At 36.6% G+C, this 65,696-nt stretch overlaps 10 protein-coding genes across 10 annotated transcripts; 7 read left to right on the top strand and 3 right to left on the bottom strand.

The window, feature by feature from the left end:
* Nucleotides 1-58: 58 nt before the first annotated feature.
* Nucleotides 59-449, bottom strand: EV154DRAFT_567609 (uncharacterized protein; the record flags this gene model as incomplete). The annotated part of the gene is made up of 3 exons (XM_051606029.1): nt 59-171; nt 232-354; nt 416-449. Coding segments are annotated over 3 exons (270 nt in total), but the record flags the coding sequence as incomplete, so codon positions are not given.
* Nucleotides 450-2,952: 2,503 nt separating this feature from the next.
* EV154DRAFT_521160 (uncharacterized protein) lies at nt 2,953-3,351 on the top strand (the record flags this gene model as incomplete). The annotated part of the gene is made up of 1 exon (XM_051602880.1): nt 2,953-3,351. One exon carries the CDS (start codon nt 2,953-2,955, stop codon nt 3,349-3,351), a length of 399 nt encoding a protein of 132 aa, XP_051453839.1.
* A 3,457-nt stretch (nt 3,352-6,808) lies between these two features.
* Nucleotides 6,809-8,183, top strand: EV154DRAFT_605618 (uncharacterized protein). Its single transcript, XM_051607487.1, has 3 exons — nt 6,809-7,119; nt 7,192-7,731; nt 7,806-8,183. The coding sequence occupies exons 1-3, from the start codon at nt 7,011-7,013 to the stop codon at nt 7,955-7,957; spliced, it is 801 nt and encodes a 266-aa protein (XP_051453838.1). The 5' UTR covers nt 6,809-7,010; the 3' UTR covers nt 7,958-8,183.
* Nucleotides 8,184-15,478: 7,295 nt separating this feature from the next.
* EV154DRAFT_567603 (uncharacterized protein) lies at nt 15,479-17,353 on the bottom strand (the record flags this gene model as incomplete). The annotated part of the gene is made up of 3 exons (XM_051606028.1): nt 15,479-16,041; nt 16,113-16,616; nt 16,693-17,353. 3 exons carry the CDS (start codon nt 17,351-17,353, stop codon nt 15,479-15,481), a joined length of 1,728 nt encoding a protein of 575 aa, XP_051453837.1.
* Nucleotides 17,354-20,684: 3,331 nt separating this feature from the next.
* On the bottom strand, nt 20,685-23,406 carry EV154DRAFT_485100 (uncharacterized protein; the record flags this gene model as incomplete). The annotated part of the gene is made up of 4 exons (XM_051598729.1): nt 20,685-21,317; nt 21,423-22,120; nt 22,529-23,087; nt 23,338-23,406. The coding sequence occupies 4 exons, from the start codon at nt 23,404-23,406 to the stop codon at nt 20,685-20,687; spliced, it is 1,959 nt and encodes a 652-aa protein (XP_051453836.1).
* A 6,081-nt stretch (nt 23,407-29,487) lies between these two features.
* On the top strand, nt 29,488-30,700 carry EV154DRAFT_485099 (uncharacterized protein; the record flags this gene model as incomplete). The annotated part of the gene is made up of 4 exons (XM_051598728.1): nt 29,488-29,519; nt 29,781-30,244; nt 30,480-30,507; nt 30,583-30,700. The coding sequence occupies 4 exons, from the start codon at nt 29,488-29,490 to the stop codon at nt 30,698-30,700; spliced, it is 642 nt and encodes a 213-aa protein (XP_051453835.1).
* A 9,746-nt stretch (nt 30,701-40,446) lies between these two features.
* Nucleotides 40,447-40,656, top strand: EV154DRAFT_427419 (uncharacterized protein; the record flags this gene model as incomplete). Its single annotated transcript, XM_051596356.1, has 1 exon — nt 40,447-40,656. A coding segment is annotated over one exon (210 nt), but the record flags the coding sequence as incomplete, so codon positions are not given.
* Nucleotides 40,657-54,708: 14,052 nt separating this feature from the next.
* Nucleotides 54,709-55,483, top strand: EV154DRAFT_485096 (uncharacterized protein; the record flags this gene model as incomplete). Its single annotated transcript, XM_051598727.1, has 2 exons — nt 54,709-54,961; nt 55,029-55,483. 2 exons carry the CDS (start codon nt 54,709-54,711, stop codon nt 55,481-55,483), a joined length of 708 nt encoding a protein of 235 aa, XP_051453833.1.
* A 5,270-nt stretch (nt 55,484-60,753) lies between these two features.
* On the top strand, nt 60,754-61,764 carry EV154DRAFT_427426 (uncharacterized protein; the record flags this gene model as incomplete). The annotated part of the gene is made up of 1 exon (XM_051596358.1): nt 60,754-61,764. The coding sequence occupies one exon, from the start codon at nt 60,754-60,756 to the stop codon at nt 61,762-61,764; it is 1,011 nt and encodes a 336-aa protein (XP_051453832.1).
* Nucleotides 61,765-62,260: 496 nt separating this feature from the next.
* On the top strand, nt 62,261-62,724 carry EV154DRAFT_485094 (uncharacterized protein; the record flags this gene model as incomplete). Its single annotated transcript, XM_051598726.1, has 2 exons — nt 62,261-62,275; nt 62,329-62,724. The coding sequence occupies 2 exons, from the start codon at nt 62,261-62,263 to the stop codon at nt 62,722-62,724; spliced, it is 411 nt and encodes a 136-aa protein (XP_051453831.1).
* Between the last annotated feature and the right edge of the window lie 2,972 nt (nt 62,725-65,696).

The raw sequence follows: 65,696 nt of genomic DNA, 5'->3' as shown, positions 1-65,696 counted from the left end.
TTTTTGAATTAGCAGTTAAAATACAAGTGTCTATCTTTACCCTGTAAGAACACATTACCTCTGGTGTCATTTTATCATATCTAGCAGGAATCCCATGAGAGGAAGCATTACGTTCTAAAGCATCTGTATCCTTGTTTCTAACCCAATGACGAGACATGGTCATGTCAAAATCTAACCTTTTTATCTCAGTCACCTTTTTTCTTTTTTTTTTGGGGATGTGCCAAAACTTACCACTGATAAAATGAAGATTCTTTCTGCCATCTTGAAGGATCTTTTGTAACTTTTCAGTAGTCTTGTCCACATTGTGAATACGAACCGTAGGGTTCAATAAAAGTCGTTCGACTAACCCGAATGCTGTTAAGTAAGATATATGTATATATATAAACAAGCTTCACTTTTGTGTTCCAATGTTTACCTAATGTTGCTGCTTGTTGTAAATGTTTCGACATGATGTAAAAATAATAAAAGAACAAAGAATAAAAAAAAAAAAAAAAAAAAAAAAACTAGTTTATAAAGTTATCATGCCGGCCCTGAATTTTAAAATGGACTCGAAATATTAAACAACAGCAACTGTACAAAGACATCATTTATTTCACTAAACCACAATTGATTTGTTTGGGGGCAAGTGTAATCCACTAAAACTGCATAAAATCCCAATGATAGGATGCTCCTTCTCTCACCACATAATTTTTTTTTTTTTTGTGAAATGTGATTTAAATCAAACGGATATGTACTCACTGTAAAATAGATGGTTCTCATGTTAATTACAGCAATGGCTGTGTCAAATAACCGTAATACGTAAACTTTTATCTTGAGATAAGTTATCATATACTTTGTATCACTCCTCTCCCGTCTTTTTCTTAGTGTATCATGATCCATGTGTTTATTAGTAGCATCATAAATTAAAGTAAATAGCCACTACTCATGGGAAAAAAGGTCTATACAGTTTGTGTTCAGCTGTCATTTTTTAGTCATTCTAATCACTTGATTACATGCATATAATTTCATGCTCTTATCCGCGGCATCCATTTCCAATTTATCAACTGTCGAATAACTAAGATCAGTTCCAACCAAAAGTAACTCAATGGTGAGTATGCAAAAAATCTCATTGAATATGAGCATACAAAAGCTCCACCTTCTCTGACAAAAGACAGTTTTATAGTGTTCACTGTTTTAATCAAATTTTTTTAATGTGAGAACAACACTTTTTCTTTTATTTTCGCAGTAAGGATCGTATTTTAGAGACAAATGGTGTCTTTGTGATATACTTATGCTCCAAGTAATACACGGGAAGAGTCAATGATAATCCCTAAACAGAGCAAGCATTGTAATTTTTTTATAGTGGCACACGCTTAATACACAGCAAACGCGCTTAATACTTGCTGACTGGGACGGCTTTGTAGTGGTGTCCCACCCGGTAAGAGTCTTCCCCACCTGCTTCAATTACCAAGGCCCCCAGCCACAAACCAACCGCGCTGTCGACATTCTTACGTCAAGCGAAAGCTGCACATGAGGCTTCTCCACTTTGATGTATAATGCAGTTTAATAAAGAAAAACATTTTCACATACTTTTTTTAATTTTAGACTTACCAAACAGGCGGTAAGCTCCAGTCATCGCCAAAATATGGTATTAACCTAAGGCCACACACGATTATTATACCTTAATTCTTTGTGCAGCATCTAGTATCATTGAGTGTGAGCTGAATGCAAGGCAACGCTTTTCAAATTCGTACGCGGTATCTTCAACGTTTTTTCCCCGTCGAGGGTTCATATTTTTGGCTCCCTTTGAATTTACTGAAGGCAGGCTAAATGACCGAGTGTTTATGAGGGACTGAATAAAGTATTTTACGTCAGTGGTATTTCATGAGTGTAATAAACTTAATGCAAATACTTGTCGTGGATATCCCTCCAATGTTCACCTAGATCATCTAGATCTTCCTTATATACTAAAATTCAAAGACAAGCATATCTTTCGGTGAAGTCTGTCTAAAAGTTTGATTATTGACTAAATGAATAAGAATGCATATACCAATGTTGGTTTTAATTATAAAATTGTTGCTAAAAAACATAAGTTATCGGTTGAATATAATGAATGGCTTATTTGCATAATACTAACTGTTTCTTAATCATGTAGGCAAAACTTATGGGCTATTATTATAGTGAACCTGATACAGCTAAATAACGAAAGGAAATGTGGGAAAAGACAATGCTACAGATGCCTCTTTGAGATAGGTGACTCCAATGCAACGTTATGATTGGCTTTAGCACTTTGTAGAAGAAAAATTCATTTTTACGAGCCATCCTGCCTATTCACCAAACGGACTGTTATTATTCTTTACATAATATCCTCTTGTTCTCAAGCATAAAAATTCCCACAAAATTCCCTTTAGAAATTACTAGTAAAATTACACAACGCTAAAAAAGTTATTTTAAAAAATATGTATTTTATTGGCAGAAGTTGAATTGCTTCTTACCCATCTTCACCCCTTAATTGCAAATCATTGTAATGTAACTTCGCCGGTCTTGATGCGAATAATAATATCATGACCATAGGTGTATATTATTTAATTAATCCTGAAAGAGGAATATGGTACAGCCTAATCCATACAAAAGAATAAAAAAGAAAAAAGAAAAGCCATCATCCCTTTCTTTAAAGTAACAGGTACATATTCTTCTACTGCAAAGTAAGCTTTAATTGGGCTTTGCTTAAAAAAATTTAGGCGAAGTAGTGCATATTTGAAATTGATACTTTAATTGGCTGAGCTTACTGTTGTTCTTGAACATGATGCGTCATGCACCTAGTGTATGTGTATTCTTCAATCCCTTATAACATAGCCATCTTTTAAAAGACCAAGCCATGGCTACCAATATATATATAAATACCCGTATTTTAAAGAGTAAAAATGTAGTATCCATCTTTCTAGTACTACTACTACTACTACTTAACTAACTATGTCTGCTAAACTCATCTTTGTTGCTGTTTCTGCTGCTCAACTTCTCTCTGCTGTTATGGCTGGTGTTGCTCTCGGAGGTACTCCCAATGCTCCTTGGGGCGAATGTCATACTTTTGATCATAAATACTCCATTGAAGCGCAAGATTGTATCAATGGTTTAGCTGTAAAGGTGGAAGTGAACGAAGGTGACAATAATGTCTCCACCTACACCAATAGCAACTGTAAATGCACGTTTTCTAAGGAAGACCGAACTGGCCATGTCACTGTTTCCAGCGCTTTTTATCATTCGATTAATGATTTGAGAAGTGCTGCTGATAGAGGTTGCTCTGATTATACCTATATTGATCAAACAGATGCTTCTCGTAACATGGCTACGTGGTATTGTTATGGAAAATAACTAAAAATTTCATCCCTACCCCATTTTTTATTGTCTCAACATCCATCATTCAATAAAACTGAAGTCTATAAAATATAAATATTGACCCTAGGTTACATTACACATACGCTTTCTAAAAAAAAACAGAGGTGTACCGTTGTTTATAATATTCTAAATTGATATGTTTACAACTTCGGCCTCGAGCATAAAAGACTTCAAAAATATCTAATTTAATAACGCACGGCTTTGGGCTGCTTTAATGAAAGGTGTGAAAGCATAAGAAAAGAAATCTGCAAACGCTCCTCAGAAATGAAAATAAAATTGCAAATCCATCATCTTCAAAATTTAAGGCTGTACTATTTTTACGTATAGATAGTGAATACAACATACCTGCCTAATGTGTGAGCTATTTACAATAATTATCATGGCCCTGGCTTATATTTATTTACAACCACTATTCAAAAAATGAATCTTTTTTGGATTTTATACAGGCTATTATTTACGTTTCATTTCTTTGGCGAAGCTTTCCCGTAACATATATAAGAATGAAACATCGGTGGCAAAGTATTACGCGCGCGCCCTTTAGCAAAAGCCTTGCTCAGCCTTTTATTGAAAATTCTCATCAATGTTTTTTTTATGTGCATGAAGTTCAGTGGTGTTAACATCTGTGGCTTCGATTATTAAATTGTCGGTTGCGGAATAACTGAGATCAGATTTAAGCTTTTTTTTTTTTTTTTTTTCATAAAAAAAAAAAATAACTACCTCAATATCGAGTAAATGCGAAACCTCGATTTGTATTTTATCAGTACGAGCATAAAGATCCACCTTCTCTGAAAAAAAAGTTTGATGGATAACACCTCATCCGCCTACTTTAAAAATATATTTTATCATTTTTATCCCCGGATTGAGCTGATCTAAGATGTCTTAGGTTGTGTTTTATTTTGTGTTTTTACGTACATTTTGGCAGTACACAAATATTGTTTAATGTAGACGGGTGAGGTGAGCAACTTTGTGTGACACATGAGTGCAGTAAATAGGATAAATATATGCCTCTTGACATTTAATCTTACTTATGTTTTCCTTTATTCTTCATAGTTGATAGCATTAATAGTGTCTGTTCTGGCCATTGTACCACGTCTCATGTATCCTTTGTCCTTTGGAATGGTATAAGAATGAGATAAGCTCTTCCATTGGCGTAAAATTCAAGTCAAAAATTAACGAAGATAGAGGCATAAATAATTCAAATTTTTATTTATCACTATCAAAAACTTTGAAGGGATGAAACTATGGATAGAGTTACATGCGTAACTATGTTACACCCAATGAAACAACAAATCCAGTAACAGTAACCATTATAAAAAAAAAATTGAAGTCAATTCACCCGTCTCCTAACTCTCGTAGTTAAGATAATGATATTTTGGGCATGAGCCCATATTGTTTCTATATTTTTTTTTAGCGCTGAAAGCAAGCCCATATATACCTTGAAGTTTGTATACGAGTTACATAACGTACAGTAAGAGTATCCAAATACCATAAACCAAGTCAGAATCGAATTAGTTAGGTGGGTGTCTGACTGACTTGGGATCGAAAAGTTTTACAAATCAAGTAGAAATCAACTCGTTAAGAAAAAAAAAAAAAAGATAAAGTGTAATTTTTATTCTGTATTTAAAATGTTGGAGAAGGAACTAAAGGTACACCGAAAAGGTTCAAGAAAGAGATACAATTTGATCCGATACTAACATATATGTCATTTGCAGCCAAATAATGGTGAGGAAGCTCCATAGTCAGTTTAATTATTGTAAATGTTCGGCCCATTGTTGTTTTTAATATATGATGAGAGTGGAACTTTTTTGATTCATCCTTGTGCTTTTCGTTTGACTCTCTTTCCTGTAATATCTTCGGCATATGCTTCCTCATCAATACCGACAAGCATTGGTAGGACACGCTTTGCATCATAGTTCTTCCTAATGTTGGAAAGGAATATCAATTTAAGAAAATCTAATAGAATTGTAATTATGGCAATACGGTTATGGTATGTATTTTTTACATCTGATTTATCGAAATAGACAAGGTTTTTTTTATACAGATACTTCACTTGACATAAATATATATGTAAGGCTTACAATGAAGCAAATTTTGTCAATGTTTATTTTTTATGGCTCGCAGTCAGGTTTGTTGTCCCCCCCCCCATATTTCATAATCCGCTGTTAGAGTCTGAAGACGGGCGTGTAGATTCCAAAAAGTACAGATTTTCAGGCGTAATAAAATCTCTGTAACGTGAAAAATAGGGAGAGAATCCCTTTTTCTGCCAGCAACTTACGATAGTTGCTATAATTACAATAATTTAAAAAGCGAAAGCCTTTTTTTTCTTTTCGTACACTTGATGATCTAAAAATGAAGTTTTGTCCGAAAAAAAAAAAAAAGTATGTATAATGCCTTATAATTTCGGTAGTACCACATTAAAACAATTACCGGTTAATTACGTGTTGTCATTTGTGTTTATGACAGTCAAAAAAAAAAAGATTACTTTCCTATGACTTTGTAAACCAATAGGTCCGGTAAATCGTTTACATTTACTTGACATGCATACAACCCAAAATTAAAAGAATAAGAGAGAAAGAGAGAGATACACGCATGGAATGAACTTTACATTATATCATCTGCTACGATTTCCTTTTTCCACAGTACAATGCTTTGGGTACGAAGGAGTACCGATGAAGGAGCCTAGGCAAGCTCTCTTTTTAGATGAATAGGTAAAAATGACCGAGTCGATAATTGTTTAAAAAAAAAACAATAGACTGAGTTCATAAACATCAATTATAAGAAAAAAAGGTCTGTGCATTCTAGTCTTTAAAACACAATGGTATAGGATTGGGAGAACAATCGAACCTACTTTATATCTGTGAAACAAAGAAATGGGAGGTCAAGAAAATAAGCAGGTTTTTTTTTTTTTTTTTTTTTTTTTTTTTGATTTCTTGGGTGTGTGTTTCCTAAAGTGGACAGCTTTATGAGTGGACACAACACACACACACACACAAAAAAAATTACAGGAAAGAGGAAAAGGGGACACCGAGAACAGTCTATTTTACTCTATTTTAATTAAACAGGAAGAGAGATCTAAAAATTTATTTTTTTCTTTGTTCCTTTAAATTAAGGAGATGAATATAGAAAGGGGAGGGAGAGAAAAAGAGTGTGTAACCAATTAACTTTTTTTTTTGTTGTATCAGAAGGGTTACTCAAAATATAACTTCCATCTTGCAAAAAAAAATAAAAGACATTGCTTAGACAACAGTTTTATAGACAACAATTTCCCAGCATGACTATTTCTTAATTCAAAAAAAAAGTACCGAAAAAAAACATAAGGATAAAGATAGGAACGTAAAGAGATCAAAAACAAGATTTTTGTTTAGTAACGATAACATGTATTTTAACCTTTGTACAACCCAATGTATAATTAAATTCGGTTAAAACCTATTTCTTTTTTTTTTTTTTTTTACTTTTTTTCTTTTCTTCTTTAACCCAAAAAACAACAAACCATTTTATACAATATAAAAAAATCAGCAGTTGGTTTAATCACTCTTTAAACAACCAACTCTCTTTTTTTACAATACAACACCCACTATACTTTCCTTTACAACAACAAAAAACTTTTTTTTTTTACCCACTTTCCTTTTTACAAGATGAACAATACCATTGAGACTGAATTCGGCTTTGATGAATACATCATGCCCACTACTTATTCCACCATGGCAAAACTTGAATCTTATGATGCGCAATTGTATCCTTCAGGTACGTCCCTTTTTTTTTTTTAAAAAAAAAAATAATTAATAATATGCTGATACATGACGTCACTTTTTGTAGCTTTTGGTTACTATGGAGACAACAATGGATTAGATACGAGCAACCCAATCATGATGACACCTGCTAGTTACGAGTTGTACCCTATTGAAGGACAACAACAACCACAACAGCAACAAGGATCCTCCAGCCCTGAATCCATGTCTTCTCGCCTTTCGCCCACGCCCTTGTTATCCCCTCATCATCATGCCAGCATCACTGAAAAGATTGCTCATGTGAACAAGTTACCCGAATCCTTTTTACCCGAGTTTCATCAATATTCCAAAGAGACATACGAGAATGGGTCGTCCAACAATAAGAAACGCAAGCGAACCAAGGAAGAAGGAACAACAGGAGAACCTAGTTTGACCAATTGTAGTAGCAGCAGCTCAGATTTGGACGAAGATGCCGATGGCGTGACTGCCCAAGAGGTCCGTCGTCAAATCCATATCCAGTCTGAACAAAAGAGACGTGCTCAGATCAAGGATGGTTTTGAGGAGTTACGTCAGCATTTGCCTGGTTGTGTCAACAAGAAGATGAGCAAAGCCGCTTTATTACACCGCAGTAAGTCTCTCTCTCTCTCTCTTTTTAGCTTTATCCATCACTAACATTCCCCCCCTTTTTTTTTACTTTTTTAGCTGTCCAACATTTGCAACACTTGAAAAGAAACCAGACTTCTTTATTGGCTGAATTAGAACGCATGATGAGCGAAAATGAACAATTGAGAAAATTCCAAGAGTCTGTCTTGCAAAAACAGGCTCTTGAAAGAATGTATCAAATGGGCATGTAAATCAAACACTCCCCATTTTTTGTCATTTTTATACCTTTTTCTTTTTTATTCTGTACTACGTTCTCTATGTCTCTCACTCTCAATCTTCTCACACATCCCCCCCCTTTTTTTTTTCTTCTATTTATTTATGCTTGTTTTCTATTATACAATCTTTTTTTCTACACTTGCCCCCTCCCATAAATTTTTTTTTCCTTGAATAAAAAAAAAGCTCTTTTTTTTTTCTTAATTCCGTGTGAAAAAAAAAAAATGGATTTATTGGCCATTTATGAGAGTTCCATTTCATCTGTTGCACCTATCAAAAAGGGGACGGGTACACCTACTACTGTCGGCATTCTGGCCATGGGTGTGTCCAATCAAAACTCTGGGATAGACCATAAGTAGAGCATTCTGTTGGCTGAATTTGAGCATAAGTAGGAAGTTTCATTGGCCAATTTTTCGGCCCGAAAAATTTGATAGCTGGGCCTGTTGTTAATTAGTTTGTTATTCCGCTTTGAAGGGTTATAAATAAAAACAAAGGAACAAAAACTTTCAGTACTTCTTTACATTATTTTCAAAGTTTTATTTTAAATGGGTCCTAAACGAGACTTTATTTCTACTGAATCCGAAAGCGTTCTCTTGAGGACTGACAAAAAAAAGAGAGGTAGACCTTCAGGCCAAAAGAACCAACCAGGAACTATTGGTGTAGGAAGACCTTTTAAAATGCGAGACACCATTAGAACTGTACAGACTACCTTAAGCAATTTTACCTCTATAGATCGATCAAAAGTTTCTGATGTGAGTCTATTACTCTTTTTATATGGGATTTATTATTGACGTTAATTTAAGATATCGGAGACTGCAAGTGGCAGTAACAATGATCAAATAGGGATTGGATCAGTAATGTCAAATATGCAACTTTCACCTGAAATGATTGAAGACCAAAATAATGACAATTCCACCAATTATTTGATTGACCAGGTTCAGCAAGATGAGTCAAGGTAATAAAAGTTTTTTTTTTGGGATTAGTAGAATAAAATATCTTAATTATTTCAATATAGTTTTGACGAGGAAATGGATGACGATTTGCTTGACGTTGATAGCGAAGACGAAGTTGATGATGATGACAATGATGATGATGAAAATAGTGATAATATTTTTTTTGGAAGCAACAATAACAGTGACGATACTGACTCAAATGAGGAAAGTGTCATCAATAAATATTTAAGAAGACTCCAGGAAGAATATAAAGGCTGTACAATTGAAAACCCACCACTACCATACCGAAATAAAACTTTCTGGGTCTACCAACCCATGCCGTCTTTCTCACTTAAAGAAAGTTCGGATGTCAACAATTTGTACATCCCTCGAGTTTTCTTATGGCTTCCTGAATATTTCATGAATGCCCAAGAAAAATTGAAATGCCAAAAATGCAATTGTGAAATTAAATCGAATGGGTTTAACACCAAGACTCGTGCCCGAAAAATAATTGATTTCGAAGAGTAAGTGATCTGGTAGTAATTATGAGGAGAAAATGTTTTAATTGAATTTCATTTTTAGTTCATATTATCTTATGTCAAAACGATATGTCTGCAGTGCACCACCTGGATCTCCAAAGCATACTTTTAACGGCTACGACGACTCGATTGTTAGGCAATTACCTTTGAGATGCCAAGCTGATTTTCCCGCATTTATTACCCATAAATCAGGCATTTCAAAGATGCTCATGAATTTTATGAGAGCACTTTTTCAGAATTCAATTGGACCTCATCGTATGAGTAAGATTTTAGAAGAGCTGCATCATCTCAAACATGACACCTTGGAGTTACAGTACTTGGACGCCGTTAAATATTTTAATAACAGCACTATTCACGGATTTTTTGGCTCCTCAACAGTCGAAAAGTTTTCCGCATACAGCGATAAAATGAGATATGGTGGCGTATGTCCTAGCTCCAAGTATATCAGCCATGTGTACACATCATTCATTACTTTGCTGCGCTCAAAAATGGAACGTGAGACCATGGTAAAGGATGGTGAAATTCTTAAGGTAGACCATTCTTTTAAAATTATCAAAAAGATAGCCAAAGTTGGTGGTAAGCCTGTATTCCAAGCATTGTATACCGTTTGTAACGAGTATGAAGAAGTACGTGCAATGGCTTTTGTACCGACAAAAGGTCACGCACATGTCAAACCATTGTTGTGCGCTCTCAAGAGGTCGTACGAGCTATATGGTCATACCATGCCAAAAATAGTGTTTACAGACAATGTCGTTGGCGATCAGAAGCTCTTTGAAGACATTTTCCCTTCTTGATAATTGATGTGAAACATGTTGATGATGTAACGGTCGAAGTAGCTGATCAAGAACACGAACTACCCGTGTATGAAATCCCTTCGGATGTTACAGTTGAATGTTTAAGTAGCATTGATTCCATTGACTTTTTTATGCAAACAATTTTAAATGATATTCATGATAGAAGAACCAGAGTAAATATTGGTTTTGATTGCGAGTGGTATTATACCATCAGACCGTCTTATCAAGGAAAAGTTGCCATTATACAAATTGCTTATCAGAAAAAGGTTTTCATCATTCAGACTAAACATTTCGATGTCGATCCCACTTCTGGTTTAAAAATTCTTCCTGCATCTTTGAAAACTCTTCTGTTGACAAGGTCCATAACAAAAATTGGAAAGTCAATCGGCGGTGATTTTAAAAAGATCCAACGAGATTTTCATGGTGATTTTGTTTGTCTTGGCTCTTTGGAAATTAGCACTCTTTGCAAGGACAAGGATGTTGTCGCCCGGGCTAATTTGAGTCTAGCCGACGTTTGCAAGGCTGTTCTCAGTCGACAATTGAACAAGGATGATCGTATCCGGTCTGGAAATTGGGAGGAAGCGTGCCTCAGCGAGGATCAAATAAAGTATGCTGCTGCTGATGCGTACGTTTCGTTGTAAATATATGAAAAGGTAAAACATTTACCAACAATTGGATTGGCAATTGTAGGTGAGCCACAAGTTGGGACATTTGTGAGTGTTCATGCTGGGTCATCAAAAACAATTTTGGCACGTGGATCCATTTGCTCCAAAGATACGGTCCAATGGAATAGTAACAACATTGAAGGTATTAATTAATCGCATCTAAAGTTGTTATATCATAATTAACTGTTCTTATATAGGTTCTGCAACTATTCAGGAAAGACAAAGAAAGTTCAGAAAAAGAAATATTGCTATTATCGAGATCACGGATATAATGGTACCGGCTACTATCGTCAATGTCGTATTTGACGCCTAATTCCACGAATATAATTACTCTTATCTTGTCACTCAATTATAATACATATAACCTATGTATTATAAGTAACATATTGCGAATACATTCCTATTGGTACGACACAGTACCAGCTACCTCATATGTCAAACTGAGATCAGATTTCATAATCGTTCCTGGATTGGTCGAGTAGCTGCCGAATCTTCTAGTTTCTCATAAATTTATTTTAGTAATCCAATCAAGGACCCTGTCATTGAATGGATAAACTATAATGCTCTAGAAGTGCCGGATATGGGTCAACTAGCTCCTTGTATATAACAATAAGCTATGTTTCATATGTAACTGATTTCTAAATCTAATTCTACCATTTCCCAGTTTGCGGGTAAATAGTCAATTCGATCTGCGCAGGAAAAATCTTGAAGTAATAATTGAATATAAAAAGGACCTCTATTTTTATCATGACAAACTCTCCAACTTATAATAAAGGATTAAAGAGTCTCATTTCTTTACTTGTTTATTTTTATCTTTTATTTTCTACCTTTTTATTTCCCAATTATCACAGTCAATCCTTTTTCTATGGTTCATGGTTTCGAAACGGAAAAGTGTAGTCTAGAAGTTTTGGAAAAAAAATGTGTTGACAATGGAACATCGACTAAAATTGTTATTGATATCAAGCAGTTAAGGCTGAAGTCAGCAAAACCACCTTCTGCTGAAGTACCGCTGTCATCCTCACAGAATTCTGAAGATACGCCTATTAATAATTTCAACCAGGCTCAAATTATTAGTGATGATATTCCTATTTTAGTTGGTAGGTAGATTTATTTATATAGATTTTTTTTTATTCATCATAATATTTGTTTTAAGCAGATTTGGATATGGTAGTTGATGATCAAAGTGAGGATGAAGAAAGGGATGATGAAGAAATTTACAACTTTGTAGAGCAAAATAACAATACTGACGTTGATACACTTTTGGATGTCAATATCGATCAAGAAGAAAGCAACGATGACAATATGTCGAACACTCTTCCGACTCGTGTTTTAAAAGACATATTCCATTTAATGGATATGATAAAAGTATCAAAGAGACATGGTTTGTCTAAGGAGTTTGCTCGAGTTCTAAGGGATGCAATATTCCTTTACGATGAAGAGGACAAGAGAGCCGTAGAAGAATATCTTGAATCAGTAGACATTACTTGGGACAAGGCAATGTTAATCAAGCCGGACTGGGTACTCAAGCGAGTACGTAGATACGTACCAAGTCCTGATGTTCTTTTGCCAGTGGTCGATAATCTTTTCAATGTTTACGGCCACATTAAGTGCGCTGTTACAGGATTCCCGCTTTTTGACAGACAGGGCTGGAAGCAAGCCAAAGCCGTTTTGGAGGCAATCAGAAAAGGCCATGCCAGCGATCCTCCTGGAATTTCATTCTACTATTTGGTCAAAAGAGATTCGCGCGGATTGCCTGTGTATCGTTGTACGAGAGGCACAAACTCCGTTGAAGGTGGTATCCACCAAAATATTATTCGAAAGTTTAGTTCTTTCAATGCAGGTCCATTTTTGGCTGATTGTGCTCTCGCTGACTATCGTCTGCGCCACAACATTTCTGTAAGTCCAGAGCTACAAAATTTGATTCAGTGAGTAATTAATTAAGTATATAACTAGGTTGGAAGCAGAAATAGATTCAATATCGAGCATCGAAGCCATTATAACCCATGGCTTGTTCAAGCTCTGAATACGTTACGTGCTGATGTTGATCAAGAATTTATTCCTTCATATGCTGACTCTTACGGTAACTCTCACCATCTTGTTGATTCGAACGAACAATTTGGAATATGCCCTGTTTCTCAGGAGGTTATAGATACTTTCAGTTACCTCTTACCTTTGAGACAAGATTCTGGATTATTGTCACAAGGAAGAAAACTTATCAATGACGGAAAAGATTTTAATTTACAAGTATTGACCCAAGGTAATTAGTCGCAGTTTTATAATTAAGTTTTTCTTAAGTTGATTACTGGTAACTAACAATATTGTAGATGTTTTGGAAGTGAGCTCGCTTGTTGCAGTAAAACTGCCTACCGTAAAGATGCTGATGTTGAATTTTATGCCACATAACAACACGAATCCGCAAGTATTTTCAGATGCATTGAGATCAACCAGGTACAATAAGTATCATTATCTGGCTAGTAGACAAGGAATTAGATTTGCATTGACTCCCGTACACACATATGAGGAGTATAAATTGTACAATGAACTTGTCAATAATCATTTCTCAGCTCAAAATCTAAACAATTATTTCACCTGGGTAGCAATATGTAAAGCATGGTCTGAAAGAGTAGATGGTGTCTCTGTATTTTACAAGTGTCCTGAACACCTTATATTATATTACAACAAAAAAAAGGATGACAGTAAATACAGAGATACCATTTTGGTTAACCAGGCTCAGTGTGATATGATGCGTAGCAACATTCGACATGAATCACGTTTGGTAAATGCTCAAAGACCCAATACTTTCACCCATTTGGGGTCAAGTGAATTTAGCAGTAACGTTATCAGTAATGATCTGAATGTTCCTGTTATTATCAGCTCTTTGCGAACTCCCCACATTACCAGGCCAGCTAGAATCATTGCTCCAACCCTTATGACACCAATCGACAGTAGTAGTTCTTTCGCATTCCAACAGCCTCATAATAGTCCTAGAATGCAAATTCCTCGATTACAAAATAATTTTACGTCTGCAACTACTACCGCTGTTACTACTACAAATCGCGGAAATTTTTACATTCTTCCACCGAAAGAAAGAAAACCAAGGACATGTAAGAAGTGTAACAGCTCTTCATGCAAGGGCAAGATGAATAGAAATTTTTGTACTTCTCAAACAATGTAATAAACTATCAGTTTTAAACCTTTATTTATATTCAATGTAGTCCTGTTAAAAATGAGATCATACAGGATAAGTTTTTTTTTTGGAAGCGCCTACGGCGCTCCCAAAAAATCCCATTAATTAAATCAGATTTGAGACAAATAACCACACCTATGGCCATAGGGCCAGCTAATGTTTGTAAGAATCACGTGACTAGCCGGGTTGGTCCGACCCGAAGTCCGGACCTTGACGTAGACATGCCTCTAGAAATCGAGCTTAGGCTCAAGAAGACCAAGAACCAGAAAAGACGATTTGTACCACTCAAGAATAATCATATGAATCGGAAAAGGTCAAAGCTGAATAACACCACTTTATTATATACAACATAACACCACTTCGGGTTCACCTATTTCATATCGATAACCTGTTTATATTATTCATCATCATATTTATTATTATATTTATCACATCACCTATATCTTTACATTTAGTATATATATCCCTTAATGGATGACTTCCAAAGTGCAAAATAGAATTAAATAGAATAGACTTAATTTTTCGGGTTGTGTAACGTGGAATTAACCATAAATTTTTGAAGTTAATTCGACCCCCTACCCCCGAATTAAAATAGAATTAACTCCAAAAAAATAATAATATCACATCTCTATTAAATACTTTGTTTCTGATAAACGCTAATAATATTCAGATAATAGATATGAGATATATGGATGATATTCGTCAAAAAAGTTTATTCATTCGGCTCTTTTACGCTTCTGGGAACGGGTGCCTTTGCCATTTTCAGAAGTAGGAGTGGGTTGCTAATGTGCATATAAAGATAATGGTTTTTAGTACGAATAAAAGAAACATAATTGATAATAGTTAAACTACCTTAGCTACCGAAGTCTTGATATATTCAAACATCGCTGACTTTGAGAAACATGTGTTAGAAGGAATGTTTGGCTTTGTTGACGGCCTTAATCTTAGAATACAACATCCTGAAGTGTGATGATCTGACTTGTGGTGACCTAGCAAGGCTATAGCCATATTAGAGCTAACAAAGGTTTATCCATGCTGATACCATTTGTGATATAAGCTTAACAATAAATGTCATAGTAAGAACTATAAGGATATTACATCACAAGTCTAATTTAGTACGTCTGAGAAATACTTAAAATTTAGTTTAAAGCAAAGAGAGTTAAGAAGAATTAACATTTATTAGAACAAGACTAAATTAGTGACTATGTAATAATCGTATACATTTTTGGTTAATCAATGATAACTTCAAGATAGCACTAGAGATATGAACACAGCAGACAGTCTTTTATATTAATACTCGTACATTTCATTTATTAATAAAGGACAATCTTATAAACAGTCTCAAACTACTCATATAGTCTTTTTATAATTTAAACCTTACCTTAAAACACAACATGTTCGTCCCATGTAGTAGTGAGCCCAGTAATGTTAATGTTCATTTTAGACATGTGGTCGGTGCCAATGCAAACATCAGCTTCACTATTCAGATTGAAGACTTCGAAGGTATGATGAATGTGAAGATTATTATAGAATAGATGAACGTTGTCAATAAAACCGATACGCTCGATGGAGCTATTAGCATCGCCCAAAGAAATAGTGTGATTTTTAGATTGTAACAAAGATGATTTATTTAATGCAATAGGAGTAGGTAAAGAGGGTGTGAGACCCAATTTGGAAGCTAAAGAAGGCTTCAAGGAGGAGAAGTTCGAACCGGAGTCAACATAGGCCCAGCATTTATAGTTCTGAATAGTGACAGGAATAATGATAGAATTAGTACGGTCATTGAGAGAAGCAGGCTCGTCATTGATGGTAATGTTAGACTTACCGTGGAATGGTTGAAGAGATGGGAGATCCTCGTCTTGGACGAATGGAAATGAAAGAGTAGGTGCTTCGTCAACGTGGCTCTTGGGAGGCGAACGTTGAGAGGAAGGAAGATGATGAGCATCTGGATGGTTAAGGTTCATGTGCATGGCAGTTCGTGCATGTGAGGAGTGGTAACTGGCTGTTCAGGCGCACCAGTAGTGGGAGCTGTGGTGGGAGCTGAGTAAAAACGGACATTGTTTCTACTCCTAGCATTAGGACAACGATGGCTAGGTGTCCACTCAGCGGCACAGGTGTAACAATTACGAGTAGGACGAGACATGTTGTTGTTGTGGTTGTTGGTGGCACGGCAATCGGGAGTGTTATGGCCAGAAGTACCATGATGAGAGCAGTACATGGCACCAGAAAAAAAGGGTCCACGAACACGTCGTTGATGGCGGGCAGCATGGTTCAAGTTTGTCCTGGGAGTACTGTAAGTGTATTTGGAGGCGGCACTTCCCAAAGGCATAGGAGTAGGACGGGCGTCGTCGTTGGCAGCATCACGGTGAGCAAATTGATTGCTAAGGTCTCTGGTGAGCGACATCACATACGTAAGATTGCGTTTTGTGTCCCTAGGAGCGGTTGCTAAGGCCAGAGTGACACGGTCCGCAAGTATCAGAGGAAGAGCAGAGATAAACCTGGTACAGGGGATCGCAGGATCTGTCAGACCGGAAAGGCGGTGCAATCGTTGAAAATGTTCAATGAAAGACTTCGATCGACTCTTGAGGGTCCATACGTACCAAGAGGAGAGCATTGGTGTTGACCTCTTGTTCAGCATCCTGGGTGACACCATACTCCAAAGATAAGGCCTCACGATAGTCTTCCCAAGGAAGGTTCTTCTTACCCTGGATGGCCGCTTGCATCCAATCTCTCATGGCAGTAGGTAGGCAAATGATTAGTAAACGAAGTCCATGTTGGTTCAGGTCCAATTGATAGGCATGCAAAACATCCTCGAAACAATTCATACAAGCTTTGAAGCTAGGGAAAACAGGCTTGGTAGTATCAGTTACAGCTCCAGACCACTGAAAATAGGGTACATGGGAAGGGACATGACGATCGTCAGTATTCTTGACGGCAGCGATAGGATTAGATACGATGGTAGTGGCATTGCTAGGTTGGATTACCAACTTCAGAGCTTGGAGCTCAGTAATTGAAGCACGTAAGTCCTTCAGTTCTTGAATGTAGGTACCACTGGTAGGGTAGCCCTCCTGGACCTTTGCATGGGTACGGCTGATGAGTAGTTGGATATTCTTTCCAAAATCAAAGGGTTCATTGACAACCGGTGTCGTAGTCGTACAGTTCTCCATCTCCGTATCATTCTGGTAAGAATTGACAGAAGTCTGGTTCATAGCAGGGGTAAGAGCGGTAGTAGAAGCAGTAGAGTCGGCTGTAGACATGATGAAAAAAAAATTTTAATAAAAAGATAGCGTATAAGAATTCAAATAAAAAAATGAAATATTCCAAGAAATAAACGGTTAAATTATTTGAGACTAAAACTAGTTATCTTTTTACTAAATGGAAAAGGGGACTCTTTTTACAAGATAGATTGTTGTGCGGGAAGTGAATGTTTCGTGTTGAAATCAATATTTCATGTTTAAGTGAATGTTTCATGTTTCCGTGCTGGGTTGTTTGTTATTAAATGTCAAGTATATTATAGGCTGGATATATAGTGTGTATATATCACTAGAATAAGACTTAGCCATTGGCCACAACATCGTTTCTTTTTACAACGAAACATCAATTATCCAAGACAAAATCATCAGATTCAAGACTTTAACTATCTTACTTATAAAAAAAAAGATGCGCCCAATATGATTTCATGTTCCAATGTTTAAAAAAACCTGATTAAATTATGAGAATGAGAAACAGTTAATGAAACCCCCTAATATTAGAAAGTTTATCGAAAGTCTTGGGTATGACTGTGTTTATCTTCGACCATATTCTTCTGAGCTCAACCCTATCGAACAATTTTGGTCCGTTGTTAAGAGTAAATTAAAACGGGAGAAGCTTTTAGAGGCCGAAACACTGAACAATAGAATTGCCGAAGCATGTCAGAATGTTTATTAAGCGATTTAAAGGGATTCTGCCATTATTCAGAAACAAAATTCGAAACCTGTTTAAATAAAGACCCCCTCTAAAATATTTCGCAGAAAAAAAATATCTGGAGCTGAGCAAAATATTTTTCTGAAAGTGAGCAAAAAATAAAAAAAAATGTGTGCGGAAATTGAAAAAAATGAGCTATTTTTTTCTTAGACTGTGCGAATAATTTATGAAAATAGTGTATTGACTAAATCATATAATTTTTGCCAATGAAACAGGATTGTCTGTATTGCCAGTTTGTCTACTTGACTCACCAGCGTCATATTTTGTGGTGATATATTTTACAAAACTGTCACTGCTAAGATCGAGAGTTATATTTAATGAACTCTCTATCTCTATATTTGTGTCAGCATAATTTAAGTTTTCATACATGTTTTGCAAACCAAAAGTGGAAGCAACTCTAGTATTTACAACCTTGCCTTTGCCTTTGAACTTTTTCGAGTTCCAATATTTTCTGTACTATCTCGAACTATAATTGAGAATTGTTCAAATAATTAATAAAACTTTCACATGCATTTAAATTGACAATAACGCAGACTTGTTCTTTTTCTAGTCGGCATGAGGGGCTGGAAACCATCATCGCTTAAGTTATTTTTAAAAGGATGTTTGACATTCTAACAAATCTTTAGGTACCTGTGAAGCTAATCCTATCAATCCATACATGGGGCTGTCAGTACCATCAAACAGTCTTATAGTATTATAATATATCTTTAATATCGTTTATGTCATTAATTTTCCCTTTTCTGCTCATTTGTTTGAAGAAAAAATGATCAAATCTTCAAAATCAAATCAATCCACAGATCAATTTATGAGAGTAATAATTTATTTTAGAGAACCTACTAAAGGTCCCAAAAAAACAGCCTAATCTTACCACGAGGGTTGGAATCAAACAGAGATAACAATATATTCGAAGATATATTTTCAATGGGTTAAAGAAAAGAAATAAAAAAATGAACTAAAAAAAAGAAGAAAATAACGGAGAAAGGAAAGTAAAGAAAAAAAAAAGTCCGGCCACAGTCAAGGCTAATTAGCCTTCCCGGTGGCATTTTTTCTATCCGATGTGACCACGTTTAAGCTAATCATATGACATAGTTGATTATTACATAAGATTATGTATTACATATAAATCATAAGTGAACAGTGATAATTCATAAACGCTTAATTATTGATAAGCGGAATCTTTATTAGTTTGTTAAAATGTAATATAAAGAGGTTAATGGTAGCTTGTAAATGAATCGTATAGACCTCATTTTTAAACAGTATAATTCGCATTTAAGTCATCAATGTACGTACCATTGATTTTGCAAAAAATCTACCGTAGATTAGATGGCCGATTTTAAATTTTTTTTTCGAGATGGTTTCATAGTTTTGTTTTGTCTGGGGCGTTACAATTATATTGAAATCTCCAGCACGAATCATTCGATCGGTTACATTTGTGGTATTTGACAAAATATTACATAGAAAAGTAATGAGATAAAAGTATATTTTTATTAGAGGTAAAAAATAGACTAAAAGAACTCTGCTGCTATGAAATAATTGATCCTTTTTATATTGCACAACTCTCCTGAGTTTTAATGATTAGTCAACCTTTCTGGTTTTGGAATAGATCTATACTTTGTTTCCCGCCTTGGGTTAAATAGATACTACTCGCTAAAATTGTTTCCAGATAACGTTGTCCCATATCAGTGGATCGGGAGCATGAGTATTCTAATAAATCTTTAGTATTACGAGACACTTATTTATCAGATCATGCAACGGTTACTGTAAAAGATGAATACTTGTTTGTCAAGTGTAATTGACAATAGAACATAATAGTTGATCATTTATTCATTATCTTTGTAATGAATAAATTACGATCCCAAATATAAAATGTCTTATCGATATTTGTATATTTGGTTGTAGAAGCTAGGTATCCATTAATTCATACCCTATTTCTTTATACTCTTTATCAGCAGTATAATTATATCAATATATAAGTAAATGAACCATTTATATTAATAGCTGTTCTATTCTCTCTCTGGGTAGCTAATCCATTGAGAGAACTATTAATATTAAGTTTCTCTTTCTTATAATTCTTGATTGATCTGAGAAGTTTCTCTTCTCGATCGGTGATATCGTAACTCAGTGGTAGAGCATTCTGTATCCAACTGTCATTCGTATATCGTATTTATGCCAATCATGCAATCTTTTATATAGAAGTATGTACTCGAAGTAGGAGAAGTTGTATAGCAGTATACAAGCGTATGCTGATATGCAACATAAAAGGTTGTTTTAATTTCATAGTTTATTTATTTAAACGATTTGCTTAATTATTCTTAAGTGAATCGTACCCAAATACGACAGAATCATCTCTGGCTCACCCTTTCATTTATCTGAAGATCTAAACTTAGGGAATTGTCCGAAGAGGTTCCAAGTCGTCTTAAACAGAGTGTCGTACGAATCATCGATGTTAAAATACAGGTGAGTTACAGGTGGATACTTTGTTTGCAAAAGACCAAACTTTAAGGCCAACCAGTGCTTGTTTTCCACGTTTTGCAGCAAGTATGGCTGCACGTTAACCTTGGGTCTCACAGGCATACTCACCGGAAGAAACGTTAAAGGATTGTCCAGGCGAGATGTAGCCAGGGGTCAGTTATAGACGCAAACAGGAATATTGTACGCATCAGCAACAACTTGAGCACAACCTGAGCTTTTAAACCAGATTGCTGATTCTGCTGCATCTTTTAATCCCCTGCTTATCGTAACCTTTAACTCAACGACATTTTGGCCAAGAATATTTGCATAATATTCCTTGTTCTTTTGAAGTGCCAGCAACATATCCTTTTTCACGAGTTGGAATTTGTTCTCGTCACCGTAATGCAAAAAGGCTATTGCCCTAAAACCACAATAACCGTCTCCAGCGGGATCATATACGGCTTTCACATTCGATTTGTCGATTGACGAATGTAACTTCGAGAAGTTCTCATTCTCTTCAGCCAAATCAACCTTTCGCCTCTTCGCTCTCTCAGGCATCCCGACCCACTCATCAGCTTTTCTATTCAGGCCCTTCACCTCCCAAACTTCTTCATCGTCGTCATTCTCCAATTCGACTTTGTGGATTGCAAGGTTACTTGCTGTTTTCTTGGCGTGACCCTTTTTGAAAGCACTGAGCCTCACCGTCTTCTTGGGCCTACCAAGTGACTTAACGTCGTCATTTGAGTGAAGACGTAAAGATAGTTCGTCCACCCATGTTTCATCTTCAATCATAATATTCATCACACTCTCTATAGCCCGTATGAACTGGGAGATACTTTAGGAATTTCCATCGAATGATCTAAACGTTTGTTCGACTTTTGCCAGAAAGTCATCCCAAGGTTGCTGGATTACTTCTAATATTTCAGCTTCAACAGAAAATTCTTCATAACGGATTGAACTTTGTAGGCGTTCAAACCACCATCTGCTTGGAATGTTTTCCATTTTAATTTTTTCCAAACGTTGCAAGTCGTGAAAGCAAGGGAGACCATAATTTAGTCCACATTGATAACTGCATGGACTGGAAATGTCAACCGATTTTCTTAAAATTTCAGTACGGAGGAAAACAAACGCACGGTGAGTTACTTTCCCAATCAAATGGGCCAAACGAGGCTCCAAAGAAACGCGAACATCCACCTTATATTTTTCCCCATTTTCAATGTCCTTATATCCTCTTTCAAAATTGCTCAGATTACTGTCAATGGTGCTGAAAGCTAAATCAAGAGGTTGAAGGAAAAACATTCCCTTTTTGACAATACTATGTCCACTGTCAGCCCTTTGCGTTGTAACGCAACCAAAGTGTTTCAACTTTGAGGTGATATGACCTGCCCATCTTTCGGTATATTTCACCCATTCGTTAGTGTAATACGTATTGAACTTTTGCAGCATTTCAGCATTGGTAAAGTTGTTGGTGTTCGAAAGAATTTCATCAACATGTTGTTTCAAAACATTGTATCGTTCAGATGTAGAACAAGTCATCATAGCGAAAACTTTATTTTTCAATTCGCTGCAGATATTTGAGTTGTTAAAATATTTCAGGGTGGCATTGTTGCCTAAATTTTGGATTAAATGCCAAGTACACAACAACTTCTTGTTGTCAGGGAAATGATTATCAAGTTGATTCATCAATGCAATACATTTGTCAGTGACAAAGATCGTCTCGGATGAATAATGGTGGACGTCTTTTAATGTTTTAACGAACCAATTGTACATCTCCTCCTTTTCATTAGCAACCCATGCAAAAGCAATAAGGAAGGTTTTAAGGGTATTCTTCCCCAAGTTACTGACAACGAAAGCTGAAATCAGAGGCATTTTTAAATCATTCGTATTGTATGTTGCATCGATAACAACAACCTCAGAAAAACGCTTAGCTCTCGCAACCAATGTATCATTGGTGAAAAATAATCCATCAAGGTTTCTAGATATAGGATCACATATGTATGCAGTGTTATAGCCTTTACTCTCGATGTGGTGGATGAGCAATTTAGCTCCATTGTCAGACCGAAGGTTCACACGATCCGTATTTTTGTATCTTAAATTGTTGATATCATGAACTGTCAGCTTATTGACGCCACTTTCAGCGCTGATCAATTTTTGGATCAACTTTGTTGGTACTTCCTGCTCTATACCCTTTTGAATTTTTTTAACATCGTCAGAATGGAGCTTGTTCTTTCTTCCATTACTGCTCAAAAAAACATTTTCTGCACTGAGTGGGTGACTATGAAAATGTTCATCCCCGGTAGGTTGAGTGTAGAAAAAACCTCCATCCTTGGTTGTTTTTACTTTAATGTAATAAGAGCAGTTACATTTGCAACTGTCCTTTTGACGCTTACGATTAGCTTCGGCTAATTCACGAGTGTTGCGGTAAACACCGCGTCTTTTACATTGAAAATAAATCCTGGTTTCTGAAGAGCGAACTTTAGTCAATTCAAAATTGTTTTCGAGGGCGTAGTTTTTAATAAGATCGGTGGTGATTTCCTTGGTAGCATTAGGTGGTAATGTTGGCAAAGGAGCAGACACCTCAAAAAAGTTTTAAGTCGGTATTCAATTTTATTTTTAGAAAAAATTAGAAAGTAGAAGTTGTTTTATTTTGACAGGGTTTACTGTGCCTTAGGGACAGCCATTTTTTCACGTGATCTCTTAGGGACAGCCAAAAGGTACCCGATCCTAGGCTATGACTACGTGCACTTTGGCTGTCCCTAAGAAAATTGTTAAATAAGTCGTATCAATTTTAGAAAAGATAGAAAAGTGGGGAACAAAGACATAGAACCAATTGGGCAAGTTTCCAACCAATATGACACCCGTTACTGATAGCCCAATGTAATATCAGGTCAGTCATAGGTTGCTTGTGTCTACCTTACAAGTATAAAAGAAGAAAGTTTGAACCTGGATCAATAATAGACTCTTTTAATACTATTAAAATGACCAAGCGTACTACAAATTCTAAGCAAACACCTGTCAAGCCTAAGCCAAAGCCAAGAATCATCAAACCAAAAGACGTCAAGCCATTAAAGACATCTTCTAAACCAGAGAAGACACCTTCCGAGCGCAACACAGCTACGAAAACAAAGAAGGCTCAAGTTAAGTGGGAAACTACTGTAGCAGGCGAGGATAATTTGTCATCAGATTCCCGCCTTCCTGTTTTCCTTTTGGGTAATAACAGAAAAAACGTGAACCTTCTCACACCAACCAAAAACCAAAAAGGCTCATATAGAGTTCATATGTCCAAGAGAAAATTAGCCTTAAGGTGTCTAGATCATTTTTGTGAAAAAAAGGTAACTTACCGTACGATGGAAGACATTCGTACACGAATGAAGAAATACATGGCCGATCACAGTTAAGCAGGTTTATTTTTTTTTACAAAATGGAAACGGCGCAAAGGGAGAAACTAAGGCTACTGGTTCAAAAGAATTCGAAAGTACGTTGTAAAAAATAAAAGTGGGTACAGATTAAGTTATTAATATCTCACTTACATTAGAAATGGTTAAAGAGGTCTTTCATTATTAATATGAATTGGAAGCGTATTTTTAGGATCGTCGTGTGGGTCTCGGTGCCCAGGATTCTGAAGTGGAAGAGACTGTAGAAGATGAAGAAGATGAGAGAAGGCACGTTGGGTTTACTTTCAATGAAGCGCCTGTAAGTACCAATATAGTGAATACAGTGTCTCACTCCAGTGAAGATGAAGCTGCTATTGCTTTGCCGGTCAAGAAAGCAAAGAAAGTTTTGGTGCTGCTGCCTTCGACCAGGACTTCAAGTTCATTTTGGATGAAACCGTAGATACAACCATCTACAGTAAAATGCTCGAAAAGAAGCAGTAGATGACGAAGATAAAGATGAAGGTGCAGCAGCTGACTAAAACCAGGCCAATTCTTGAAACTTTGTTGAAGTCTGGTTTAGATCCCACCTCATCAATTGTTCCAGATCTAATAAAGAAAATCATGGAGTTTGTAATAAATCAAGGGTAGTTTGATTTATAAAAAAAAAATAAAAAAACAAAAGAATACTTTTAAAACTCTTTTATTCAAAGTTATTATAAGTATGATCTCTTCATAATTGGAAAAAATATCAACGGTATTTATACCAAATAATTGTATGATAAGGATAGCTATTATATTGGTTAAGAACATTATCTGTAGATATTGATTATTAGTGCTATGTCAAAGATAGTGGACCTGATTGATAGAGCTGATCTGGTTCCACCATATCCGTATCTAATATGGATACATGAAATTGTGTAACCTAATTTCCTAATCCACTACAGAGTTATTGAATAACGCTGGCACATCTGAACCTGAAGCAGAGTCTTCAAATTTGTGTTAAAAATAAAAAACTATAACTTTCAAAATTGATATACTTCATTTATGTTTATTGGTTACGTGCTATTATGTATCGACACACTCCATCTCTTAACTGGATTCTAGTGGGAGAGTCTATGTGGGAGAGAGACATAGCTCCACGGTCCTCTTGTTCTTCTTCCGTGATTCCCATTGCTTTTTCAATCAACAGAAGTCTTTCCGACTTTCTGACCAATCTCATATCCTCAGGTTCATCGATCAACATGTTGTAAAAAATTACACGGACTTTGATCCACTGTGTTGTATTCGAGGAGTATATACACCAAAGTATTGGTATAATGCGATGATAGAAGTAATTTATCATCTTTCATATTTTGACATATGTCAGCTGCTCATCTAAAATTCACGTAGCACTAAGGGGAATTTCCCTGTTACGGACTGTTATTTTTATTATCCTTGATGTACCTTGCGGGATATTGACAGCTTGGATGATTTATAATGAAATCTACCCACGATGGTAGTTTACAGTTATGGTTATGTTCAATGTGTATAAAAGAACTCTTTATTTTTGCAATCCGGTTAATAATTAGTCTTATAGATTATTTTCTTGTATTTTTCACACTGAGAAGCATTGGCCATATTGTCTTTGTTCTGGATTACTTAACAAAGCATCCTCAAACTTCGAAATCTACACTTCAAGATACCAAAGCAGTGCTCGATGGCAATTCTTGTTCCAGAATGCATCTTGTTAAATCTCTTTTTCTCTGAATCTAATTCTCCATTAGGTGGCCTCTTATATGGGGGGAATATATAATGTGTATATCCTTACGCAGAGTCTGCAAAAATGTACTACCCATCGGCAAATAACGTTTTGGATGAACCCCCATTGGTTCGGTAAATACACGCGAATCGTGTGCTGATCCAAAGATATTTGTAGTGAGAAATTCGAGAGATAAAGCTACGAATTAAGAATAAAAATAAAGAAATTTGACGAAGTAAAATTATCAAACTGCAAAAATAAACTAAAGTCTTTATTATACAATAAATTGGGTTCTTTATATACATATTCAGGGCTGGCTGAATATCAATCATTAAAGTGAAACCTGTCAAATATACAATAGGCGTATTGTCAATTAAAGATCGAGCATCTCATGGTACCTTCGAGAATCTTGTTATTGACGAGCGATCATATCATTGGATTGTATTATCTGGAATAAATGTATGACTATTGTTTTCTATATGTTGATGAGTAATCAATGCATGGTAAATAGAGTGTAATAGCATGTATTTGATTTAAAGAGTAATGCAATAATGATCTATGGAAAGGTTATCAAATAAGAAAGAAAGAATTGATGATAGAGTTATATCTGTATATAAGCTCGATCACAACATGTAGCAAAGTACCTGATTCTTCGCTTATCATCACAAATGGCCAGGCTATGAATGGCATAGCTTGCCTTTCGAGTATAAAACTCTTGGTGTCTCCACTTTGGTCAAAACTCCAAATCCATTAAAGAGTCAACTCCAAACCCAATACAGTTTGGGAAACCAAATCGTTTCTCGTTGGCTATGATTCGTTTTTTTTGTCTTCCTTCGGCCAACAAATCCACTCTTTCAAAATTGACAAAATGGTAATAAAAAAACGTTTGGTGTACATCTGGACAATTCCTACTCCAATTCCACAATGCGTTGCGACGTTCTCCAAACTTGATCCACCTCCAGAAAGATCCAGTCGATAAAGAACAACAGCAACCTGGAAATGTACACTGGGTTGTTTTCTGTCAGCATCAGAGTAGTTATAGAAAATTTGGTCTTTTACTCTATCGCATATATTATAGAAGGCTTGCTTGGTTGGCATTCTAGTTTCCCTTCTAAATACTCTGTCAGTTTGTAGCATAAGCCATTCGAGATAGTCCCCTTTACGCTTATGACAATGAGATCGTATGAAGACATATCTATTCTCATTCAAAAAATCCAATGTTTTCGTATATTTGTGTCGTTTTAATGTTTCTTTGACAATTTCGGCACTAATTGTCTTGGAATCTTTATCGTCACTGTCATCATGAAAAATCTCTATCAAGTACTTCTCTTTTATTTGTAAGCAATCTTTTAGTTTCTCTACAAGTGCTGATCGTAGGCATTTTGTAACTTTTATTGTAAAAAAAAATGGGAAAGAATTGTACCAATCGTTTTCAAAAAAAAAAGTTGGAAAGTTTTTTGTGAAAGTTGAAAAAGTGGGAAAGCGCTTTGACTGGTTAAAAAAAGTTCCCCAAAAAAGTTTCCCATTTTTTTTTTCAATCTGACCCGTTACTATTGTTCTTTATTATCAGTAGGAAAGTTTTTCATGAGAAAATAAAGGGTCATTTTATGTTCTTTTTGTCGTATTTGAGAAGATATAAACACTTGATATGTATAATCTTCTCTCTTAAACAGATATTCATACCAAATTAAATCTCAGTATAATCATAATTGTACTGATGACGTCCATCTCGAGATCGTACAGTTACTATATTAGAATCCGCAATAATTACAAGGAAGCTATCCCAGTCAATTAAGATACTTCTTCGCTTTTTATCAAATTAATAAAGATCCTTTATTGTGTCTCATCGACTTTATAAGACTTTATTTAAATTAACTAGTGAATACCGCTTTTGCCACACTTTTATTATCCAAAAATAGTTTTACCGATATAGAATGACACGTTTACCAGAAAACTGGGAGATCGTTGAGCGGGATTTTGAAATCAGTTACCAATAAAATATTGCTTATTGTTACATGCAAGGAGTTCGGTGAATTATATTACACATTTCTAGTGCATTATCGTTTATATATTTGACGAAAGGGTCTGTAAGTGGTTTACTAAACAAATGTATGAGACAATAAATACTCTGACTGCTACTCGATTAATATAGGCACGATAATAAATTTTACATTATTTTTTCTAATGGAGAAATCTAATACCGTGTCATTCTAAATGGAACATACACCCAACATAGTAAATATACTATTATTGAGTAAAGAATGAAGAATAAAGAAGAAAATATATTCGTAAAAGTAGGCATGAAATGCTGCACTTGATTTATGAGTGTTGCTAAAAATCTACCATCTGTTATTAATCAAAGTCTACTACTGTTCTATAATTAAAAAAACGTCGACAATATCGAGTCAATTCCGCCCGATCTTTTATCCGTAAAACATATTTCTTTTGTGGACAATAACATTTATTTTGTACTTTCACCGAACCACCAACTATATCTACTCTATCCACTATTTCAGGTATGAGAGCGTTTTCTACTGTATTAACTTGCTCCTCAACTACATCTACTTCATCTGCTTTCTTTACTTTCTCTAGATGATCCAACTAATCTATTGTATATTCTTGATTGTCCAACAACGTATCGAATTTTACTGGTTTGTTTCAACCCGTTTCCAAAAGAAAGTTGTATGCTTTTGCAATTTGTGCTATTTGACAAAAGATCTTCGTTATTGTTTTTTGTAAAAATCTCTGCTGCACTGATGTCTGACGAGAGCAGAAAAAATAGCGACGAGTTTATCCGTTATGCTTCTACTCAAATACCGATTTACGATAGATTCATGTCACATTGATGATTGCTAAACGAGTTGACATAATTGACGTCAAAATGCATTACAACAGACATACAGTATATGATAGGAAGCCATTCTAAACAAATTAGTTGGGTATCCACTGACATACAACCTTTTTACTAACTCATTCAGAATGACACTATTTTTTTTGTGGTATACTCTTAAGTAATACCTTTTAGGTAAATGCCAGAGCCTAATAAAGGGAGTATGTAGTAAAAGTAGACTTTAAGAGCGAATAGTTTTACAGAAAAAAATAGATAAAAAACAAGGAGAATACAATTATAAGTCTTGTCGATTTATTTGTATAAAAATTGATCAAGAGCTAACTAGACGGGCAGGTTTGCCTTGATATTTATAGAAGATTTAAGATATTGTGGCTTGTATTTTTGACAGCTCAGATCCATCGTAGTTTTCTATGATGGACCATTCATTTGGTTTATTGAAGATCGTAAGATAGCTGTCCTTGATTTATTATTGTTCCTTAAATTCTCTGATCACTCATTGGTCGGAGCCTAGAGTTGTGTTATAATGAAGAAATTTCCGTGAAACATCTTTCCTTTTGTAGACAGTAGCATTTATTATGTGGTTTTAGCACAGAGTAGATAGCGTTACGCGGATCTCTTATGGCAAAGTCATTTCTAGATTCAATTGTATTGTTGTCATTTAAATTTTGAAAAGGGTATTTACAGCATTCGTATAATATTCTTGTTTGCTGTTTTTTTGGCATCTCGTTCCAATTTTAGCAATGAATTAGCATGATTATTCCTTTCCATCTAAATTCCATTTAGATCTACCATCTATAATTTTTTGAAAGAAGCAAAAAATTAAGTTTCTGTTAGGAATCGTTGCAGGTGGGAATAGTAGGATATAGCAATTTTTCTTATTCTCTCTTTAGGTTAAGAACTAAACACAAAAACACGCTAAAAGTGACTGTCTTTAATTTTTTATATAGGTCTCGCTACGAAACTACGCCAATTTTTTTTTCTTTTCTTTCTTTCAAGGCTGTTTTATTTCAAAAAATGATTTACGTTATTTTGTCTATGGTTTTTTTGTAAGTATGTTTATACTTTGTTACAAGTAAATGCTTTCTAAATCAATGTTTTTGTACTTTTATTTCGACAGAGCTTCACCGCTTTTCCCCCTGCTCTTAAAACTTTTGGCAAGATGACTGCGCATTAGGACTCTCCATCAAGTACTAATTATTTTGCCTGCCAATTAAGTTCTTGGCCGTTTTCTTTTCGGCTTTAGGGTATGTCACACTAAATTGATAAAGGAGAACTTTTTGAAAATGGAGACTAATGTATTGCTTTAGAATATTATTGTTGGTAGGCCTTTTCTTGTCCTTCATTGGCTGTTTGGTCAATTCCGCACTTATGACGCTTTTCTGTGATGAGATCCCTTCTGCCGTCGTGCCTTCTTCATTGTTGTGTCATGTTGTGGTGTTTCATGTTGTGGTGTGTCCTGTTGTGGTGTGCCCTGTTGTGGTGCGTCTCGTTGTTGCGCGTCCTGCGTCTGTCGTGGTGTCCTCTTCTTTGGTTGCTCCTTCATCGGCTTCTCCTGTGCAGTCTCGTCCTTCTGTTGGCCTTTTAAGGCCTTCATTTGCCTCTTCATTGTCTGGCCCATTTGTTTTCGGTGCGGCGGTTGACCGGTCTTCGGCGTCAATTTTTTCTTCTTCTCCTGGGGGCGTGGTAGCCATTTCTGCGAGTTCCGCTGTTGGATCCCTTCCTATGTTCTCTGCTGACAATGCCTTCTTCGAGAACTTAGCTGACCAAGATGGTAAAAAATAATTAAATACCTACATATTATGTACTTTGAAACTAGAACATTTTCTTTCATTTAGAATACTCCGACTCGTTGGCGGATGAAATCGACAAAATCTTGGATCAAAGTTTCGATTTTTAATAAATTTTTTATATCCTATTATCAATTGTGCTTTTATTTATAATGTCTAGTATTTGGTTCAATACGAAGGGTTTATTTTATGTTTGTGACTTGATATTTTGGTTTGAAGACGTTAAGTCAGATATAATCAAGAGTACGTGAGTACGAACTCCCCATTTTTATTATCCAAGCAGTTGAGTGAAAATCGCACCCTTTTTTTTTTGAGAATGTAGCCTCTTCATCCAGAACATTGCCATTCGAAATTTGGAGTGGGCGTGCCATGAATGTCTAAAACATTTTTTAACTCGATGTTTCCTACATCTTAAGGCATTAGCAGAAAATTGGCGGTAAGCTAAAAATTCTTCACTGAATAACGGCAATCCCGATAAATATAGGCTTTCCTTTTATTTAAAAGCTGAATTTTCTTGTAACAAAAAAACGTTTCTTTTTCCTTTCATACTTTTTATTTTGTTGGAAAATTGATTCTTTCATCTTTGTTAATGCGACATTGCTTAAAATCACCTTCTCATGGAATCGAGCTTCGCATCAAAAACTGCACTTGTTATTTTTCGAAACAAAAGCGTTTCAATGTACTTTTGAACGGCAGTAAGTACTGTAAGACTCATGTCCTTATTTTTTACGCACTAGAACAAATAATAGTAACAGTCTTAATAGAATGACTAACAATGACTGCAACGGAAGAGATCTTTCCCAACATCATGACATTTACCATTGCACAAGGTCCATGCACAATGTTTAAAAAATAGATTTCATCGCAAACTATAATTCTATACAGTTGTTGGGAATGAATTAAGCAGCAGTAATATTTTAGTATATCGAGACAATATCGAAGAAGTAAGAGATGTTAGCAGATAAATAAAGATGACGATGACGACGAAGAAGAAGGAAAGGCTTCTTTTAAAGGGTATGTCACAACCCTTGCCGAAACGAATATCGTAACCTATGCGAAAAAATGTCAAAAAGGGCTGAAAAAATTGAAACCTGTTGAGGTCTCAACCAAGCTGACAGACGAATACAAGTAAACGTGTATGCATGATTTGGAGCTAGTTTTATAGTCAACGATTGCTTCACTAAGATAACTGCTGATACCCTTCCTATTTTTTCAATATCATACTAAAGGATGCGAATAGTAGAAATAAACGAATACGTCAAAGTGGTTCCAAACAGTTGAGATAAAAGTCAATGATGTTTGGAATGTTAATGTTGTAAGATATTCGGTATTCTAAAAAAAATGTCTATCAATTTTGGATCCTTAATTAACAAAGGTATGATGAATACAACAACGTTCAAAAAAAATTGACCTCTAATTATTATAATTCAGGTCAAAACACCCTTTTCAAAATCACGTTTTTGTCTCGTTGGACGATGACATTTGTGACAAAGCCTTTTTTTGGCAGACGAACAAAGGTTATGACATAACTATCATCATCTCACGTTTCTATATTCTTACAAGCCAATTGAATTGTTCAGTATCAAAGTTGATGGTTAACCTTAAACTGGAATACGCAATGAACTATTTCAAATTAAGAGATGTAGTTACAAAAATATCTTAAGACGTATATCAAGGGCAAAAGTTCAGGTCCAATTGTCGTGATCGAGGCTATATACTTAATATATGACTCTATCTACACTTCTTAAATCTTCCATTTGATAATCCTAAATATAATTCTTATTGGTGCTTTATATTAAATACTGATCATTTACTTTATGTACAGGCTTGATCTCATATCATCCTTCATACAAGTATAACGCATACATTTAAATAATAGAGTGCATCTGGACTTCAATATGCCAAAAAAAAAATTTTAAGCAGAGAGAAACGTTAAAACTGGACCACCACACTTTCCTCATAATTAAAGTCCAATATTTTTGGACATGTATTATTTTAATCATGATTAAAATGAGAATATGAAGTTTTTATTCTAAAAAAAAAAGTGTGTCCGGGATTTTTACAACTGGATTTTAGGTGTGGGGGGAAAAAATTGTCACAAGCGGGTTCAAAATTTTAAATTTTTCTTTTCGGACCAATAGTATTGTCCCGCGTATAGTATTTGCCGCCTTCGGACCATGAAATGCTTACTGCCTGTACTCTCAATTTGAGTACCCGCATGCGTAGTATCGCAGCCTATTAAATCAAAGTCTGAGGACATTTACTGTCAACCCTGTAAGACACAAAAAGGATAAAACAAACTTTATGTACTAAGTAGAAACGCTTCATATGTAAAAGATATAATTTAGAGTATTTTGAAAATAGATCCAACTAGTTGTTTATTTTAATTTATGTATTTGAAGGGTCGTATTCGTTAGATAAAGTACACAGTGCCACAACCCGTTATATCAGAGTCTGAGATTAAATATGATCAACACTGTAAGGCACAAAAAGGATAAAACAAACTTTATGTACTAAGTAAAAACACTTCATATTCAAAAGATATAATTTAGAGTACTTGGAAAATAGATCCAACTAGCTGTTTAATTTAATTTATGTATTTGAAAGGTCATATTCATTAGATAAAGTACTCAGTGCCATAACCTGCTAATTTTAAACTGAGATCAAATATGGTGAAGTGTAAAACACAAAAAAGATGTTTGAAATCGGATATACATTAAGTAAGAACGTCTACTACATGGAAACTTTGTTTACTTCAGTAATATTAGATGTAACGTTCTTTAAAACTAAAAACGCGTCAAAAGGGTTACTGTTTTTGAACGTATTACTATACGGGAGCTTTAAAAATGACAAATAGAATTGTGAATTTAAAACTAAGTTTGGGTTAATTTTTGTACCTTGTAATTATTCTTTTAAAATTACTTTTATAAATTTACATATCTATATCAATATTCATTATGGCTAAATCAAGAAAAAGAATCAACATTGGAAGAAAGGCTAAATTCATTCAAATGGAAAAAATTGCTGCTGCTGAGTACATTGCTAATGAAGCAATTGCCAAAGAGGCCGAAATCGCTGACATGCCTCGACCAGAAGAAGTCAACGCAGAAGCTTTCCCCATTTCCTGGAGCAACGCAACCGAAAAAACCGGGGAACAGAAGTTTAAGCGTAAACTTCTCCCTACAAGAGAGACGCTCAGTAGAAAGAGATCTGCTGCAGCCAAGGCAGCTGTAGGCTGTCATTCGATTAATGATTTTTTCCCCGTGGTTCAACAGGTTCCTACACCACCTCAAGTAGAGAAGAAGGAGAAACCAGAAGACCCGACGAAGCAAGTTTGGCAAAGATTCGCGAGTCTTTGCCCCTTTTGGAATCGAAAATCCGTATCTCTGGTAATACCACTAGCGACCAACACCACAACGGTGTTAAACAATTTCTGAAGTACGTGGTTGTAAAGCATGTTATGTTGCAGCTATTAGACGGTAAAACTTTTGTGGAAGCAACGAAGCTTGCGGTAAACATGCACTGGATCCAAGCTTCGAAATCCTATCGTCATCGTGCTGCCAGAAAGTGGTTTGAAGCCTGGCTGAACACTGGTGACATTCCATGTCATCAGCAAGGAAAACATGCGAAGAGAAAATCAATTCTCAGTGATCCTGATGTGAAGGAAAGATGCATCACCTGGCTCAGGAGTCAAGACCCTGTCCGTAGAAGTATCCCTGCTCTTCGTCAGCATATACGACAAGAAGTGCTCCCTGAGTTACTTGAGTTGGAGAATGATGTCGGGGCCGGTGCCGATGTCATTTCCTCTCAGCCAGAGCATCCATTTTCGAACGTTGCTCTGGCAACCTACCTGAAGGCTTGGGGTTTTGACTATAAAACAGGTAAATACAATATGTAAAAACTTAGCATATATAATAATGCTTTAGCTTGATTATATTTTTGGGCATATGTGTGTAGGAAAGGATCGAACATACTTTGATGGCCATGAGCGGGATGATGTTGTCAGATATCGAATTAAGTGGGCCCAACAAATGATGGAATGGCATAAGCGTATGGAAACCTATCCCTTGGATAATGAGAATGCTGATCCAGTTCAACCTAGCCTAAAGGATAATGAAAAAAAGATGGTTTTAGTTACTCACGACGAATCAATCTTTTATTCAAATGATTGTAAAGTCACTCGTTGGTGTGAGAAGAACGAAACCATGATTCTTCCTAAAGGTCAAGGAAGATCTATTATGATCAGTTCATTCATGTGTCCCTGCCACGGAACAATGAGAGGTACCGTCAATGGTGTCAATTTGATATCAAGAGTCATCTTCTTCCCTGGCAACAGTAACGGCGATGGTTATTGGACAAACAGAGATCTGACGTGTCAATTATATGCTGTAATTCATCTTTTCAATGAATTACATCCTAATTGTGTTGGTATCTTTGCCTTTGACCAGAGCTCGAACCATAAAGCCTTTGCGGACGATGCTCTTGTTGCCTCGAGGATGACTTCCGGGACTAGCGAAGTAAAGTCTTCTACCCTGTATAGGTTTCGGGATACCACTTATGTAGATAGAAACGGCATCATCAAGCCTCAAAGTATGTATACCATGGAATCTATGAACGTGGATGCCGCCATGAAGGAGATAAACAGACGGCGTGCCAAAGGACAGGCGTTTGATACCAATGCACTTGTCGAAAAGTACCAACACGCACAAGTAAATTTAATAATATAACATTAATATATAAAGAACTGACATCTTTATTATCATTATCTCTGTAGAAACGTGAGAAGTTCAAGGGAACTCTCCGTCTGTTGAGAGAACGTGGCCTGCTCGGCAGAAATGAGCCTCTGAGAAGGGTTTGTGTGAGAGGTACTCCACACGACCCTCAGGCTAAACCTGGCTGTTGTGCCGAATACTTGTTGTCACAACAACCTGATTTCAAGGCCCAGAAGAATATGCTGGAGACCCAAACATCCAAGGCTGGTCACCTTTTTACCCTATACCCTAAGTACCATTGTGAGTGCAATTGGATTGAAAGACATTGGGGTGCAGCTAAACGATTTGCACGAATAGAATGTGATTACTCGTTTGACACTCTGAAGCCAAGAATCGAAGAGTTTCTTGACCATGATGAGGCTGTTTTCGGTCCTAAAATCAATAGACGATATTATAATCGTGCCTATAGATATATTGACGCTTACAGCGAGGGTAACGATGTCTTGGAAGCTGAAAATATTATCAGTAAGTTTTCCAAAGAATATCGATCCCACAGACGTGCTGTTTAGTTGCTCCTTGATGACTTTCAATCTAAAAAAAAAAAAAAAAAAAAACAATTTAGACTCCCCCCAAATAAAATATATTTCCCTGAAAAAGTTTCTTAAAAAAAAAAAAAAATTCTCCCCACATTAAAAAAATCTGGCTATAAATAAATTTCCTTTTATATTACTTGTACTAGTCGGAGATGAATGCTCAAAAATGTCACAGATTACGTTTTGGTATATTACAATGAAGATGCACTCTAACATGAATATGAAAACATATGAAGGTTACATCAGCCACGTTGAGGTGCCACAGCTATCTTTAATAAGAACTACATTTTCCCCTGAATGCTGTGCTACAAGACATACACAGTTTTAGAATGAATGTTATTGTTATTGTTATTGACATCTAATTATGTTCTTTCTATATGGGATCATTACATCCGAGTATTATCTGGATAAATCTACCCACAACCGTCATCAGCCCATTTGTGATAAATTTCTGAAATAATGTGTATATAAAGACCCCCTTTTATTTGTTTTATAAAGCTTTAGTTTATTTTTGCAGTTTGATAATTTCACTTTGTTAAATTTCACATTTTTTCTTAATTCGCTATTATCACTCTCGAATTTCTCACCAATGCAAAATCATTAGTATAGATCTGTAATAGGCGATTGGTTCTGACTGTTTTATAATGTAGTTTATTTATATCGTGCTATTAATAGGTGCATCAGTGATTGGAAAGGAAAAGACAGATATACATTTGAATACGTCATTCGGGTTGTGCTTACGTCTGTTAAAAGCGTCCAAAATGTACACTGAATTGAACCGTAATTGAAAGCTTCGCTGATGCGCGTTTTGATTGAAATACTGTAGTACCTATGAAAACAACATCAAAAACCGACATGATTATAATCCATTGTACGTTGATGATGTGGTTATCTGCTATATTGTTGCTACGTTGAATAAGTCCATATCTATGACATCAATACATTAAGAATGATTAAGGAATCAATTACCCAATATAGATAGTTAGTACTGTAGTATCCGATGTCTAAGAGACAATAATTTCAATCAAATATGAGATAATCCTTTATTAAATGCTTAATTTGCTCTTGTATATATATTATATGTTCATGTTTGTTTAGTCGGTGATTCGTATTTGTTGTATCGGTGATTCTTATATGTTCCGTATTTACATTAGAGTAGTTGTAATTATGGTGAGATAGTCTTGTGATACACCATCATCCCCCTTCTAATTCGGAATCGTTTAAGAATGAAGCAGTGACTAGAGTGATTGATTGACATGATAATATATAAAGAGAATGCAGAGTTTGATAACTCTGGATTGATTGGATATAACTTGAAAAATTAAAAATAAAAATAAAAGAAAAAATGTTTCGCAAAAAAAAAATGTTGTGTGGCGAATCCTTTCCTAATTAAGTCGATAAAAACTCTTACTACAACCGTAAGGGAAAAGATACATAATTAATAGATATCAAATCTTGGATTTCTTTGAGCTCTTTGTATTGGCATCATGAGTGGATTTTCTTTTAATCGCACTCTTTTGGGGAAGTTTTTGTTTCTTTTCTGCTTCTTTTTGAATCTTCTTTAAATTAGCATGATTGACTTTTCTTCTCTTCCAATAAGTTTTTATAGCTTCAGTAGAGTCAAAATTTTCAGATGATATCCATAGATCATGGTCAGAGTCATAGCCTTTCCATCTAACTAGATATTCGTAATTGCTAGCATTATCACCTCTGTGATTTAAAATACTCTGTATTTCATAGTACTTTTTTTGGTCTGAATTTATTTCGCTCGATATCTTCTTTATGTGAGATGTAGGTACGTTCCTTGGATAAAGTTCACCTGTGGTGTCTTTTAATACATATAATCCAGGTTTTACTATGTTAGCTATAGTGTATGGTCCTTCGTAGTACGGTTCTGTTTTCGAACACTTATTTACGTTTTTAATCATTACTTTAGTTCCTAAGGTATATGGTTCATAATTAATTTTATGTGTCTTCATAAAATACTCATTGTCCTGTTGTTCAGCCATTTCATTGCGTAATGCTGGAATGATTATATTATTTACGTCTTTCATCTTTTCTAAGATTACTTTCAAATTGACCTTCCTTTTATTTTGAAGGATTGGTGTTATAGATTTGTAATCGGCAAAGTCGTTAGCTTGCCTGTTAAACATCACTTCGAAGGGTCGTGCCTTGTGTTGTCTAGAATATTTATTATTCATTACATATTGCACTGAAGGTAGGAATAAATCCCAGTCTTCCTCTTTTCCTTCTAAAACTTTTACTATAGTTTTCTTTGTGATACCTACAAATGATTCATTTGCAGAATTTCCTAATGGGTTGTATGGCGATGATAATCTGTGGTCTATTCCACATTGATCGATTATGCTCTTGATAAGTAAATTGTCAAATTCTAATCCGTGGTCATGACTAATTATCTTACTATACCCTAATATAGAGAAATTATGTACTAATTGTTTTGCTACTGTCGAAGCTTTTTTATCTGGCAGTGCACTTAACATTACAAATCTTTAAAATAGATCCACCATCACTAAGATGAAGTTATTTCCTCTAGGTGTGGTTATATTGAGATCTCCTAGATCCATTACTATATGGTCCATTATATTATTTGGAAGTATACTACTTGGTGGGTGATATACAGTTTGACCTCTATTGAATAGGCTACATCTTTTACATGATGCTACTGTTTTTAAAATATCCTTTATAAGCCCTTTCCAGTTGATATTGTCATTGTGGATTGTCTTTTCCATGGCTGTAGCGCCGTAATGCCTGATAAATCGATGATAATTTAGGAAAAATGACGAGTAAGATTAACCAGATTGCAAAAATTAACTGAACTTTTATTAACATAAAATTTAGGGGTCCTTTATATACATATTGAATTCGACCTCCTTCTTAGACAGGGCTAGATGACAGGCAAGATTATGACTGACACGCCATATCTTGAAAGTAAGTAATCCAATGGAAAGCATAAAATAGAAGAAAGAGTGGTACACGTTTCTGTAATAGGTCTGTAGTGTCACTTGACGCGTACATTTAAAAGTCATCAAAGTACATTCAAAAGTTTAGCGTGTTTGTACTTTTAAACCTCGCTTGTCATTGGCCTCCGCTAATCTGATTAGTACAATATCTTAAAAATGTCTTTTTATAATATTTGTATAATAAATGTATACTTTTGTACTTGTATTTAGCTTGATGAATATCGTGCTAGTTTGTTAAGTCAATTGTGAATATTTAATATGCAACATTAAAAGAAGTGTTTATAAAATTATCGTAATGGATAAAAATATGCTGTGTAGATCAAGCATACATGAATGTATAAAGCTCGATCACAACAGCTGGATATCTTACCAGATATGAATTTGACGTTGGAACAAACAGACTTAGCCCCGTATTTTTCACAAAAAAAAAAAAATGGCATGTTAGATAGAGCTAATGTCTGCAGCGACGTTTTTATTGTCGATGCTACCTATAGCATGAACAACTTGAAAATGCCTCTGATCTGTGTACAAGGTGTCAGTAGCGTAGGGGGGAGAGCTTGAAGAACTTTCCTGTTGCAATGGCGTTTGTTTCTAATGAGACCAAAAAAACGTACCAGTGGTTTTTCAGCACATTGAAAGAAGTACTTGGAAAATAATCCATGACCACTACGTTCCTTACCGACAAAGGAACAGGTATACTAGTTGGTTTAGATAAAGTATTCCCGGAAAACAAGCATATGCTTTGTGTATGGCATATGTATCAGAGTGTAGACAAAGCATTTTCCAACACCTTCCGGTCTAGTGAGACAAAGAAAAAGTGCATTGATTTGGTCGTAAAAATGCAAAGGTCTACCTCGGTTGAAGAGTTCAACTAAATCTTGAAAATGTTGGAACAAACAACCAAGAACAAAGCTCTCTGTTTGGAAGGCAAAGAAGGGTCTGGTTGGATTGACTTTACCAGCAATTGACTTCGTGAGATTACCCAGAAGTGGGCTGGACATGTCACAAGAAATTACCAGCATTTTGGATGTGTATCCACTCAGAGAGTCGAAAGTGGGCATAGAGCCTTAAAAGATGGATTTTTCGGACTTCAATCCATTGAAAAGTCGTTTGAGTTGCTTGACAATTACCTCGTGTCACAACTCGAAAACCTTGAACGTTTGGAGAACTTGGAAAAATTCAAGGTTGATATTTTAATGCAAGAGAACAAACACCTTTCCAACATACAAGGAAAAGCGTTTAAGAGGGCTCTTTTAACGGTCCATGAATCATTGAACGCTTTGGAAATTGCTGCACCGACCAGCAGGTGGAGAAGCTTTCTGACTTGTTTAGAAGAGCAACTGCCGAGTTGGAGGACATAACAAGTGGGGACGACATATATGTCAAGGAAATGTCACTTCCTTTGTCTGAGGAAGTTAGAACACCTGGAAGAAAGAAGAATTTGTTCCGCCTTTCGAGTATGAGAAAGGCTTTGTCGTCTCAAGAAGTAATCAAAGAGCTTCCAAAATTATGACGGCAAAGGTAAGAAGAGTCAGTAAATTAATTTAGTATTTTGTAAAATTAACAAGTCTGTATTTTTGTAGTATATTTTTTCGAAAGCAGAAAATAGCACTGAAGGTTTGAAGGTTGAAAGATTTGGGAAGAGAAACGCAGATTCCGGTATAAGATTAATTACATACATGTAGGTTTATTTGTTAATAAGCTTATCAACTCTGTTTTTATTATAGGTTTGTACTTGCCTCCTAAGAAGGCTCGTAAAATAGCTGAATGTAGTATCGGTGAGCTTAAAGCCGATTTGCATAATGATGTACAAAAAAAACATTTATTGGATATATTTAATCCAAAGGGAGACGGATGGTGTGGATGAAGAGCTGCAGCTAATTTTTTCGAAGGCAACCAGGACAACTTTCCTGTTGTCAAAGAAAAAATGCTGAAGGCTTTTCATGCCAATAAGGAAAGCTACTGGTCCTTGTTGGACTTTGATAAAGAACGTGATCTGGAGAGGTTGATCACGAGCGGTACCAACTGGGTGGATGGTGATGGCGATGCTGAATATGGAGACTGGTTTACCACTCCTGAGTGTGCCCAAGTTGTCGCCGATGCGTATTGAATTCCTGTGGTGGTTTTTCCTTGTGGAGATAACGAAGCTTTGACTTTCCTCCCGCTTGCTATTCCAAAAAACACTAGCATTAAGCCCCCCTCTCCTCTCGTTTTGCAAAACGTCAAAAACCGTCACTGGATTAGTCTCAAGATGAAACATACGTGTAAAAACTGGCCGGTTGTAGTGGATTGCTACCGAAAGCATCCTAAGTACTTGGAGATGTTCAAGACGTACTGGAACAAATGGGGCCAGTTCCCAAAACATAAAGAAAGAACCATTGGTATCCCGGAAGATGCTTTCATCATAGCTGTATCTGATGACAAATAAAAGTTTCAATGCAATCTTATAGCGGTTTTCACAATTGAGCTAGAGCTGCGGAATAAAATCACTAATGTGATCATTTTTTTCTTGTTGGTGTTAATAGTATGACATTACAATGTTAATTTGTATTCGACAAGTTAAAAACGTTTATCCCGATTTCTTTTTCATCAATCGTATTCAGGACATATAAAGACTTGATATGCATGATCTTCACTCATCAATATTCATACGACATTAAATTCCAGTACAATTATAGTTGTACTGACTGTTGTGATCGCGGCTATATACTTAATATATGACTCTATCTACACTTCTTAAATCTTCCATTTGATAATCCTAAATATAATTCTTATCGTTACTGTTATATTAAATACTGATCATTTACTTTATGTACAGGCTTGATCTCATATCATCCTTCATACAAGTATAAGACATACATTTAAATAATAACATTGATATGAACACATATGAAGGTTACATCAGCCACTTTGAGGTGCCACAGCTATCTGAATTAAGAACTACATTTTCCCCTGAATATTGTGCTACAAGACATACACAGTTTAAGAATGAATGTTATTGTTATTTTTATTGACATCTCATTATGGCCTTTCTATATGGGATCATTACATCCGAGTATTATCTGGATGAATCTACCCACGACCGTCATCTGCCCATCTGTGATCAATGTTTGAAATAATCTGTATATAAAGACCCCCTTTTGTTTGTTTAATAAAGCCTTAGTTAATTTTTGCAAGTTTGATAATTTTCTTGTTTTTATTTATCTTTTGTTATAACTAAAACTTACCTATTCAAATACTTCTAATGTCTACCAATAACCAATCTGCTACTATTGACATGAATGCCGCTAGTGCTTCTCGTGCTTCGTCTCCTGTTCCCGATGCTCGTCGTATTGGTGATACTCCTCTTGTTGATAACTATGAGTCTTCTCCTATGGAAGATATTGAGGAAACTTTCTCTGAGTCAACGTCGTTGATTGAACCTACAGCTCCTGGATCACCTGAAATCAATACCAGCCAACAGGAGGTACAAGGTCCCAAGCCTACTATTAACAGCAAGATAGATGATATGAAACGGGCCATCTCTGTGACTCAAGCTGATGTCTTATCCTACAGTATGTATGTTTCTTCTGCTCCCGAGAGTGATCCCTTGTTGCGTAACAAGCGTATTCTTTAGAGCGTCGTACTCGAGATTTGCAATCCTTGAAGGCCGCTCTTGACGCTGTCCAAAGCACCATTGAAGACACGGTTGAAAAGTCGAAGGTTTCTGACGTAGTCCCTGCAAAGCTTGCCATGTTCTGCTGGGAAGGTCATGAGAATGTACCTGGTGCTCATATCTTTGAAGATATCTAGACCTGCCTCACCAACTTCACTGATGTCCTGAAATGTCATAACATCGACATCGATGCCAATTTTTTGCGTCTCCTCCCTCCTTACTTGACAAGTAAAGCCCGTGTTTGGTTCGACGGATATTTGGCCACCCATCGTACTACGTACCAATTTGATTTCACTTGGTTGCAATTTACCACTGCTTTCCAGAATCGGTATGGTCTCAATGCTCAGGAAGAACGCAACAATTGTGCGCGTGGGCTTAACAGTATCAACATGTTGCGTGGTGAATCTTTGGAGTCATTCATCGATAGATTCAACAGTCTTCGTCGCCGTGCTGTTGACCAAGTCTTGCCGGATTCAATCTTGGCCGAGAAATTCCTTCTTGCTTTGCCCGACAACTTGTCTAATCTTGCCTCCATTTCTACTGCCACTTTGCCCATATACAAGCAACAAGATGTTGAGGTTCTCGCTGGTCTTGCCCGCGGGTTGTTTAATCGATTCTCCAAAGGAAAAATGAGAGCAGATACGTCTGATTTGTCTGCGCCTCGTACTCCTAAGCCCTCTGCTACGGTCATGGATCAAGATGATGAAGTTCATCAGTATTCCAAGCTGTCAAAGCATGCTGTGACCTCTCGTCGTGGGGTTAACCATGGGTCTTCTTCTTCTGTTGCTGGGTCGTCTTCTGTTGCTGGTTCGTCCTCTTCAACAAGAGTTCATAAGCCAAAGGAGTCGTCTGGGAAGTTTTGCTCTTTTCATCGGGTAACTACCCACAACACCGTGGATTGCCATGCTGCTGCTGCTGGAGGTACTCCCACTAACAATCGTAAATGTCGTAAGTGCCAAGCTGATAACTGGACGCCACGACACGTATGCTATACTTCCAGAGGTGGGCCTAACGTCCTTGGAACTTTGCACCTCAATGCTATGAATGTCTCTTCTTTGTCTGGTAATAACCGTAATGCCAACAATTATGTCTCGGACTCTGTAGCTCCCATTGTCAATAGTCCTAACACCAGTATGTGGAACGACTTCGCTGCCAGTAATAGTAATGCTGCACGTAACCGAACTAACTCGGATGAAGATGATACTGAAATGACGGATTCAGAAATGATCGCCCGCCAGGCTCAGCAATGTAAGTTTCATAATATTTATAGTCATCCTCCGGCTAATAAATCTAACATGATTATTATTCCTCTTGTTGTACAGGATATCAAAACCTACGCAATCGTGGACACAGGTGCCACTACCTCAATGGTCCAACCTTCCTTTGTGAAGTATCTTGCAAATAACATTCAAATCACTCCTTCTTCTGGGTCAGTGCAACTGGGTCACATTTCCTGTACGAAGCAACGTTTGGGAATAACCAAATTGAACATATTTTATAACAATAAATTTATACATGATTATTTCGAAATTTTTGACTTTTAGAGCATCCCCAGCAGTGCCCGATAAAAGTCGATTTGCCCGCTAATTAAGGGAAAATTAAAAGTTTTTTACCCCCAGCAGTGCCCGATAAAAAACCCTTAACTTTGGGAAATCAAAATTTCCCATAAATTTTCCCAATCCGAAGTGTTTTTTTAAAGGAAAAAAAACATCAATAAAAAATACCCCTTTTTATCTCTATAACCTTTTTTAATAAAAATGAGCAATAACAACGATTCTGACTTCGACAACGGCAACTATTCTAGTAGCGATGCCAGTGATGATGGTAATGTCCATGGAATTGACGACCATGAGCAAAGTGGCAATGAGGATGCTGGTCATTCGGATACCAGCAAGTTGAAGCGTTTCCGCTGGACACACGAGGAGAATGTCCAGGTGTGCAAGTCATGGTTGCCGATCTCGGAGCAGGCAGTCCATGGTAATTTGATGAAGGCGGAAGTGTTCTGGAAGTTGATTATGAGCTACTTTAAGGCGGAGGGTGAGCTCGACTGGCCAGAAAGAAACGAGAAGGCTTTCAAAAACCATTGGGGGAACATTTCGGCTGCTGTCAGCAAGTACTGCGGCTGTGTCTCAGCAATCCAGCGACGCAAAAAAAGCGGTAATGCTGCTGCAGATGAAGTACGTATCATATAACTATCGATAAAGGGATATAGTAGTTTAACTCATATAAGTTAACAAATAGTTGGGGGATGCTTTCAATTTGTTTCAAACAAAATACCGTGTTCATTTCGCTTTTTACGATTGTTTTTTGATACTTCGTAATAGTCCAAAGTGGAATGATGAGATGGCAAGAAGAGACGCCAAGCTCGTGAGAAAACAGGCGGTAAAGGCAGGTTCCAAGAGAACGATTACCGCTTCTTGTGCTCCTGGTAGCTCTGCTGCTACTGAGGTTAGGACGTCAACAGTGATTGCTGAGGATGAAGACGGTGAAAGTGATGGACCCATCATTGCGCGTTCTAATGGACGCAAAAAGAGCAAGAACCAGGCTTCCAAGGACAAGAAGATCACTGATACCTTGGTTAACTGGGAAACAAACCAGCAACAGCTAGCAGACGAATACTATGAGATGATGAAGAAGATGGATATGGCGAACGCCATTAAGCAGGAGAAATTGGCTGTCAACCAAAAGCTTTTGGCAGTCAATCAAAAGTTGTTGGATGAGAGATTGTTCAGCGTTGACTTAGAGAAGTTCAAGGATGATGAAGAGACTTTGCGTTTCTATAAGCTTAGTCGCAAACAAGCTTTGGATCGCCTCGAAGCTGAGATTGAGAACGAAATACTTCGTACAGAAGATCTTAATGGTGAACAATAAATAAGACTTATCTAAAAAATTTGTAGTGGGAAACCTTCCCGGGAAACCGGCCTGTAGGTATCCCAGCTATAATAAATTTATGTTCAGATTTCCCCAAATAACGCTCAATGATTGGACGTGTTTTAAAAAGTGCTTATGTGTGTACCTGCATTAACGTCAAACATGTGTGAATAATTTGGGTTCTGGAAGCTCTTAATCTACTACTTGCAATTAGGATACATCTTAAGGTTACTATAAATCATGTACATAAGCTAACTTTTTCATAAGTCTTTTACTGTTGTGATTTACGAAAGACTTAATCGAATTTTCTATAAAGAAAGTGCTAGAAGTTCACGGATGTATAATTACAAATTGCGTTTAAAATCATAATTTGTATGAAAACGAATGAATTAAAATGTTTCATTCATCTTTATTAATTTAAAACATCTCAAAAATGGATAATAACACTCAATCAACATCTCGCACTGTCCACTCTGCTCGTGTCCAAACTGAATTAGAAATGAGACAATCATTGGAAAAAACAAATCAATCACAACTTAATTCACGTCCTAAGAATACAAAGAGAGCATATGAACCCAAGATTGAAGAATATCGTAGATGGTGTGATTCAAAGTATGCTCATGAATCATTTTAATCACGTTACATAGTCAATGGAGAAAAGGCGCACTTCTTTTTAGATGATGCTGTAAGTATTCTATTTTTATATAAAAAATTCCATTTGCTAATAATTTGACCGCATACTTAGGTGGCTGGAAGATCAAACCGTAGTAAGAGAAAGAAGGCCAACGATGGAGAGGAATCTCCTGCTCGTGTAATTAGATTTGCTACTTTAAGTCAATATGGTGCCGCTATAGTTCATCTGTGGGAACGCCAACGCCAGATGAAAATCAACTCAAACACTCATCCTAGAGAAACCTTTGCCCCATTACTTGAGAGAGTTAGAAGAGAAGAAGAAGAAGTAAAGAAAGCGAATTTTGAGGATAGAGGAGTTGGTACTATTATGGATGGTTATACAACCACTGACCAAATAGCGGATATCACAGCGTACTACTTCGAGCAAAAGACAGTTAAGGATTTACTTAATGGTCTATCTTTTTTGTTGTCCCATTTTTGTCTGTTAAGAGGTGAATCGGCCCGTAAGGCAGAGCTTCCAGATTTACAATTAGTCAACATCGAGAATGAAGGATCTGTTGCATGCCCTGCTATGGTTTTGGTGATGAGACAAGGAAAAACTAACAAGTACGGAAGACTGGAAATTGGAGCTTGCTTAAGAAATGCAAGAGTTGAAATCTGCCCATTCATGATGCTTGGTGTTTATTTTTTTTCCAGATTCCACATGGAAGGTGAACCATTTCCCAATTTCGACCACTCAAAAAATTGGTTTAATGTGAAGATTTTGAAGCATGTTCAAGATCCTACCCAAGAATGGACTTACCACAGTCATCTAGGCGCAATTGATAAGGATTCAAGGCGTGCAATATCACATCTTCAAAAAAGACGCATGTTAACCGTGGTGCTGCTGCAAGAATGGCAGATTTACAAGGTGTCGATGAATCTGACATTCGTCGAATGGGTCGTTGGAATAATTCATCTATGAATGGTGCATATTTGACAGGTCTTCCTAGAGGTATCATGCGTAGCTTGGCTGGTTTTCCTCAACAAGGTACTTTTTTTCTTCCCCGCAACACCACCATTACATCCGAAAACTTGCAAGCAAAATTGTTTCCAGAGGCAAGTGTGTGGTTAAGTAAAATTCACGAAGGCCATGCTGAGCAAACCGTATCTGCCGAAGGTTTTTTGAAGTTATTGTTAACGATCAGAATCACGTTTTTGCAAGACTCTGTCTTTATGCAGCAAAAATTTTCTAGTCATCCTATCTGGAAGCATGATTTGTTTCAAGATGAAGAGTACCTCTCATTTAAAAGGTAAAAAAAAAAAAAAAAAAAAAAAGCATTTAATTAATCCTTGTTACTAATTTCAACTTTGAAGACAATTGTTAGCATCTTCCCAAGCAGAAGAAAACCAAGAGAGTATCATGTTGCAGCGTGTAATTCCTTTGGTTGAACGCAAGTTGGCTAATATCGAAGACAGTACCAGAAGCGCATACGAGGCCCTCGCTCAACAAATATCATCAGTCTTAGAAAAAATATCAGATATCTCCACTGGAAGAGCCCCACTCCAAATAAACATTGAGTGGCCACAAGGAGAAAGGGACTGCCAGCCATTGATTCGTAACACAGCTGTAACAACACAGCAAATTACAGCCGAACCAACTTGCAATTCCCCAGCCGAACGAAGTAATTCCAGACCCCCTTCAAATTCATTCAGATTGAGTACTGTCACATATCTGTATAGGGAATGGAAAGAAGGTCTGGGCGGTAATCATTCTGTAGAGTTTATGAACGCCAATCACCCTGGTTGGTATTCATCGCAAAAAAGCTTTTACATGCGTAGAAGAAAAATCATCAAGGCTTGTGAAGAATACGCTGCTTCTGAAGGATGGACCGTTGAAGATGCTATAAGAAGAGCGGAAACTCTTCGCATCAGAAACAAAAAATCATTAGACTACCTATCCAAAAATAGCGACCTAATTTTCTCCATGATTTAATAAAATTATTCTTTCTACAAATTAAAATCTTCCACTTTAAAATGTATAAATTGAGGCTATATAAACTTGTTTCTAGAAATTTGATATTCGCAATGCATGTTGATCAAGTATTCGTTGCTTTTATAAAAAGCTGTTATTTTATTACATAATTGATTTATTTTTTATAAGTGTAGGTTTCCCGACCTTCAAATAACTCCAGTTATTGTAGGCTGGGGCTCAATAACTCCACTTATTTGGCGGCGGGAAATAAGAATTGAGGTTTCCTTTTGGTTTCCTCAGGTTTCCCGACCAGAAGATAAATACGTTTAATCCTCTGTTCCACTCTCAAAATTATTTATAATTTTAAAAGTAGATAGACCTATACTTTTGAGTGAGTTTTATTTAGAAGTGAAGTCTAAACAATTCCATATCCTTTTCGATGACAGAGATGCGCGACCAAGGCCTTCTTCAATCTGAAATGTTCAGATGCATCAATGATGTTTCCGTGGCGCTCTAAATAGCTAGAAAAGCTATAGAACGAAGGATGGCGAGAAATGTCTGCAACATCAGAAGGGTTGGCAGGATGAGACTTAAAATAATTGTTTGGAAGCGTGTCGCTCTCATCCCGCTCGTCTTCGACTATCATTATATGCATAATTATGCACGCCTTCATGATCATACCAAGATCTTTTCTTTTCCACAATCTTGCAGGACAACTAATTATAGCAAAACGAGCCTGCAATACGCCAAAAGCCCTCTCGACATCCTTACGGCATGCTTCTTGTTGTTTAGCGAAGTTCTATATTTTAAGAAGTCATGATTAATGGCTAGCATATATATTTCAATATTCTAGAAACGATATTTACTGCCTCGGCACCAGGTTTTGGAACAGAAAATGTCTTTACCATATTGGCAAAGTTGGGGTATATCCCATCCCCAAGATAATACCCCATGGTAAACTCCTGGTCACCGACGTCAAACTTCACATCCACGCTGCTGCCGTTCGTATATTCATCGAACAAATCCGATCTTTCAAGAACATTAATGTCATTCAATGAACCTGGTAAGCCAAAATGGGCATGCCAGATCCACAGGTCATACGAAGACACTGCTTCCAAAATCAATGTCGGCTTCTTTTCCTTGCCGGTATACTGACCATGGTATGCTGTTGGACAGTTTTTCCAAGTCCAGTGCATGCAATCGAGAGACCCGAGCATACCTGGGAATCCACGTTTTTTGTTCTCTTCGAGGAGTCTCTCGGTATCTTCTTCGTTGGGTCTTCTAAGATACTCCTCTCCAAAAACCTCAACGACAGCAGCGCAGAATTTCGTCATACTTAACAAGGCAGTACTTTCACCCAAACGCAAATACTCGTCTACCGTATCAGCGCTGACGCCGTAGCATAACTGACGTAATGCAGCAGTAGCCTTCTGCAACGGATGAAGGCCCATTTTTCCAGCAGCATTTGGCGTTCTTTGGAAATACGGATCATGCTCGGTGATAGCTTCCACAATTCGAAGAAAGACATTCTTACGCATTCTGAATCGACGACGAAATTCTTTTTCGCCGTAAACCGGGTTTTCGACAAAGTAATCATTTAATAGACGTTGATAGCCGGATTCACTGTCTCTGTCAATGACTCTGCGTCCCTCGACTGAACCACCTGTCGTTGATTGACTGTCCATTTCATCCTTAAGTCTTTTGATGTTCAGTATATGAAGGACATTATTATTTGCACGCTTTCTGAGATTCAGGAGTGCCATGGCTGCGAGTTGTTCCATCTTAAAAAATTCGGGATTGAGTAAAAAGATCTTGACACTTTTTTTTTTTCAGGTACATTTAATTAATTAAGTTTTTTGAGGTCCGTTATTTCAGAGTTTTTTTTTAAACTGCTGGGGTTGACAAAACTTTTATTGCTGAATTTTTTAAAAAAAAAAACTCAAACTTAAGAGTTTTTTATCGGGCACTGCTGGGGATGCTCTTATACTACTAAAAATAATGAAAATATTCCGATTTTAATTGGCATGGATTTATTTCATAAATTAAACATGGGACTTACTGGATTAACAATGGAAGACTTGCAAAACTTTTTTCCCTTGATTTTAATTTTAATTTAAACTTCGCTTAAAGCGTTTTCCGATTAAAATCGTTAAGGCTTCCAAAACGTTTAGACAAAAATTAATTTTAATTAAACTGCACAATATATTTTTTAATTACTTCGAACTCTATTTTCGAGAACATTTCTTCTGTAGTTCCATGTACCGTAGTATACCGTTCGAATTTGGTTTATACCAACAAGCCTTGTTCGGAAGTTATGCAATCTCCGCACAACAGTAAGTATGTCATTTCTTTCCTGTTTGTGTGATGGAAGCTTCATATGGAGCCTTCCAAACGACTGTTGAAGACATCTCATTCCCCATTCAACGGCTTGTCTATGTTTGGTGATGACTGCGTGCTTCTTTTGCGTTTCGCGATCAGCTCGGTTCAAACCTATTGCATTTTCCTTGGGAACGCTCAATACCTTTGATGCGAATTCCCTTTTGCAAGGAAAAACAGAGTCAGCAAGGATCTTGAAAGGTTCAGGGCATCGACGAGAGAGCAAATCTCTATATAAAGGAATAGAGATTTGTGCGTCATGCCATGAACCAGGACAGTTGTATCTATATATGTAATCATGCTTATCAGTATTCATTTGTAAACAAAACTGTTTTCATTTTCTACCTGACATAACAAATGCATCCATCTGGAGTAAAAACGATTACTTGAGAAGCAAAACAGTCGCCTTTCCATCCATTGTAATAAGCATTTTACTTCAAAGAATCTTCAGGATGTTGGATCCTAAGGTTGAGTCCATCAACAAAACCAAAAAACACCTGTGAGAACTCCTCTTTCGAAATCATTGGTTGTGTTTGACAAAACCGTTTCTTTAAACTCGGCCTTTTCGCTTGAAGAGGGCCATCCAATCTTCCATCGTGGATCATTTGGTTTTGATCTAAACACCTTTAAAAGCGTTTCAATACCCATGTTCTTGGATCTACTAACAGTTGCAGCAGGAACACCAAAAATTATGCCCAACGTCTCTTGCTTCATTGTATTATAGAGCCACATCAAGACTAAAGCAAGAACCATTTTGGCATCAAGAACACGAGGCCGTCCAGTTGGACACTCATTAGGATATTGTAGCTTGAACTCTTCATACAAATTTTCGAAAGCTTCCACTGTCAATCCCAAATGGCACAGGAAAGATTTGCGATCACGACCATTAATTAATGCTGTTGCAGCAGATTCGGAAGGATTACGCAAGCTTCTTGAGTTTATGTAGGATTGGTCCGCAATACAGCGGTTTAACTTCAAATGGTACAGATGGCATATAACAGCAGCCGAAAAAGCAGCAGTAGTAATTAAATTGAATTTTTGTTTTTTACTTGACGGCATACTTGTTTATTGTTGTTGCAGCCAATAATAATGTGGCTTGTTGTTACACAGGATAGGATCTTTCCTATAAATACGCTTCCTTTTTTTCATTTCTTAGAGCATCCCCAGCAGTTGATTAAATTGGCGCTTTTCGTAAATCTAAAAAAAAAATTTAAAAAATGATTCCCCAGCGGTTGATTAAAATTTGAAGTAAATTTACATAAACTTTATTTTTTATCTCAAATTGCACAGATCTACGAAATTACACATTTTTTTTAAAAAATTTTAACTTCTCGATTTTTTTTTCTTTCTTGATATTTTTCGAATAAACAATGACTAAAACGCAACAAGACCCTAAAGCTGACAAGCGTACTCGTGGTTTTAATTACACCGAGGAAGAGGACGTTCAGTTGTGCCATTCGTGGTCCTCAATGAGTAACGATCCTATTAAGGGTAATGACCAAACTGGCCCTGACTTTTGGCAAAACATTGCCGATGACTTCGACATTAACTATGTCAAGAGGTATAAAACGCCTCCCAGGGAAAGGTGTTGGTCGTCTCACCGGGTTCGGTTCACGGCCATTGCGAAGTCCGTTAGCAAGTTTAGTGGTTTTTTCCAAACTTGTATGAACGGTCCCTCTCCCAGTGGCTCAGGTCCCGAGGACATGGTATACATTAATACTCAAAATCGTTTAAAACACATAAAAACTTACATAATATTTATGGAAATAAAAGATACATAGAGCCATGGAGATGTATAGAGCCGACCCAAGTGAAAAGAAAGGTTTCCAATTCTTGCATTTGTACAAGATTCTTGAAAGTTGTGAAAAATGGAAAAGCAGACTTGAAATCGCTGAAGTAAGAGCCAAAGGCAAGGGAAAGAAAGCGGCATTGAGCCTTTCAGCTGAGGATACGTCGGACGAGGTACGTCCTATGGGACGTAAGAAGGCGAAGCTCGAAGAGCAAAACAACAAGGAAGATGTCAAGGAATTGGCATCATCCTACAATGCCTACATCGAGATAACCAAGGAGAAGATGGCATTTGCCAAGGAGAAGTTGCTTTACGCCAAGTCTCAAGAAAAACGTAAGATTGAGAAAGATATCTTGATGACGGATACCACTGTCATCAGTTATGGAAGATACAGAAGATACGTTGAGAATAAACAACGTATCATCATGGATCGTATCATGGCGGAGGAGGAGGCGGAGGAAGAGGAGGCCCGTAAACGCTCCTTGGCAAAGAATGTGGAAGAGAATGACAATTCTTTGTATGATCCTGATCAACCATCTTTGATCACCGATGATGATGATCAACAATCTTTGGGCAAAGAAGGGCCTCTTTTGGTTGAGGATAAGGAACCTGTTTTGGTGGAAGACGGCGAGCCTCTTTTGGTTGAGGATAAGGAACCTGTTTTGGTGGAAGACGGCGAGCCTCTTTTGGTTGAGGATGATGAACAATTGAGATAAATAAAAACTTCTTTTTCTCTTTAAAAAACTATTTTATTTAGAATTCTGTAGATATCTACATGTCGCCTCGTCTATCCCATAAGTGATCAATTAAATCAGATTGAAGCTGATCGTGCATATCAGCATTTCTAACACTGAAAAAGTTAGCAACAAACTCACCAAAGGAAATAGTACAACGAGATGATTGAGGAGGAGCAGAATGGGGTTCGTAAACAAGATCAAGATCTAGTTCACGCTCATCCTCAATAATCATATTATGTAATATGATGCATGCCGTCATGACTGCATGCAGATCGTCTTGCTTAAAGAGCCGGCAAGGTCTTTGTACCATAGCAAAGCGTGCTTGCAAGACACCAAAAGCACGTTCAATATCCTTTCTCGCAGCCTCTTGAGCCTTTGCAAAGTTCTATTATATAACACATTGGCATCAATACATCTCACACGATTTTACGAATTACCTTTCTTTTTTGAGACTGGGGGTTAGGTAAGGTCTTGACTAAAGTGGCATACTTTGGATAAATCCCATCTGCCAAATAATAGCCCTTGTCATAGCTATTACCATTGACCGTAAAGGTAACTCCAGGCATATCACCTTTAGCCAAAGTTGAAAAAATGGGGGAGCGGTGGATGACGTTAATGTCATTGAGAGCACCAGGAGTACCAAAAAAGGAATGCCAGATCCATAGGTCCTGGGAAGCTACTGCTTCCAAAATCACAGTTGGTCTGCCGCTTTTCCCGGTGAACTGTCCATGGAATGCCGTTGGACAGTTCTTCCAATCCCAGTGCATACAATCTATAGATCCAAGCATGCCCGGGAAACCTCTCTTCTCTCCAACGTCCAAAAGGCGGTCGACGTCCTCTTGTGTGGGGGTTCGCATGTACTCTTTCCCAAAAACATCCACAATGGCGTAACAGAATCTTTTGAGACTTTCCATTGCAGTTGATTCGCCCATACGAAGATATTCATCGATTGCGTCGGATCCGAGACCATAAGCTAACTGACGCATGGCTGCGGTCATCTTTTGGAGAGGCGATAACCCCAAGCAGTTGGCTGCGTTGACCTTTTGCTCGAAGTAGTCGTCGTGAGCCTCCACTTCCTTGGCAATTCGTAGAAATAGACTTCGTCTCATTCTGTATCTTCTACGAAACATTTTGTCTGAATAGATAGGCGTCTCCGAGAAGTAGTCTCTCATAAGGGATTGATGACCTTCGTCCCGTTTTCTCCAAATAATATTACGTTTTTTGACAAGACGTCTCTTTTTTTTTTTGGGTAACTCTGCTTTCAAAATTTTCAAAGTCTTCACTGTAAGATTATGCATGTAAGGTTCTTCTTCATCCTCATCACTTGATGTTAAATAGTAGTCTGACATTAGGACAGTTAAAGTTTTATAAAAAAAGTAACAAAAGTTTTTCAGGAAAATGACAGGCACCGAGTTTTAATTTTTTTTTTACTCAACAGCTGGAGAAATCTCAATTTAGCAAATTTGGTCACAAAAAAATTGATTATATTTAATGAAAAATTTAATCAACCGCTGGGGATGCTCTTAATAAATATTCTTTAGTTTTGTCTTCACCTAAATTTGGGATTTATCTTGTAATTGATACTAGTAGTATTTCCTACGCTTTTTGTTGCTGTTTGTTGTCTATTGTAAATTATACAATCACATCATCTTCTTACATAAACCCGTCGTAAACTCTTTTATCTTTGACATCTAAGAACTATATTCTCTTCTCATCTCTCACTGTATTATTATCGATTTGCATTTTATTGTCTTATCCATATATTTTATCGTCTAAGATCACTACAGAAAAATTCTTAATAAATAATAAAACTAAGTTGACAACTAAAAGTCTGGTGCTCACTATCACAATTGTTATATAATAATAATTGTCCCTTTTTAAATCTAAATCCGTACTAGCGCTATATCATTGTATTAAAGGAAGATATGAAAAAAGAATCGAATAAATAAAAGTAATCTTTATAGTTTAATCAATTTCTGTTCCTGTTTTAATATATGAAACAATATAATTTATGGAAAGAATGCTTTGTTTGGGACTGTCTCAAAAGTATTTAGTATTTAAGAGATGGTTGATATCATATTTACATGTTCTTTTATTATAATTACTTTTATAAATTCACACAAACAAAAACCAATTATTCATACAAAATGGGAAACAAGAGCGGATCAAACAGATTTTCAGCCATCGAGCAAGACGTTTTACTCGAAGCTGTTCAGGATAAGTTACCTACTGGTGCTGATGAATGGGAGCTTGTACAAGTTTTTTTCAAGAAGAGAATGGTTGAAGTTGCCAGCCAAAATGGAACCGGAAACAATCAAGTGGCCGTACAAGTCTATGACCGTGACTCCAAGTCACTCAAGGCGCTTTTTGGGAGATTCAAAAATGCGAAGTCACCTACAGGTATGTAAAGGTTTAATTGATGATACTCTTTTACAACTATTAACAATAAGTGTTGATCATCCACTAGGTACTCCAAGTAGGGGACCTTTGAGTGTAAAGGCAAGGGAGATCGAAGAGCTGATCAAGCTTAAAACGGCCGAAGCTGAGCTAGGAGGAATTGATGATGAATTCGAAGATGGTGATGTGGAGGCAGAGACTGTGGTCAAGGCAGTGGGGGGAGGAAACAACTTTCCAACAATCGAAGAGCAGGCTGTGGAGAATGCAGCTGCTGACGATCAACACGCTTCCTCTCCTCGTTCGGTCTCTCGTACGACACCCATACCAAGAAAGACGAGGGCCGCGCAGGCAAGTAATCTGCAAGATTTCACAGACACTTTTGCTCATTACATGTCTGCGGCCATCAAGACCATGGAAGGTCCGAGCTCAGAAGACTCTCCTGGTGCCGGTGGTAATGATGTCTATGGAAGTCGTCTGACATCGTTGGAGAGCAGCTTGGACCTGATGAGCATTACTTATTATTGAATGAGATTATCTAAATATATAAATGGAATAGGTGAATGATATGAGGGGACTTCTTGGTCAAATACTTGCGAGGGTAAGAACGATAAAAGCACTCATTCTTTGTATGGCAAAGTTCCTAATTGTTTTATGCTTAGATAAATCCCGCCGAAGAAAGCCATTCTTCTGAGGGTAATGAACAGAATAAGCGCCAAAGAAAAAAATAAAAAGTTAAAAAAATTAAAAAAGTTAAAATTTGACCTTGGTAGAGGGGGGGGGCCTTAATAAACTTTGGCTGTAAATTTTTAAATTAAAATCAAGTTAAAAAATGGTTACACGAATCCAAAAAAGGAGAAAATATTTAAATCCCGGTTAAAAATTAAATTTTGGAGTTTTGGAAGTCTTCCAATATCACATTTTAACATCCAAGATAGTAATCCATTTCCATCATCTCCTGCTGATCTAATTTCCACACCTAATAATAGTCCTTACGGAACTGAAGTAGAACGTGAAGCTATGAAAGCAACATTAGAACCATTATTACAGGAAAATGCTAATATCGACATGAAAAATACATACTGTAATTTACCAGGCGCTATTATCCACTTAAATACAAAGCCAGGATGCATCGCTTTTAAGAAACAATACCCTTTGCCATATGCATTTGAAACTTCAGTACGAAAGCAAATCAATACATGGTTGGAGGAAGGCGTTATTGAAGTAGCTACATCTCACACCGGTTTTAATTCTCCATTATTAGTTGTGGGAAAAAAGAACGCCGATGGTATCTTCTCTTTTGACAAAATTCGTTTAGTCACGGATGTCCGAAATTTGAATTCTATCCTCACAGTTACTGAAACTCAGAGTTATCCATTAATTCATGATATATTAGGTCGAATCGGTAATGCTGAGATGCATACAATTATTGACATTAAATCTTGTTTCAACAGTTTCCTTGTTGCTGCCGAAGATCGTCATAAATTGTCTTTCACATGTCCTTATTCTAACAGGCAATATTGTTTCGTCAAAATGTGCTTCGGTATCACTTTTGTTGGTAATTTGGTACAACGAGTACTCCAAGAACTTTTTTCTGATCTTCCTTACATCCAATTATATGTTGATGATTTGACAATTAGTACAAGTGGTCCTCTGACGTATCATACTGAATGTGTTGCTGAAGTATTAAGACGTTTGACTAAAGCTAACTTGGTTATTGCACCTGAAAAGGTTGTATCGGCACAAACTAGTATTCACCTGTTCGGTTGGTCATTGGTGAAAGGTGGTGGATTAGCTCCTGATCATCGAAAGGTCAACAAAGTTTCCGAATTTAAAATTCCCACTACTACCAAAAAGCTGCAATCTTATTTAGGTTACATGAATTTTTTCCGCGCATCTATTCCTATGTATGCACATATTAGTGATAAGCTCGATAAATTGCGTAACATCAAAGATTTACCTGCTGCTTGGACGGATGAACACACAAAAGCTTTCAACAATATGAAACTTGCACTAGTGTCAGCTCCACTTATCCATTGTATCGATTACCAATATCCTTTGCATGTTTCTACTGACGCATCCAATACGGGTATTTCCGGGGTATTATATATGCTCGTGAACACTGAAAAACGATTTGTGGCTATGGCTAGTCGAGCTTTAAACACAGTTGAATCATATTACAGTACAACACGTCGTGAATTATTAGCTATTGTTTTCTGCTTTGAGCGATTCAGTAAATGGTTGATTCAAAAGCATTTTACATTACATACCGATCACCGATCTCTTATTTATCTCCACAGTCAAGAAGTGCCAAATCACTTGTTACTGACTTATTACGAGACACTATTCAGTTTATCATATGATGTTGTACATTTGCCGGGTCATTTAAACGACATTGCTGATGCCGGTAGCCGTTTATTCACGGAGGACTATCATTTGAAAGGGGGAAAAATTGTTGATGAAACAACTTCTTCTTTCATCACCAAGCGTAAAAATAAACACGATAATCCAGATACACAGTCACAAATTTCAAATCCAATTCAAAAAATTCAATACAAGAAGCGCAAGGCTAAAGCTATTCCACAGCTCAAAATATCTTCGACTTTTTATAAGAAAGCTATGAAACAACATGGAAACGATTATATACAAAACGTTAAACACGAATCTAAGAATCCAATTGCATTACCTACACGTACATGTACTACTGGTACTAACACTACACCTATAGTTTTAAGAGCTTTACGGTTTGCTGACTACATGACTCCACCTGAGAAAGAACGTGATGATATTATCAACAAAGCACACCTTTTAGGACACTTCGGTACAAAGGCTGTAGAAGATGTTTGGGATGGAGATAAAATGTAAATTAAGGTAACAAAAAAAAAATACTGGAAGACTTCCAAAACTGTTAATTCATCAAAATTAAACGGACTTAAAAATATTTTTTACGATGTGTAACCAAAAATTAACCTTAATTTTAAGACATTTTCTAATGCTTAAATGGAGAAAAGTTAATTGACACCCCCACCCCCCTTAATTAACTTGAAAATTAACTTCAAAAAAAATTAACTCAAAAAAAAAAATCTTTTTTACATTTTCTTTTAAAACTTTGCATGCAATAGGCTTTAAGGATTATGAAAGTAAAATAAATGAATTGCGAAGAGTTTGTTTATAAAAAAATAATTTTATTGTGCTCTTTTACGCTTATTTGAAACGACTTTTTTACCCTTTTCAGAAGAAGTAGGAGATGGTTCCTAAAAAAATGAAAAAAAAAGGCATTTTTTAGTAAATACAAGACCTAAAATATATCACAATTGTAGGCGAGAATTTGCGGGCAAGATTTTGAGTATGCCAAGAGAAAACGCAGTTGGTGTAGATAGAGGTGATGTGGCAACTCAAAAAAAGCATGCCGTTATTACGAAGCATCGTCAGGCAGTAGAATGGGGAATGAGAGCCATACAAGGGTCATTTGGAAGGCTGCATGCAAAACTTCCTTCTGATAAGGAACAGCGTAGAGATATTTTGACCCTTCACCCCCAAGGATTTTTTTTTTGATTTTCCGAAGCGATTTGGGGGTTGTCCGTTTCTCCTTCCTCTTTTAGACAACTGGGGGGACTGGGGGTACCGTTGATGGGGGGTCTGTGGATATTTGGGGGTTCATCATTAAAAATTGGGTTTGAATGCAAAATGAATTTTTGGTAAAAATGGTTTGGCTTTTATTGGTTTAAAATATTATATATTGCTAGCAAAATTTGACACTAAAATAGCGCTTATAACGTACAGCATGGCCCCAGCAGTATATTAACGCTGCGCAATTTTGCACATGCTTGATACGTTTTTATTTACGCGTTGAAGCATAGTACTTCGGATACCAGAGAAAGTTACGATGGAGGGACTTACCTAGATAATTATGTCAGTTTCTGCTTTTATTCGCGTAATAAATTTTACATACCTTTAGTTTCAAATGATATCGATAGTAGTAGTAGAGCTGCGAACTATATAGCAATGACTTAGTTACTGATGCCTTTTCAATTTGGTATTAATAAGTACTTACTTTTATATAGATCTTTTGCGCCTTGACTAGTAGAGAATGTGTTAGAAATAATCATATGGAACATGTATTTGCTTTACCTCTATTCAAAACAACCATCAATGTATGATCACCTCAAGAATCTTGGGTAGTAAACGCTAAACGTTCCAGTCAGTATGGACATTAAAAAATATTCTTTTTACTTTACCTTTGTAATAAACGAAATAAAACTGAAAGAAAGAGAAAAAAAAGGATGATGTAAAATGACAGGCTAAAATAGTGCCAGAATTTAAGTCCGTCATGACATACTTCCAGGTATAAATACAGCCTACCATCTGGCGTTTTTTTAGCTCTTCTACCACTTCTCATTTTTAAAAGTAAAAACATGAACAGCAACCATTTACCTCAAACAGGTGTTATCAATCTAAGACCAAGCAATAACAGATCAGATATTACATGTCCTTGGTGTCCTGAAGATACAAGACAAATTTCTTCGACTGCTTTTGCGAAGCACGTTTCCAGAAAACACCCAAATGAATTAGGATCCGATACGTATTGCAAATTTCGCGACTGGAGACAAACCAGAAGGTACTATATACTTACTAATTTGCGTATCCCGTAACTAACCCCTAAATATTGAACAGAGCTGGTCGGTTTTCTACGGAAGATGCTGAATCTATTTCAATCAACTCTCCTTTGTCTTTTGGAAGTAATGACTTAATGGCGCACTACTACACTGTTAATCCCAACGCTAATGAGGATTCAGACGATGAAAATTTTGATGAAAGTCCTCCTGCAGAACGAGAAAATCTTGACATGTAAGTTAACAGATTTATGTATATACATGTGACTTACAGAACCACATTTGTATTTGATTATTTCATGGAATTAGGCTAGACAATGATGTGTACAGTTCTGATGAAGAGGATGGGGACAATGATAATTCTTTGAACGATATCACCGAGAGTTACATGATGAACACGATTCTCCCCATTTCTCGTAATTTTGAGCAACAATCTGAAGGCTCGCCATCTGAAACGGCTCAAGAAGATCTGGATAGATTGAACTATGCGAGAAGTCATATGGAACAGAGGGATCATCTACCTGATATGCCTAATCCATTTATATCTACTGTAGAAGGTCTTCTTCATGCGTTTTTTTATGGTGATGAAGATCTTTGTTCTGAAAGGATGGTGAAGAAGATTCTTTATCTCTTAAAATTTTTTTGAAGTTGCAAGAAGCGTCGGCGACCACCTTGGTGCTTCCAAAGCCTGACAGGATCTACAACTTGCACAAAAGGCTCAAGACAAAGGTCCCAGTTTTCGAGCCAGTAGAGCATAGGGCAAAGAACAAGAAGGGTGAATTGAAATCCTTTTTCATGAACCCGCCCTCCGAGTTTCTGAAACACTTGGCAGCAACACCAAACATGATCAAGGAGATGTCAACTTTGCCTGACTTTACGGTAGACCGATGCATGGATCTAAATCATGGTGAAAAATGGAGAGAGCATCAAAACTTTCAAACACCAATGCTTACCAATGGCAATAAAGATTTTTGGGTTGGCGACCTTATCAAGGATACATGTGATGGCTACTGGCTGATCAAGAAATTTTTTTCTGCGGGAGAAACAATTACAGAAGAAGGCCATTCAGTAAAGCGTGTCTTTGCTGAGGCAGTTCCAGTAATCTGTAACGAATTTGGTAGAAGTGGTGATATGCCATTCTTGTCTGGTGCGAACACCAACTTTGCTATTGTCAATTCAACTGTTATGCTCCCTTTGAATGATATTGTTGCTACTGTTCCTAAGGCTCCCAACTTCCAAGGGTCAGGCTGCACTGTCAAATACAATCAAGGCCGTTTTGATCTGATTCGTTATGGTATTGATGATGAACTGTCTCGCCTCTGGTTCGGCACAAACTTCGCCAATCGTTATAAGCGTCTTGTCCCTGGCTCTCCACTCAACAGCCCAAAGTTTCTGAAGGTCGTTGTTGCTCCTATCATTCTTTGGTCTGATGACACATCTGGTAACAAGTCGAAGCAATATAATGTTTTTGACAGTTATTTGATGTACCTTGGTGCCATGTCTCTGGAAAAGCGAAGCCGTAGAGAAAATACCATGTTCATTTGTACATCAGACAAGAACCTGCAAGCGGTTGATATGTTGGGCGCAATTGTGGATGATCTGTCCAAACTCGAACAAGGAATTGAAGTGTATTCTTATGATCACCAAGAATATGTCCTTCTCGTCGCTCCTTTGCTTTTGTTTATGGCGGATAACCCTCGACACTCACAATTAGCTATGCACAAAGGTACCAGCTCCAAGTTTCCCTGTCGCAAATGTCTCCGACCAAAAGCAACAAACCTGTCAGACATTCTTCGCTCTGATCCGGACACCTTAGAGCCTTACATCTTACACAGGTATGATGGAAGAACATTAGCACAATTGAAGGATGTACTTCGGTGTCAAGAAGAAGACAAGCCAAGATACAAAACCTACACTGATATTTTCAGTTTTTCTGTAAATGGTAGTGAAGAGTTTTTACGTCTCCAGTCGTTCGACCCCACATTGGATTGTCCTGTCGAAGTACTTCATACTGTTCCTCTTGGGTGTATCAAATACCTTGTAGATTATTTGATTAAGCAGATACTATCCGTTGCAGAGCGAGAGCGTCTTGGTAATGCTATTTCGAATGGAAGAAACAACCAGGCATACTCCAGAACATTTAGAAACAATCTTCGCCATTGTGGTTCATTTGTTGGAAGAGATTACAAGCATTGATTCAAGTACTGCCTATCATTATGCGCAAGGTATTTCCAAATCCAAACACGCTTCTGAAGCTTTTTACGCAAGCATTTGCAAGTCTTGGTCAGTTATGCTCTTTGATCTATATGCGAAACGTTGATTGTCGATTTGAAGAATACAAAAGAATGTTTAGTAATGCTTACTATAGTCTTCACTAATGACCTGTACTGTCTAGATGATTACCTGGTCAAGAACAAAGATAATGCACCCATGTTTTCTTTGAGACCAAAGGTACATATGTTGCATCATTTACTGGACGACATCAAACGGTTTGGATGCCCTCTTCAATACGAGACTGAAAGTTCTGAACAGTTCAACAAGTTTATCCGTGAGCATCTTTTCATGACGAATAGGTTATATACGTCTCGCGATGTTGCATTTCGTTTTGGAAAACAATTTATCTGTCGTCAGGTATTTAGTGGGCTCTCGTTTCTTTACATCAAGCGATGGAAAGAGAACGGCATTTCACGTCATGGTTTATTTCGTGGTGAAACTGGTTCCTCCATCAAAGCCCTGATAACCAATAATCCGTATTTCTAGAAGCATTTCTTTGGTGCTAGAGAGAACGTTTCTGACAGCGACTATATTTTGAAGTCGAAGGTGGTCGCCAACCTGTCAGGCCTGTTCGAGACCAACAGTGGCTTGATGTTAGGTCAAATTGAAACCGATGACGATGGCGATTTGATCCTACGTCGATACAAATTTGCACGCAACGTTGCTGGTTCTTCTTCCTCTTGGTTGCCAGGTACACTGTCGGATGCAGAGGCTAATGTCTTCATTAGATCTCATTCTACTGTTGCTGTCGATGATTCCTTTTCGTGTAAAGAAGTAATGGACATAAGCTTCGTCTTTAATGCAGCTGCTGACATTCGTGTCATTAATGTGTCTAAGTTCGGCTCTTTCTGGTCTGTCGTTTGCAATCATGCCTCCATATAAAAAACACATGTAATTTTTTTTGAAAAATAAAATGCTTTTGACGCGGGTTAAAAATGCCACGGACGTAATTGGCTACATCGCTTGATCCCCCCACGAAAAAAAAAAAAATGGACTAAAAATTTTTAAGTTTACGGTTGATATCTATTCCGAGGCTCTAGGCCAATAACACATATTAAAAAAAAATCTGTCCTTAATCCATTCCTTAAAGGGAAAAAAAACAGTGCGAGTGATAATGGATAAGAAATTAGTTCGTGTTGTGATGTAATAACGTATGGGATGATGAAATGAGATTTAATTTAGTAATGTTTTATGGTGTGACACCCTGAAACTTTTTACCGGTCTAAACATATTTTGGACAGATACCGGCGGTCTTTTTTAAAGATTGCACCGATACCGATTTTTAAAAAAAATGAAAATCACTGCAAAATCGAGTTTTGTAGTTTAATAAACATATATTACGATACCTATATAACTTATATGATTAAAAGAAAATTTATTAAGTTAATACGGTGACCGCAACAGGGGGTCAAAAAGTGTATCTTGTTCATTACGCGTTTGGTGTTACACGATTAGGCTTTTTTTGTATCGTGCTTTCAATTGACTTACGCTTTTTTTTTTTTTTTTTTTTTTTTTCACTTCTTCGCTAGTTTTAACGGACGAATAACTATCAAAACATATTCACTTTTTAAATGTCTCTATGACAAAGTATTGACATTTTTTTTGTCACATATATATTACAAATAAAATGTTTATAGTATTAAAAGCCATGGGCTTTATGTCCAAATTTTTGCCACTCAATAAATAGCCGCAACACTTTTTATTGAAATCACCCTCCTTCTTAGATTTTTCTTTCTAGTTTCCCCATTTTTTCCATCTTGTAAAGAGACAAGTTATAGGAAACAAAAGAGTGGTCAAAGGGTCATTGAAAATACCTATCAAACGCACTGGAAGAGTACTCTATGTTTGTGTGTACCGTTCCTGTACGTAATATCTATTGAGTTTAAAAAATCATTATTTATAAATCTAATATTTTTTTTCTTTCTTTTTTTCCTTTTTTCTGTTTTCTTTTTGACAAATGACCATGAAATAGTATGTATAATAATCGATACCATAATTTAACATAAAATTAATCTTTTACAGTTATGTAACTCTGTTTGATGTAGTTTATGAATAATAAATATTGTGTTTGCGTTCATGGTAGATGAACTACATTCTTTTCGAGGTAAGATTTATCGCTATAGTCACCTTCATTCCTGTTATTAATATTAATATATGTCTATAGAATTACTGTACGTTTACTGCTTGTAAATTTAGACCCGGACGACCTGTTTCTTTATTAAGGTATGATGTGTTTTTTTATCTTTTTTATACTCGTTATTAACGTTAGTTCTTATTATAGGTAAGTACCGCCCAGACGCGTTTGTCTATAACAGTTGTAACTACTAGCTCAATAAGTTGGTATGGGCGGGTTAGTTTCGTCTTTCATCTGTAAAACCAATCTGTGCGTTATTTATTCAAACATTTGTGGCTCTTTTTTTCTTTTTCTTTTTTTTTCAATAAAATGTCTTTTTTTTATTCAATATATGATGTCTAAATTTTTGGGTTTACAAGGGTAGCAACTCGTGAACTGAATACGTAAACTGTATTATTATCCAATAGAATTATTTGCCAAAACCATCGTTTGTAATCATCAGTATCGGTCCAAAAATGCGACCGATTTCTTACAAAATCTGTCCAAAAATGCGACCGATTTTTTATAAAATCGGTCCAATTTTTGGACCGTTACCGCCGGTCTAACTTTTTCATTTTTTTTTAAAAAATTGGACCGATAAAAAGTTTCACAGTGTGATTAGTACCAACAGTAGGTGGATCACCACAGAACCATTTGCAAGACGATTGGTTATCATTCTGGGCGAGTTACCCCATTGATTGTTAAACGGGGCGGGATTTTTCCAATGCAGGCAGTGTAGTTGTCATGAACTTACTCGCTCTGTTTATTGTCCGCATAACTTAACCATGATCTCAAACCCCTTGTGAAACCTTGTTCTAGAAATTAATATCAATATCTCTTGTCCGCTACCAAACTCTCTGTAAAACCTTGCACCAAAAATCATATCAGTATATCTTGCCCGCCACCGAACTCCTTGTAAAACACATCATTAATCTGCTTCTGAACATTACTCCCGCTTCCTGTCTGACTCAACCTTAGTGAACCTTTTCCCGATCATCTTTTATCTTTATTCCTAATCCAGTTTTTCCGCCCGTGTCAAACCATAAATATTCCCCGAACCATCATATTATTCAATGTCAACTAAATCCAGCCTGTTACTACTCGTCAAATCTCAATTACTCATTCTTGTCAATAATCTACTCATGATATCTGTTCCGTAAAGTCCCTTGTTGATCTACAATTTAAACCCATCTTAGTTTTTCCCATGTATAAGAAATAGTATAAATAGATGCTAGTTATTTATTAGAAAAACATTATTCTGGATCTTAGTCCTAACCCCTCCCCCTCTTAATAAATAAACCTATTTTATTTTAACCAATCGCCCCCCTCATGTTGCAAGTAGTTTCTGTGTCTTGTTCCTGTTCCGTCCGTGACAGTAGTACTGGACTGTATGAGAAAAGGTCACTCACCAATAATTTGGATGCTTTTTTTTTGGGAATCTTTGGTGGTTGAAAGATAACCTGGAGCGGTAATACCAAGGCAGTGGCGTGTTTGAGCGGTGTAGATTCGAAGTTCCTGGGAATACAATCGATGGTAGCATATATGATATCCAATGTGTTAATTCTGGCTTTTGTAAGGCCAGTGGATTTCATGGTAGGCAGAAGAAGTGGAATATAATGGTGCTGGGTCAAGTGTCTATTCCGAATATGTATTTTAAGCATTTATGTTAGCTGATGATTGGAATTATTGTCCGTTAGCAAGAGAGTTGTCCATCGAACAAAAAGTGTATGGTATTGTGCTT

The sequence above is a fragment of the Mucor mucedo genome, assembly GCF_025094135.1.
Source record: "Mucor mucedo strain NRRL 3635 chromosome Unknown EV154scaffold_107, whole genome shotgun sequence".
Lineage (NCBI taxonomy): Eukaryota > Fungi > Mucoromycota > Mucoromycetes > Mucorales > Mucoraceae > Mucor > Mucor mucedo.
Note: the sequence above shows the minus strand (reverse complement) of the source record. Positions and strands in the feature narration are given on the sequence as shown.

Coding starts and splice junctions, on each gene's coding strand:
- EV154DRAFT_605618 (XM_051607487.1), top strand. CDS start 7,011: ATGAACAATACCATTGAGACTGAATTCGGCTTTGATGAATACATCATG. Junction 7,120..7,191: donor TGCGCAATTGTATCCTTCAG/GTACGTCCCTTT, acceptor CACTTTTTGTAG/CTTTTGGTTACTATGGAGAC. Junction 7,732..7,805: donor AGCCGCTTTATTACACCGCA/GTAAGTCTCTCT, acceptor TTACTTTTTTAG/CTGTCCAACATTTGCAACAC.